The following is a 71801-nucleotide window of genomic DNA, read 5'->3' as shown; positions in this document are numbered from 1 at the left end:
ACGAGAGGACCTTTCTACCTTTCCAGGTCAGAGTGCCGTTTCTCTAATGGGAAATAGCTGCTTCAGTGTGAATGGGCTAGTTCCCAATAGACGAGGGGTCATTTTTGCCTTTCCTGGTCAGAGGGCAGTTTCTCTAATGGGAAATAGCTGCTTCAGTGTAAGTGGGCTAGTTCCGATTAGACGAGAGGACCTTTCTGCCTTTCCAGGTCAGAGGGCCGTTTCTCTAATGGGAAATAGCTGCTTCAGTGTGAATGGGCTAGTTAGTTCCCATTACACGAGAGGACCTTTCTGCCTCTGTATGTCGGGGTCCGCTTCTCTGATGATAAAGAGCTGCTTCAGTGTGAATGGGCTAGTTCCCATTAGACGACAGGACCTTTTTGCCTTTCCATGTCGGGGGGCCGTTTCTCTAATGGGAAATAGCTGCTTCAGTGTGAATGGGCTAGTTCCCATTAGACGAGAGGACCTTTTTGCCTTTCCAGGTCGGAGGGCCATTTCTCTAATGGGAAATAGCTGCTTCAATGTGAGTGGGCCAGTTCCCATTAGACGAGGGAACCTTTCTGCCTTTCCAGGTCAGAGAGCCGTTTCTCTAATGGGAAATAGCTGCTTCAGTGTGAATGGGCGATTTCCCATTAGACGAGAGGACCTTTTTGCCTTTCCAGGTCAGAGGGCCGTTTCTCTAATGGGAAATAGCTGCTTCAGTGTGAGTGGGCTAGTTCCGATTAGACGAGAGGACCTTTCTGCCTTTTCAGGTCAGAGGGCTGTTTCTCTAATGAGAAATAGCTGCTTCAGTGTGAATGGCCTAGTTCCCATTACACGAGAGGGCCTTTCTGCCTCTGCATGTCGGGGGACCACTTCTCTGATGGGAAAGAGCTGCTTCAGTGTGAATGGGCTAGTTCAAATTAGACGACAGGACCTTTTTGCCTTTCCAGGTCGGAGGGCCCTTTCTCTAATGGGAAATAGCTGCTTCAGTGTGAATGGGCTAGTTCCCATAAGACGAGAGGACCTTTCTGCCTTTCCAGGACCGAGGGCCATTTCTCTAATGGGAAAGAGCTGCTTCAGTGTGAATGGGCTAGTTCCCATTAGACGAGAAGACATTTCTGCCTTTCCAGGTCGGAGGGCCATTTCTCTAATGGGAAATAGCTGCTTCAGTGTGAATGGGCTAGTTCCCATTAGACGAGAGGACCTTTCTACCTTTCCAGGTCAGAGGGCCGTTTCTCTAATGGGAAATAGCTGCTTCAGTGTGAATGGGCTAGTTCCCATTAGACGAGGGGTCCTTTTTGCCTTTTATGGTCGGAGGGCAGTTTCTCTAATGGGAAATAGCTGCTTCAGTGTAAGTGGGCTAGTTCCGATTAGACGAGAGGACCTTTCTGCCTTTCCAGGTCAGAGGGCCGTTTCTCTAATGGGAAATAGCTGCTTCAGTGTGAATGGGCTAGTTAGTTCCCATTACACGAAAGGACCTTTCTGCCTCTGCATGTCGGGGTCCGCTTCTCTGATGGGAAAGAGCTGCTTCAGTGTGAATGGGCTAGTTCCCATTAGACAACAGGACCTTTTTGCCTTTCCATGTCGGAGGGCCGTTTCTCTAATGGGAAATAGCTGCTTCAGTGTGAATGGGCTAGTTCCCATTAGACGAGAGGACCTTTTTGCCTTTCCAGGTCGGAGGGCCGTTTCTCTAATGGGAAATAGCTGCTTCAGTGTGAATGGGCTAGTTCCCATTAGACAAGAGGACCTTTCTGCCTCTGCATGTCGGAGGGCCGCTTCTCTAATGGGAAAGAGCTGCTTCAGTGTGAGTGGGCTAGTTCCCATTAGACGAGACAACCTTTTTGCCTTTCTATGTCAGAGGGCCGTTTCTCTAATGGGAAATAGCTGCTTCAGTGTGAATGGGCTAATTCCCATTAGACGAGAGGACCTTTCTGCTTCTGCAGGTCGGGGGGCCGCTTCTCTAATGGGAAAGAGCTGCTTCAGTGTGAATGGGCGAGTTCCCATTAGACGAGAGGACCTTTTTGCCTTTCCAGGTCGGAGGGCCGTTTCTATAATGGGAAATAGCTGCTTCAGTGTGAGTGGGCTAGTTCCCATTAGACGAGAGGACCTTTTTGCCTTTCCATGTCAGAGGGCCGTTTCTCTAATGGGAAATAGCTGCTTCAGTGTGAATGGGCAAGTTCCCATTAGACGAGAGGACCTTTCTGCCTCTGTAGGTCGGGGGGCCGTTTCTCTAATGGTTAAGAGCTGCTTCAGTGTGAATGGGCTAGTTCCCATTAGACGAGAGGACCTTTTTGCCTTTCCAGGTCGGAGGGCCGTTTCTCTAATGGGAAATAGCTGCTTCAGTGTGAATGGGCTAGTTCCCATTAGACGAGAGGACCTTTTTGCCTTTCCAGGTCGGAGGGCCGTTTCTCTAATGGGAAATAGCTGCTTCAGTGTGAATGGGCTAGTTCCAATTAGACGAGAGGACCTTTCTGCCTCTGCAGGTCGGGGGCCGCTTCTCTAATGAGAAAGAGCTGCTTCAGTGTGAATGGGCTAGTTCCCATTAGACGAGAGGACCTTTTTGCCTTTCCAGGTCGGAGGGCCGTTTCTATAATGGGAAATAGCTGCTTCAGTGTGAGTGGGCTAGATCCCATTAGACGAGAGGACCTTTTTGCCTTTCCATGTCAGAGGGCCGTTTCTCTAATGGGAAATAGCTGCTTCAGTGTGAATGGGCAAGTTCCCATTAGACGAGAGGACCTTTCTGCCTCTGTAGGTTGGGGGGCCGTTTCTCTAATGGTTAAGAGCTGCTTCAGTGTGAATGGGCTAGTTCCCATTAGACGAGAGGACCTTTCTGCCTTTCCAGGTCGGAGGGCCATTTCTCTAATGGGAAATAGCTGCTTCAGTGTGAATGGGCTAGTTCCCATTAGACGAGAGGACCTTTCTGCCTTTCCAGGTCAGAGGGCAGTTTCTCTAATGGGAAATAGCTGCTTCAGTGTGAGTGTGCTAGTTCCGATTAGACGAGAGGACCTTTCTGCCTTTCCAGGTCAGAGGACCGTTTCTCTAATGGGAAATAGCTGCTTCAGTGTGAGTGGGCTAGTTCCTATTACACAAGAGGACCTTTCTGCCTCTGCATGTCGGGGGACCGTTTCTCTGATGGGAAAGAGCTGCTTCAGTGTGAATGGGCTAGTTCCCATTAGACGAGAGGACCTTTCTGCCTCTGCATGTCGGAGGGCCGCTCCTCTAATGGGAAATAGCTGCTTCAGTGTGAATGGGCTAGTTCCCATTAGACTGGAGGACCTTGATGCCTTTCCAGGTCGGAGGGCCGTTTCTCTAATGGGAAATAGCTGCTTCAGTGTGAATGGGCTAGTTCCCATTAGACGAGAGGACCTTTCTGCCTCTGCAGGTCGGGGGGGCCGCTTCTCTAATGGGATATAGCTGTTTCAGTGTGAATGGGCTAGTTCCCATTAGACAAGAGGACCTTTTTGCCTTTCCAGGTCGGAGGGCCGTTTCTCTAATGGGAAATAGCTGCTTCAGTGTGAATGGGCTAGTTCCCATTAGACGAGAGGACCTTTCTGCCTCTGCAGATTGGGGAACCGCTTCTCTAATGGGAAATAGCTGCTTCAGTGTGAATGGGCTAGTTTCCATTAGACGAGAGGACCTATCTGCCTTTCCAGTTCGAAGGGCCATTTCTCTAATGGGAAATAGCTGCTTCAGTGTGAATGGGCTAGTTCCCATTAGACGAGTGGACCTTTTTGCCTTTCCTGGTCGGAGTGCAGTTTCTCTAATGGGAAATAGCTGCTTCAGTGTGAGTGGGCTAGTTCCGATTAGACAAGAGGACCTTTCTGCCTTTTCAGGTCAGAGGGCTGTTTCTCTAATGGGAAATAGCTGCTTCAGTGTGAATGGGCTAGTTCCCATTACACGAGAGGACCTTTCTGCCTCTGCATGTCGGGGGACCGCTTCTCTGATGAGAAAGAGCTGCTTCAGTGTGAATGGGCTAGTTCAAATTAGACGACAGGACCTTTTTGCCTTTCCAGGTCGGAGGGCCATTTCTCTAATGGGAAATAGCTGCTACAGTGTGAATGGGCTAGTTCCCATAAGACGAGAGGACCTTTCTGCCTTTCCAGGACAGAGGGCCATTTCTCTAATGGGAAAGAGCTGCTTCAGTGTGAATGGGCTAGTTCCCATTAGACGAGAGGACATTTCTGCCTTTCCAGGTCGGAGGGCCATTTCTCTAATGGGAAATAGCTGCTTCAGTGTGAATGGGCTAGTTCCCATTAGACGAGAGGACCTTTCTACCTTTCCAGGTCAGAGGGCCGTTTCTCTAATGGGAAATAGCTGCTTCAGTGTGAATGGGCTAGTTCCCATTAGACGAGGGGTCCTTTTTGCCTTTCCTGGTCGGAGGGCAGTTTCTCTAATGGGAAATAGCTGCTTCAGTGTAAGTGGGCTAGTTCCGATTAGACGAGAGGACCTTTCTGCCTTTCCAGGTCAGAGGGCCGTTTCTCTAATGGGAAATAGCTGCTTCAGTGTGAATGGGCTAGTTAGTTCCCATTACACGAGAGGACCTTTCTGCCTCTGCATGTCGGGGTCCGCTTCTCTGATGGGAAAGAGCTGCTTCAGTGTGAATGGGCTAGTTCCCATTAGACAACAGGACCTTTTTGCCTTTCCATGTCGGAGGGCCGTTTCTCTAATGGGAAATAGCTGCTTCAGTGTGAATGGGCTAGTTCCCATTAGACGAGAGGACCTTTTTGCCTTTCCAGGTCGGAGGGCCGTTTCTCTAATGGGAAATAGCTGCTTCAGTGTGAATGGGCTAGTTCCCATTAGACAAGAGGACCTTTCTGCCTCTGCATGTCGGAGGGCCGCTTCTCTAATGGGAAAGAGCTGCTTCAGTGTGAATGGGCTAGTTCCCATTAGACGAGAGGACCTTTTTGCCTTTCCAGGTCGGAGGGCCGTTTCTCTAATGGGAAAAAGCTGCTTCAGTGTGAGTGGGCTAGTTTCCATTAGACGAGACGACCTTTTTGCCTTTCCAGGTCGGAGGGCCGTTTCTATAATGGGAAATAGCTGCTTTAGTGTGAGTGGGCTAGTTCCCATTAGACGAGAGGACCTTTTTGCCTTTCCATGTCAGAGGGCCGTTTCTCTAATGGGAAATAGCTGCTTCAGTGTGAATGGGCAAGTTCCCATTAGACGAGAGGACCTTTCTGCCTCTGTAGGTCGGGGGGCCGTTTCTCTAATGGTTAAGAGCTGCTTCAGTGTGAATTGGCTAGTTCCCATTAGACGAGAGGACCTTTTTGCCTTTCCAGGTCGGAGGGCCGTTTCTCTAATGGGAAATAGCTGCTTCAGTGTGAATGGGCTAGTTCGCATTAGACAAGAGGACCTTTTTGCCTTTCCAGGTCGGAGGGCCGTTTCTCTAATGGGAAATAGCTGCTTCAGTGTGAATGGGCTAGTTCCCATTAGACGAGAGGACCTTTCTGCCTCTGCAGGTCGGGGGGCCGCTTCTCTAATGGGAAAGAGCTGCTTCAGTGTGAATGGGCTAGTTCCCATTAGACGAGAGGACCTTTTTGCCTTTCCAGGTCGGAGGGCCGTTTCTATAATGGGAAATAGCTGCTTCAGTGTGAGTGGGCTAGTTCCCATTAGACGAGAGGACCTTTTTGCCTTTCCATGTCAGAGGGCCGTTTCTCTAATGGGAAATAGCTGCTTTAGTGTGAATGGGCAAGTTCCCATTAGACGAGAGGACCTTTCTGCCTCTGTAGGTCGGGGGGCCGTTTCTCTAATGGTTAAGAGCTGCTTCAGTGTGAATGGGCTAGTTCCCATTAGACAAGAGGACCTTTCTGCCTTTCCAGGTCGGAGGGCCATTTCTCTAATGGGAAATAGCTGCTTCAGTGTGAATGGGCTAGTTCCCATTAGACGAGAGGACCTTTCTGCCTTTCCAGGTCAGAGGGCAGTTTCTCTAATGGGAAATAGCTGCTTCAGTGTGAGTGGGCTAGTTCCGATTAGACGAGAGGACCTTTCTGCCTTTCCAGGTCAGAGGACCGTTTCTCTAATGGGAAATAGCTGCTTCAGTGTGAATGGGCTAGTTCCTATTACACGAGAGGACCTTTCTGCCTCTGCATGTCGGGGGGCCGTTTCTCTGATGGGAAAGAGCTGCTTCAGTGTGAATGGGCTAGTTCCCATTAGACGAGAGGACCTTTCTGCCTCTGCATGTCGGAGGGCCGCTCCTCTAATGGGAAATAGCTGCTTCAGTGTGAATGGGCTAGTTCCCATTAGACTGGAGGACCTTGATGCCTTTCCAGGTCGGAGGGTCGTTTCTCTAATGGGAAATAGCTGCTTCAGTGTGAATGGGCTAGTTCCCATTAGACGAGAGGACCTTTCTGCCTCTGCAGGTCGGGGGGGCTGCTTCTCTAATGGGATATAGCTGTTTCAGTTTGAATGGGCTAGTTCCCATTAGACAAGAGGACCTTTTTGCCTTTCCAGGTCGGAGGGCCGTTTCTCTAATGGGAAATAGCTGCTTCAGTGTGAATGGGCTAGTTCCCATTAGACGAGAGGAACTTTCTGCCTCTGCAGATTGGGGAACCGCTTCTCTAATGGGAAATAGCTGATTCAGTGTGAATGGGCTAGTTCCCATTAGACGAGAGGACCTTTCTGCCTTTCCAGGGCGGAGGGCCATTTCTCTAATGGGAAATAGCTGCTTCAGTGTGAATGGGCTAGTTCCCATTAGACGAGTGGACCTTTTTGCCTTTCCTGGTCTGAGGGCAGTTTCTCTAATGGGAAATAGCTGCTTCAGTGTGAGTGGGCTAGTTCCGATTAGACAAGAGGACCTTTCTGCCTTTTCAGGTCAGAGGGCTGTTTCTCTAATGGGAAATAGCTCCTTCAGTGTGAATGGGCTAGTTCCCATTACACGAGAGGACCTTTCTGCCTCTGCATGTCGGGGGACCGCTTCTCTGATGGGAAAGAGCTGCTTCAGTGTGAATGGGCTAGTTCCCATTAGACGAGAGGACATTTCTGCCTTTCCAGGTCGGAGGGCCATTTCTCTAATGGGAAATAGCTGCTACAGTGTGAATGGGCTGGTTCCCATAAGACGAGAGGACCTTTCTGCCTTTCCAGGACAGAGGGCCATTTCTCTAATTGGAAAGAGCTGCTTCAGTGTGAATGGGCTAGTTCCCATTAGACGAGAGGACATTTCTGCCTTTCCAGGTCGGAGGGCCATTTCTCTAATGGGAAATAGCTGCTTCAGTGTGAATGGGCTAGTTCCCATTAGACGAGAGGACCTTTCTACCTTTCCAGGTCAGAGGGCCGTTTCTCTAATGGGAAATAGCTGCTTCAGTGTGAATGGGCTAGTTCCCATTAGACGAGGGGTCCTTTTTGCCTTTCCTGGTCGGAGGGCAGTTTCTCTAATGGGAAATAGCTGCTTCAGTGTAAGTGGGCTAGTTCCGATTAGACGAGAGGACCTTTCTGCCTTTCCAGGTCAGAGGGCCGTTTCTCTAATGGGAAATAGCTGCTTCAGTGTGAATGGGCTAGTTAGTTCCCATTACACGAGAGGACCTTTCTGCCTCTGCATGTCGGGGTCCGCTTCTCTGATGGGAAAGAGCTGCTTCAGTGTGAATGGGCTAGTTCCCATTAGACAACAGGACCTTTTTGCCTTTCCATGTCGGAGGGCCGTTTCTCTAATGGGAAATAGCTGCTTCAGTGTGAATGGGCTAGTTCCCATTAGACGAGAGGACCTTTTTGCCTTTCCAGGTCGGAGGGCCGTTTCTCTAATGGGAAATAGCTGCTTCAGTGTGAATGGGCTAGTTCCCATTAGACAAGAGGACCTTTCTGCCTCTGCATGTCGGAGGGCCGCTTCTCTAATGGGAAAGAGCTGCTTCAGTGTGAATGGGCTAGTTCCCATTAGACGAGAGGACCTTTTTGCCTTTCCTGGTCGGAGGGCCGTTTCTCTAATGGGAAAAAGCTGCTTCAGTGTGAGTGGGCTAGTTCCCATTAGACGAGGGGTCCTTTTTGCCTTTCCTGGTCGGAGGGCAGTTTCTCTAATGGGAAATAGCTGCTTCAGTGTAAGTGGGCTAGTTCCGATTAGACGAGAGGACCTTTCTGCCTTTCCAGGTCAGAGGGCCGTTTCTCTAATGGGAAATAGCTGCTTCAGTGTGAATGGGCTAGTTAGTTCCCATTACACGAGAGGACCTTTCTGCCTCTGCATGTCGGGGTCCGCTTCTCTGAGGGGAAAGAGCTGCTTCAGTGTGAATGGGCTAGTTCCCATTAGACAACAGGACCTTTTTGCCTTTCCATGTCGGAGGGCCGTTTCTCTAATGGGAAATAGCTGCTTCAGTGTGAATGGGCTAGTTCCCATTAGACGAGAGGACCTTTTTGCCTTTCCAGGTCGGAGGGCCGTTTCTCTAATGGGAAATAGCTGCTTCAGTGTGAATGGGCTAGTTCCCATTAGACAAGAGGACCTTTCTGCCTCTGCATGTCGGAGGGCCGCTTCTCTAATGGGAAAGAGCTGCTTCAGTGTGAATGGGCTAGTTCCCATTAGACGAGAGGACCTTTTTGCCTTTCCAGGTCGGAGGGCCGTTTCTCTAATGGGAAAAAGCTGCTTCAGTGTGAGTGGGCTAGTTCCCATTAGACGAGACAACCTTTTTGCCTTTCCAGGTCGGAGGGCCGTTTCTATAATGGGAAATAGCTGCTTCAGTGTGAGTGGGCTAGTTCCCATTAGACGAGAGGACCTTTTTGCCTTTCCATGTCAGAGGGCCGTTTCTCTAATGGGAAATAGCTGCTTCAGTGTGAATGGGCAAGTTCCCATTAGACGAGAGGACCTTTCTGCCTCTGTAGGTCGGGGGGCCGTTTCTCTAATGGTTAAGAGCTGCTTCAGTGTGAATGGGCTAGTTCCCATTAGACGAGAGGACCTTTTTGCCTTTCCAGGTCGGAGGGCCGTTTCTCTAATGGGAAATAGCTGCTTCAGTGTGAATGGGCTAGTTCGCATTAGACAAGAGGACCTTTTTGCCTTTCCAGGTCGGAGGGCCGTTTCTCTAATGGGAAATAGCTGCTTCAGTGTGAATGGGCTAGTTCCCATTAGACGAGAGGACCTTTCTGCCTCTGCAGGTCGGGGGGCCGCTTCTCTAATGGGAAAGAGCTGCTTCAGTGTGAATGGGCTAGTTCCCATTAGACGAGAGGACCTTTTTGCCTTTCCAGGTCGGAGGGCCGTTTCTATAATGGGAAATAGCTGCTTCAGTGTGAGTGGGCTAGTTCCCATTAGACGAGAGGACCTTTTTGCCTTTCCATGTCAGAGGGCCGTTTCTCTAATGGGAAATAGCTGCTTTAGTGTGAATGGGCAAGTTCCCATTAGACGAGAGGACCTTTCTGCCTCTGTAGGTCGGGGGGCCGTTTCTCTAATGGTTAAGAGCTGCTTCAGTGTGAATGGGCTAGTTCCCATTAGACAAGAGGACCTTTCTGCCTTTCCAGGTCGGAGGGCCATTTCTCTAATGGGAAATAGCTGCTTCAGTGTGAATGGGCTAGTTCCCATTAGACGAGAGGACCTTTCTGCCTTTCCAGGTCAGAGGGCAGTTTCTCTAATGGGAAATAGCTGCTTCAGTGTGAGTGGGCTAGTTCCGATTAGACGAGAGGACCTTTCTGCCTTTCCAGGTCAGAGGACCGTTTCTCTAATGGGAAATAGCTGCTTCAGTGTGAATGGGCTAGTTCCTATTACACGAGAGGACCTTTCTGCCTCTGCATGTCGGGGGGCCGTTTCTCTGATGGGAAAGAGCTGCTTCAGTGTGAATGGGCTAGTTCCCATTAGACGAGAGGACCTTTCTGCCTCTGCATGTCGGAGGGCCGCTCCTCTAATGGGAAATAGCTGCTTCAGTGTGAATGGGCTAGTTCCCATTAGACTGGAGGACCTTGATGCCTTTCCAGGTCGGAGGGTCGTTTCTCTAATGGGAAATAGCTGCTTCAGTGTGAATGGGCTAGTTCCCATTAGACGAGAGGACCTTTCTGCCTCTGCAGGTCGGGGGGGCTGCTTCTCTAATGGGATATAGCTGTTTCAGTTTGAATGGGCTAGTTCCCATTAGACAAGAGGACCTTTTTGCCTTTCCAGGTCGGAGGGCCGTTTCTCTAATGGGAAATAGCTGCTTCAGTGTGAATGGGCTAGTTCCCATTAGACGAGAGGAACTTTCTGCCTCTGCAGATTGGGGAACCGCTTCTCTAATGGGAAATAGCTGATTCAGTGTGAATGGGCTAGGTCCCATTAGACGAGAGGACCTTTCTGCCTTTCCAGGGCGGAGGGCCATTTCTCTAATGGGAAATAGCTGCTTCAGTGTGAATGGGCTAGTTCCCATTAGACGAGTGGACCTTTTTGCCTTTCCTGGTCTGAGGGCAGTTTCTCTAATGGGAAATAGCTGCTTCAGTGTGAGTGGGCTAGTTCCGATTAGACAAGAGGACCTTTCTGCCTTTTCAGGTCAGAGGGCTGTTTCTCTAATGGGAAATAGCTGCTTCAGTGTGAATGGGCTAGTTCCCATTACACGAGAGGACCTTTCTGCCTCTGCATGTCGGGGGACCGCTTCTCTGATGGGAAAGAGCTGCTTCAGTGTGAATGGGCTAGTTCCCATTAGACGAGAGGACCTTTTTGCCTTTCCAGGTCGGAGGGCCGTTTCTCTAATGGGAAATAGCTGCTTCAGTGTGAATGGGCTAGTTCCCATTAGACAAGAGGACCTTTCTGCCTCTGCATGTCGGAGGGCCGCTTCTCTAATGGGAAAGAGCTGCTTCAGTGTGAATGGGCTAGTTCCCATTAGACGAGAGGACCTTTTTGCCTTTCCAGGTCGGAGGGCCGTTTCTCTAATGGGAAAAAGCTGCTTCAGTGTGAGTGGGCTAGTTCCCATTAGACGAGACAACCTTTTTGCCTTTCCAGGTCGGAGGGCCGTTTCTATAATGGGAAATAGCTGCTTCAGTGTGAGTGGGCTAGTTCCCATTAGACGAGAGGACCTTTTTGCCTTTCCATGTCGGAGGGCCGTTTCTCTAATGGGAAATAGCTGCTTCAGTGTGAATGGGCTAGTTCCCATTAGACGAGAGGACCTTTTTGCCTTTCCAGGTCGGAGGGCCGTTTCTCTAATGGGAAATAGCTGCTTCAGTGTGAATGGGCTAGTTCCCATTAGACAAGAGGACCTTTCTGCCTCTGCATGTCGGAGGGCCGCTTCTCTAATGGGAAAGAGCTGCTTCAGTGTGAATGGGCTAGTTCCCATTAGACGAGAGGACCTTTTTGCCTTTCCAGGTCGGAGGGCCGTTTCTCTAATGGGAAAAAGCTGCTTCAGTGTGAGTGGGCTAGTTCCCATTAGACGAGACAACCTTTTTGCCTTTCCAGGTCGGAGGGCCGTTTCTATAATGGGAAATAGCTGCTTCAGTGTGAGTGGGCTAGTTCCCATTAGACGAGAGGACCTTTTTGCCTTTCCATGTCAGAGGGCCGTTTCTCTAATGGGAAATAGCTGCTTCAGTGTGAATGGGCAAGTTCCCATTAGACGAGAGGACCTTTCTGCCTCTGTAGGTCGGGGGGCCGTTTCTCTAATGGTTAAGAGCTGCTTCAGTGTGAATGGGCTAGTTCCCATTAGACGAGAGGACCTTTTTGCCTTTCCAGGTCGGAGGGCCGTTTCTCTAATGGGAAATAGCTGCTTCAGTGTGAATGGGCTAGTTCGCATTAGACAAGAGGACCTTTTTGCCTTTCCAGGTCGGAGGGCCGTTTCTCTAATGGGAAATAGCTGCTTCAGTGTGAATGGGCTAGTTCCCATTAGACGAGAGGACCTTTCTGCCTCTGCAGGTCGGGGGGCCGCTTCTCTAATGGGAAAGAGCTGCTTCAGTGTGAATGGGCTAGTTCCCATTAGACGAGAGGACCTTTTTGCCTTTCCAGGTCGGAGGGCCGTTTCTATATTGGGAAATAGCTGCTTCAGTGTGAGTGGGCTAGTTCCCATTAGACGAGAGGACCTTTTTGCCTTTCCATGTCAGAGGGCCGTTTCTCTAATGGGAAATAGCTGCTTTAGTGTGAATGGGCAAGTTCCCATTAGACGAGAGGACCTTTCTGCCTCTGTAGGTCGGGGGGCCGTTTCTCTAATGGTTAAGAGCTGCTTCAGTGTGAATGGGCTAGTTCCCATTAGACAAGAGGACCTTTCTGCCTTTCCAGGTCGGAGGGCCATTTCTCTAATGGGAAATAGCTGCTTCAGTGTGAATGGGCTAGTTCCCATTAGACGAGAGGACCTTTCTGCCTTTCCAGGTCAGAGGGCAGTTTCTCTAATGGGAAATAGCTGCTTCAGTGTGAGTGGGCTAGTTCCGATTAGACGAGAGGACCTTTCTGCCTTTCCAGGTCAGAGGACCGTTTCTCTAATGGGAAATAGCTGCTTCAGTGTGAATGGGCTAGTTCCTATTACACGAGAGGACCTTTCTGCCTCTGCATGTCGGGGGGCCGTTTCTCTGATGGGAAAGAGCTGCTTCAGTGTGAATGGGCTAGTTCCCATTAGACGAGAGGACCTTTCTGCCTCTGCATGTCGGAGGGCCGCTCCTCTAATGGGAAATAGCTGCTTCAGTGTGAATGGGCTAGTTCCCATTAGACTGGAGGACCTTGATGCCTTTCCAGGTCGGAGGGTCGTTTCTCTAATGGGAAATAGCTGCTTCAGTGTGAATGGGCTAGTTCCCATTAGACGAGAGGACCTTTCTGCCTCTGCAGGTCGGGGGGGCTGCTTCTCTAATGGGATATAGCTGTTTCAGTTTGAATGGGCTAGTTCCCATTAGACAAGAGGACCTTTTTGCCTTTCCAGGTCGGAGGGCCGTTTCTCTAATGGGAAATAGCTGCTTCAGTGTGAATGGGCTAGTTCCCATTAGACGAGAGGAACTTTCTGCCTCTGCAGATTGGGGAACCGCTTCTCTAATGGGAAATAGCTGATTCAGTGTGAATGGGCTAGGTCCCATTAGACGAGAGGACCTTTCTGCCTTTCCAGGGCGGAGGGCCATTTCTCTAATGGGAAATAGCTGCTTCAGTGTGAATGGGCTAGTTCCCATTAGACGAGTGGACCTTTTTGCCTTTCCTGGTCTGAGGGCAGTTTCTCTAATGGGAAATAGCTGCTTCAGTGTGAGTGGGCTAGTTCCGATTAGACAAGAGGACCTTTCTGCCTTTTCAGGTCAGAGGGCTGTTTCTCTAATGGGAAATAGCTGCTTCAGTGTGAATGGGCTAGTTCCCATTACACGAGAGGACCTTTCTGCCTCTGCATGTCGGGGGACCGCTTCTCTGATGGGAAAGAGCTGCTTCAGTGTGAATGGGCTAGTTCCCATTAGACGAGAGGACATTTCTGCCTTTCCAGGTCGGAGGGCCATTTCTCTAATGGGAAATAGCTGCTACAGTGTGAATGGGCTAGTTCCCATAAGACGAGAGGACCTTTCTGCCTTTCCAGGACAGAGGGCCATTTCTCTAATGGGAAAGAGCTGCTTCAGTGTGAATGGGCTAGTTCCCATTAGACGAGAGGACATTTCTGCCTTTCCAGGTCGGAGGGCCATTTCTCTAATGGGAAATAGCTGCTTCAGTGTGAATGGGCTAGTTCCCATTAGACGAGAGGACCTTTCTACCTTTCCAGGTCAGAGGGCCGTTTCTCTAATGGGAAATAGCTGCTTCAGTGTGAATGGGCTAGTTCCCATTAGACGAGGGGTCCTTTTTGCCTTTCCTGGTCGGAGGGCAGTTTCTCTAATGGGAAATAGGTGCTTCAGTGTAAGTGGGCTAGTTCCGATTAGACGAGAGGACCTTTCTGCCTTTCCAGGTCAGAGGGCCGTTTCTCTAATGGGAAATAGCTGCTTCAGTGTGAATGGGCTAGTTAGTTCCCATTACACGAGAGGACCTTTCTGCCTCTGCATGTCGGGGTCCGCTTCTCTGATGGGAAAGAGCTGCTTCAGTGTGAATGGGCTAGTTCCCATTAGACAACAGGACCTTTTTGCCTTTCCATGTCGGAGGGCCGTTTCTCTAATGGGAAATAGCTGCTTCAGTGTGAATGGGCTAGTTCCCATTAGACGAGAGGACCTTTTTGCCTTTCCAGGTCGGAGGGCCGTTTCTCTAATGGGAAATAGCTGCTTCAGTGTGAATGGGCTAGTTCCCATTAGACAAGAGGACCTTTCTGCCTCTGCATGTCGGAGGGCCGCTTCTCTAATGGGAAAGAGCTGCTTCAGTGTGAATGGGCTAGTTCCCATTAGACGAGAGGACCTTTTTGCCTTTCCAGGTCGGAGGGCCGTTTCTCTAATGGGAAAAAGCTGCTTCAGTGTGAGTGGGCTAGTTCCCATTAGACGAGGGGTCCTTTTTGCCTTTCCTGGTCGGAGGGCAGTTTCTCTAATGGGAAATAGCTGCTTCAGTGTAAGTGGGCTAGTTCCGATTAGACGAGAGGACCTTTCTGCCTTTCCAGGTCAGAGGGCCGTTTCTCTAATGGGAAATAGCTGCTTCAGTGTGAATGGGCTAGTTAGTTCCCATTACACGAGAGGACCTTTCTGCCTCTGCATGTCGGGGTCCGCTTCTCTGATGGGAAAGAGCTGCTTCAGTGTGAATGGGCTAGTTCCCATTAGACAACAGGACCTTTTTGCCTTTCCATGTCGGAGGGCCGTTTCTCTAATGGGAAATAGCTGCTTCAGTGTGAATGGGCTAGTTCCCATTAGACGAGAGGACCTTTTTGCCTTTCCAGGTCGGAGGGCCGTTTCTCTAATGGGAAATAGCTGCTTCAGTGTGAATGGGCTAGTTCCCATTAGACAAGAGGACCTTTCTGCCTCTGCATGTCGGAGGGCCGCTTCTCTAATGGGAAAGAGCTGCTTCAGTGTGAATGGGCTAGTTCCCATTAGACGAGAGGACCTTTTTGCCTTTCCAGGTCGGAGGGCCGTTTCTCTAATGGGAAAAAGCTGCTTCAGTGTGAGTGGGCTAGTTCCCATTAGACGAGACAACCTTTTTGCCTTTCCAGGTCGGAGGGCCGTTTCTATAATGGGAAATAGCTGCTTCAGTGTGAGTGGGCTAGTTCCCATTAGACGAGAGAACCTTTTTGCCTTTCCATGTCAGAGGGCCGTTTCTCTAATGGGAAATAGCTGCTTCAGTGTGAATGGGCAAGTTCCCATTAGACGAGAGGACCTTTCTGCCTCTGTAGGTCGGGGGGCCGTTTCTCTAATGGTTAAGAGCTGCTTCAGTGTGAATGGGCTAGTTCCCATTAGACGAGAGGACCTTTTTGCCTTTCCAGGTCAGAGGGCCGTTTCTCTAATGGGAAATAGCTGCTTCAGTGTGAATGGGCTAGTTCGCATTAGACAAGAGGACCTTTTTGCCTTTCCAGGTCGGAGGGCCGTTTCTCTAATGGGAAATAGCTGCTTCAGTGTGAATGGGCTAGTTCCCATTAGACGAGAGGACCTTTCTGCCTCTGCAGGTCGGGGGGCCGCTTCTCTAATGGGAAAGAGCTGCTTCAGTGTGAATGGGCTAGTTCCCATTAGACGAGAGGACCTTTTTGCCTTTCCAGGTCGGAGGGCCGTTTCTATAATGGGAAATAGCTGCTTCAGTGTGAGTGGGCTAGTTCCCATTAGACGAGAGGACCTTTTTTGCCTTTCCATGTCAGAGGGCCGTTTCTCTAATGGGAAATAGCTGCTTTAGTGTGAATGGGCAAGTTCCCATTAGACGAGAGGACCTTTCTGCCTCTGTAGGTCGGGGGGCCGTTTCTCTAATGGTTAAGAGCTGCTTCAGTGTGAATGGGCTAGTTCCCATTAGACAAGAGGACCTTTCTGCCTTTCCAGGTCGGAGGGCCATTTCTCTAATGGGAAATAGCTGCTTCAGTGTGAATGGGCTAGTTCCCATTAGACGAGAGGACCTTTCTGCCTTTCCAGGTCAGAGGGCAGTTTCTCTAATGGGAAATAGCTGCTTCAGTGTGAGTGGGCTAGTTCCGATTAGACGAGAGGACCTTTCTGCCTTTCCAGGTCAGAGGACCGTTTCTCTAATGGGAAATAGCTGCTTCAGTGTGAATGGGCTAGTTCCTATTACACGAGAGGACCTTTCTGCCTCTGCATGTCGGGGGGCCGTTTCTCTGATGGGAAAGAGCTGCTTCAGTGTGAATGGGCTAGTTCCCATTAGACGAGAGGACCTTTCTGCCTCTGCATGTCGGAGGGCCGCTCCTCTAATGGGAAATAGCTGCTTCAGTGTGAATGGGCTAGTTCCCATTAGACTGGAGGACCTTGATGCCTTTCCAGGTCGGAGGGTCGTTTCTCTTTCTTGGGAAATAGCTGCTTCAGTGTGAATGGGCTAGTTCCCATTAGACAAGAGGACCTTTCCGCCTCTGCAGGTCGGGGGGGCCGCTTCTCTAATGGGATATAGCTGTTTCAGTTTGAATGGGCTAGTTCCCATTAGACAAGAGGACCTTTTTGCCTTTCCAGGTCGGAGGGCCGTTTCTCTAATGGGAAATAGCTGCTTCAGTGTGAATGGGCTAGTTCCCATTAGACGAGAGGAACTTTCTGCCTCTGCAGATTGGGGAACCGCTTCTCTAATGGGAAATAGCTGATTCAGTGTGAATGGGCTAGTTCCCATTAGACGAGAGGACCTTTCTGCCTTTCCAGGGCGGAGGGCCATTTCTCTAATGGGAAATAGCTGCTTCAGTGTGAATGGGCTAGTTCCCATTAGACGAGTGGACCTTTTTGCCTTTCCTGGTCTGAGGGCAGTTTCTCTAATGGGAAATAGCTGCTTCAGTGTGAGTGGGCTAGTTCCGATTAGACAAGAGGACCTTTCTGCCTTTTCAGGTCAGAGGGCTGTTTCTCTAATGGGAAATAGCTGCTTCAGTGTGAATGGGCTAGTTCCCATTACACGAGAGGACCTTTCTGCCTCTGCAGGTCGGGGGGCCGCTTCTCTAATGGGAAAGAGCTGCTTCAGTGTGAATGGGCTAGTTCCCAATAGACGAGGGGTCATTTTTGCCTTTCCTGGTCAGAGGGCAGTTTCTCTAATGGGAAATAGCTGCTTCAGTGTAAGTGGGCTAGTTCCGATTAGACGAGAGGACCTTTCTGCCTTTCCAGGTCAGAGGGCCGTTTCTCTAATGGGAAATAGCTGCTTCAGTGTGAATGGGCTAGTTAGTTCCCATTACACGAGAGGACCTTTCTGCCTCTGTATGTCGGGGTCCGCTTCTCTGATGATAAAGAGCTGCTTCAGTGTGAATGGGCTAGTTCCCATTAGACGACAGGACCTTTTTGCCTTTCCATGTCGGAGGGCCGTTTCTCTAATGGGAAATAGCTGCTTCAGTGTGAATGGGCTAGTTCCCATTAGACGAGAGGACCTTTTTGCCTTTCCAGGTCGGAGGGCCATTTCTCTAATGGGAAATAGCTGCTTCAATGTGAGTGGGCCAGTTCCCATTAGACGAGGGAACCTTTCTGCCTTTCCAGGTCAGAGGGCCGTTTCTCTAATGGGAAATAGCTGCTTCAGTGTGAATGGGCGATTTCCCATTAAACGAGAGGACCTTTTTGCCTTTCCAGGTCGGAGGGCCATTTCTCTAATGGGAAATAGCTGCTTCAGTGTGAGTGGGCTAGTTCCCATTAGACAAGAGGACCTTTCTGCCTTTCCAGGTCACAGGGCCGTTTCTCTAATGGGAAATAGCTGCTTCAGTGTGAATGGGCTAGTTCCCATTAGACGAGAGGACCTTTCTACCTCTGCATGTCGGAGGGCCGCTCCTCTAATGGGAAATAGCTGCTTCAGTGTGAATAGGCTAGTTCCATTTAGACAAGAGGACCTTTTTGCCTTTCCAGGTCGGAGGGCCGTTTCTCTAATGGGAAATAGCTGCTTCAGTGTGAATGGGCTAGTTCCCATTAGACAAGAGGACCTTTCTGCCTCTGCATGTAGGAGGGCCGCTTCTCTAATGGGAAAGAGCTGCTTCAGTGTGAATGGGCTAGTTCCCATTAGACGAGAGGACCTTTTTGCCTTTCCAGGTCGGAGGGCCGTTTCTCTAATGGGAAATAGCTGCTTCAGTGTGAGTGGGCTAGTTCCCATTAGACGAGACAACCTTTTTGCCTTTCCATGTCAGAGGGCCGTTTCTCTAATGGGAAATAGCTGCTTCAGTGTGAATGGGTAAGTTCCCATTAGACGAGAGGACCTTTCTGCCTCTGTAGGTCGGGGGGCCGTTTCTCTAATGGTTAAGAGCTGCTTCAGTGTGAATGTGATAGTTCCCATTAGACGAGAGGACCTTTCTGCCTTTCCAGGTCGGAGGGCCATTTCTCTAATGGGAAATAGCTGCTTCAGTTTGAATGGGCTAGTTGCCATTACACGAGAGGACCTTTCTGCCTTTCCAGGTCAGAGGGCAGTTTCTCTAATGGGAAATAGCAGCTTCAGTGTGAGTGGGCTAATTCCGATTAGACGAGAGGACCTTTCTGCCTTTCCAGGTCAGAGGACCGTTTCTCTGATGGGAAATAGCTGCTTCAGTGTGAATGGGCTACTTCCTATTACACAAGAGGACCTTTCTGCCTCTGCATGTCGGGGGGCCGTTTCTCTGATGGGAAAGAGCTGCTTCAGTGTGAATGGGCTAGTTCCCATTAGACGAGAGGACCTTTCTGCCTCTGCATGTCGGAGGGCCGCTCCTCTAATGGGAAATAGCTGCTTCAGTGTGAATGGGCTAGTTCCCATTAGACTGGAGGACCTTGTTGCCTTTCCAGGTCGGAGGGCCGTTTCTCTAATGGGAAATAGCTGCTTCAGTGTGAATGGGCTAGTTCCCATTAGACGAGAGGACCTTTCTGCCTCTGCAGGTTGGGGAACCGCTTCTCTAATGGGAAATAGCTGCTTCAGTGTGAATGGGCTAGTTCCCATTAGACGAGAGGACCTATCTGCCTTTCCAGGTCGGAGGGCCATTTCTCTAATGGGAAATAGCTGCTTCAGTGTGAATGGGCTAGTTCCCATTAGACGAGTGCACCTTTTTGCCTTTCCTGGTCGGAGGGCAGTTTCTCTAATGGGAAATAGCTGCTTCAGTGTGAGTGGGCTAGTTCCGATTAGACGAGAGGACCTTTCTGCCTTTTCAGGTCAGAGGGCTGTTTCTCTAATGGGAAATAGCTGCTTCAGTGTGAATGGGCTAGTTTAGGGTGACCAGATTTAAAAAGTAAAAAACCGGGACAGGGCAACTAACATAAAAGTAGGACTAACTCTTGAAAGTGGCACTTTCAAGGCACTACACTTAAGTAGCGTTTGGAGGAGAGGCGGTTTCAGTGTTACTGTTAAAATAAACACATTTTATAATCAATTTCTAACAAACGAACACTATCTTAATTTGTAAAATGCAGCATTTCTTCTTTGCGAGCTATGCCTGCCAGCTATGAAGACACACTACCAAAAACCGGGACCACTGCAGTTTCCAATGGGAACATAATCTTGAGAAAGGGGGACAGAGCAGCAAAAACCGGGACAGTCCCGGAAAAACCGGGACGTCTGGTCACCCTAGGCTAGTTCCCATTACACGAGAGGACCTTTCTGCCTCTGCATGTCAGGGGACCGCTTCTCTGATGGGAAAGAGCTGCTTCAGTGTGAATGGGCTAGTTCAAATTAGACGACTGGACCTTTTTGCCTTTCCAGGTCGGAGGGCCGTTTCTCTAATGGGAAATAGCTGCTTCAGTGTGAATGGGCTAGTTCCCATAAGACGAGAGGACCTTTCTGCCTTTCCAGGTCAGAGGGCCATTTCTCTAATGGGAAAGAGCTTCTTCAGTGTGAATGGGCTAGTTCCCATTAGACGAGAGGACATTTCTGCCTTTCCAGGTCGGAGGGCCATTTCTCTAATGGGAAATAGCTGCTTCAGTGTGAATGGGCTAGTTCCCATTAGACGAGAGGACCTTTCTACCTTTCCAGGTCAGAGGGCTGTTTCTCTAATGGGAAATAGCTGCTTCAGTGTGAATGGGCTAGTTCCCATTAGACGAGAGGACCTATCTGCCTTTCCAGGTCGGAGGGCCATTTCTATAATGGGAAATAGCTGCTTCAGTGTGAATGGGCTAGTTCCCATTAGACGAGTGCACCTTTTTGCCTTTCCTGGTCGGAGGGCAGTTTCTCTAATGGGAAATAGCTGCTTCAGTGTGAGTGGGCTAGTTCCGATTAGACGAGAGGACCTTTCTGCCTTTTCAGGTCAGAGGGCTGTTTCTCTAATGGGAAATAGCTGCTTCAGTGTGAATGGGCTAGTTCCCATTACACGAGAGGACCTTTCTGCCTCTGCATGTCGGGGGACCGCTTCTCTGATGGGAAAGAGCTGCTTCAGTGTGAATGGGCTAGTTCAAATTAGACGACAGGACCTTTTTGCCTTTCCAGGTCGGAGGGCCGTTTCTCTAATGGGAAATAGCTGCTTCAGTGTGAATGGGCTAGTTCCCATAAGACGCGAGAGGACCTTTCTGCCTTTCCAGGTCAGAGGGCCATTTCTCTAATGGGAAAGAGCTTCTTCAGTGTGAATGGGCTAGTTCCCATTAGACGAGAGGACATTTCTGCCTTTCCAGGTCGGAGGGCCATTTCTCTAATGGGAAATAGCTGCTTCAGTGTGAATGGGCTTGTTCCCATTAGACGAGAGGACCTTTCTACCTTTCCAGGTCAGAGGGCCGTTTCTCTAATGGGAAATAGCTGCTTCAGTGTGAATGGGCTAATTCCCATTAGACGAGGGGTCCTTTTTGCCTTTCCTGGTCGGAGGGCAGTTTCTCTAATGGGAAATAGCTGCTTCAGTGTAAGTGGGCTAGTTCCGATTAGACGAGAGGACCTTTCTGCCTTTCCAGGTCAGAGGGCCGTTTCTCTAATGGGAAATAGCTGCTTCAGTGTGAATGGGCTAGTTAGTTCCCATTACACGAGAGGACCTTTCTGCCTCTGCATGTCGGGGTCCGCTTCTCTGATGGGAAAGAGCTGCTTCAGTGTGAATGGGCTAGTTTATGCAGGACTTGCCCACTATGGCGAAAAAGGGCAATTTCTCTAATGGGAAATAGCAGGACTTGGCCACCAGGGACAAAAGGGGCAATTTCTCTAATGGGAACTAGCCTTCTCAGTGTGAGTGGGCTAGTTCCCATTATTATGCAGGACATGGCCACTAGGGGAGCAAAAAGAGCCATTTGTCTAATGGGAACTAGCCTTCTCAGTGTGAGTAGGTTAGTTCCCATTATTATGCAGGACTTGGCCAGTAGGGCCAAAAAGGGCAATTTCTCTAATGGGAAATAGCAGGACTTGGCCACCAGGGACAAAAAGGGCAATTTCTCTAATGGGAACTAGCCTTCTCGGTGTGAGTGGTCTAGTTCCCATTATTATGCAGGACTTGGCCACTAGGGGAGCAAAAAGAGCCATTTGTCTAATGGGAACTAGCCTTCTCATTGTGAGTGGGCTAGTTCCCATTATTATGTAGGACTTGACAACTAGGGGCAAAAAGGGCCATTTCTCTAATGGGAACTAGCCTTTTCTGTGTGTGGGCTAGTTCCCATTATTATGCAGGACTTGGCCACTAGCGGAGCAAAAAGAGCCATTTGTCTAATGGGAACTAGCCTTGTCAGTGTGAGTGGGCTAGTTCCCATTATTATGCAGGACTTGGCCACTAGGAGCAAAAAGGGCCATTTGTCTAATGGGAACTAGCCTTCTCATTGTGAGTGGGCTAGTTCCCATTATTATGCAGGACTTGACCACTAGGGGCAAAAAGGGCCATTTCTCTAATGGGAACTAGCCTTTTCTGTGTGTGGGCTAGTTCCCATTATTATGCAGGACTTGGCCACTAGCGGAGCAAAAAGAGCCATTTGTCTAATGGGAACTAGCCTTGTCAGTGTGAGTGGGCTAGTTCCCATTATTATGCAGGACTTGGCCACTAGGGGCAAAAAGGGCCATTTGTCTAATGGGAACTAGCCTTCTCATTGTGAGTGGGCTAGTTCCCATTATTATGCAGGACTTGACCACTAGGGGCAAAAAGGGCCATTTCTCTAATGGGAACTAGCCTTTTCTGTGTGTGGGCTAGTTCCCATTATTATGCAGGACTTGGCCACTAGCGGAGCAAAAAGAGCCATTTGTCTAATGGGAACTAGCCTTGTCAGTGTGAGTGGGCTAGTTCCCATTATTATGCAGGACTTGGCCACTAGGGGCAAAAAGGGCCATTTGTCTAATGGGAACTAGCCTTCTCATTGTGAGTGGGCTAGTTCCCATTATTATGCAGGACTTGACCACTAGGGGCAAAAAGGGCCATTTCTCTAATGGGAACTAGCCTTTTCTGTGTGTGGGCTAGTTCCCATTATTATGCAGGACTTGGCCACTAGCGGAGCAAAAAGAGCCATTTGTCTAATGGGAACTAGCCTTGTCAGTGTGAGTGGGCTAGTTCCCATTATTATGCAGGACTTGGCCACTAGGGGCAAAAAGAGCCATTTGTCTAATGGGAACTAGCCTTGTCAGTGTGAGTGGGCTAGTTCCCATTATTATGCAGGACTTGGCCACTAGGAGCAAAAAGGGCCATTTGTCTAATGGGAACTAGCCTTCTCATTGTGAGTGGGCTAGTTCCCATTATTATGCAGGACTTGACCACTAGGGGCAAAAAGGGCCATTTCTCTAATGGGAACTAGCCTTTTCTGTGTGTGGGCTAGTTCCCATTATTATGCAGGACTTGGCCACTAGCGGAGCAAAAAGAGCCATTTGTCTAATGGGAACTAGCCTTGTCAGTGTGAGTGGGCTAGTTCCCATTATTATGCAGGACTTGGCCACTAGGGGCAAAAAGGGCCATTTGTCTAATGGGAACTAGCCTTCTCATTGTGAGTGGGCTAGTTCCCATTATTATGCAGGACTTGACCACTAGGGGCAAAAAGGGCCATTTCTCTAATGGGAACTAGCCTTTTCTGTGTGTGGTCTAGTTCCCATTATTATGCAGGACTTGGCCACTAGCGGAGCAAAAAGAGCCATTTGTCTAATGGGAACTAGCCTTGTCAGTGTGAGTGGGCTAGTTCCCATTATTATGCAGGACTTGGCCACTAGGGGCAAAAAGGGCCATTTCTCTAATGGGAACTAGCCTTTTCTGTGTGTGGGCTAGTTCCCATTATTATGCAGGACTTGGCCACTAGGGCCAAAAAGGGCAATTTCTCTAATGGGAAATAGCAGGACTTGGCCACCAGGGACAAACAGGGCAATTTCTCTAATGGGAACTAGCCTTCTCAGTGTGAGTGGGCTAGTTCCCATTATTATGCAGGACTTGGCCACTAGGGGAGCAAAAAGAGCCATTTGTCTAATGGGAACTAGCCTTGTCAGTGTGAGTGGGCTAGTTCCCATTATTATGCAGGACTTGGCCACTAGGTCCAAAAAGGGCCATTTCTCTAATGGGAACTAGCCTTCTCAGTTTGAGTAGGCTAGTTCCCATTATTATGCAGGACTTGGCCACTAGGGGCAAAAAGGGCCATTTCTCTAATGGGAACTAGCCTTCTCAGTGTGAGTAGGTTAGTTCCCATTATTATGTAGGACTTGGCCACTAGGGGCAAAAGGGCCATTTCTCTAATGGGAACTAGCCTTCTCATTGTGAGTGGGCTAGTTCCCAAGGGCCATTTCTCTAATGGGAACTAGCCTTCTCATTGTGAGTGGGCTAGTTCCCATTATTATGCAGGACTTGGCCACTAGGGGAGCAAAAAGGGCCATTTCTGTCATGAACTTCAGATCACGCCCCTTTTGGACCTCCTGGTCCTTGTCTCAATGGGGCTTACATTCCGTACTACTTCCAACATGGATGTCCAGCGCTGAAGCCCTTGCTCGCTCCATGCGCTGAACGCGGCGTGATCTATTTATAGACCTCGCCTTCTGCGGCTCAGCGCGTCTCAATGCTATTGTAGAGTACCCTCAGACGTGTGTACGTAGCTCGCGGTATTGTTTCCTTGTCCCAGTGCTATTACCCGCTCCTGACCCTTCCCCCCTTCCTGATTCCGAGCATTACTAGCTTTTCCCAGACTCCCGGATTCCTGGACTCCGCGCTCCCGGAACTAAACGCAACCAGGAACCAGACGAGACTCGAGCAGCGCTGTTCAAGACCAGGAACGTTCGCAAGAAGGCAGCGATCGAAGACACCGGCAAACACCGCACCCAGGTGAGAAGGGGGGAACTCCTTGATAGTTTGAGACGCCACCCGATCGAACCTAAAAACGAGATGGAAGCCGCCGTGCAGGACTTAATACGACGCATGCAAGAATGATCAACCGAGGTCCAAAATCTTAAGGCGGAAAACGCACTGCTTAAACAATTGGTCTTATCCTGGGATTCTGCTACAAAGGAGGGTGCCCTGTTGGGCGATATTGTTGACAAGTATGATGGTTCGGCAAAAACACTTCACGGATTCCTGGATTCGTGCATGGTCCACTTTTATTTCTCTACTCCTGGGGCTAAGGTGGGTTTCATCATATCGCACCTTTCCGGCAATGCCTTAACTTGGGCAACACCCCTTGTTAACTCTGGCGATGCCCTCCTAGACAACTATGATGGGTTCATACAGGCCCTTAAAGGCATGTTTGACCGTCCAGAGCAGGTCTATACTGCCCAAGAACGCTTGCTGGACTTTCAACAGGGCTCCCAAGATATGCTCACTTATGTGACCAGATTTAAACAATTGGCTAAGGAAGCAGACTAGTCCTCTGAGGCTAGTTTTACCCTGTTCATGAGAGGCCTGAACGATGAGATCAAGGATGAACTGGCCAGGGTGGCCCGACCAAATTCATTCCAAGCACTAATGGACCTGGCCTTGCAAATAGACTTTCGCATCCAGGAAAGGAAGGCTGAAAGGTAGAAATCCAAGGGAAACCCACCCAAGACTTCCTTTGAGAGCACAGCCAGAACGGACGTAAACCCAAGCCCAGCCCCAGAACCTGAACCCATGCAAATTGGAGCCTTTTGTGGACCCAAATCACCTCAAGAAATGTTGAGAAGGATCCATACGGGTTTGTGTATGTATTGTGCTTCAGACACACATTTGGTCAGGGAATGTCCTCTGGCACCTCCTCGGCATTCGGGAAACACCAGCTCCCGATCTTAAATGGAGCAGAGATTCGGGAGAGAGATGTTTGCTCCACATCAATTCCATCCTTGAACTCTCCTGGACAAAACAGACTGGTCGTTCTCCAGGCATTTCTTTCACCTTCGAAGAATAAGATCTGCCCCATTCTGGCCCTGGTTGACTGTGGAGCTATGGGAACCTTCATAGATCAGGAATGGGTTGTCAGTCATCAAATCCCATATGAGGCACGAAGTACCATGCAGCCTGTGGAAGCCATTGATTGAAGACCCCTCAGTTCAGGGCCCATAAGCCTACAGACCAAGGAAATCCAGCTCTCAATAAACCACCATCAAGAGCTAATCAGATTCAATATCATTAAGTCCGCCCACTACCCCATGGTATTGGGTATGCCCTGGTTACAAAAACACAATCCGTATATAAACTGGACAGCAGGATCATTATTCCTAGGCTCTGAGTTTTGTATGTCTCATTGTCTATCCCTGGAACTTCCTTTAACACCCCCTGAGGAACCACCTAAGGAGCAAGAAACCCCACTCGTGGTTTCCAATATAATACAGGTCCCGGAGGCCTACCAAGGATTTGCCAATGTATTTTCCACTGCCATAGTCCAGGCTTTACCTCCACACAGACCCGAAGACTGCAATTGAAACGGAACCCTCGGCAGTGATTCCTTTCGGTAGGATGTTTATCCTTTCCGAACCTGAGAAAAAGGCCCTCAAAGAATATCTGGATACAAACCTTGAAAATGGTACCATAAGACCTTCAAAGTCACCAGCAGGTGCATCATTGTTCTTTGTTCCTAAGAAAGACACCCAGGAACTTAGACCTTGCCTCGATTATCGTGGACTAAATCAATGCACTCTTAAGGACCGATACCCACTACCCTTGATATCGGATATCCTGGAGGCAGTGCAGTATTATTCACCAAATTGGATTTCAGGGGTGCCTACCACTTGATCCGTATCCAGGAAGGAGACGAGTGGAAGACTGTCTTTAGAACACCCTTTGGCCACTACGAGTACCTGGTCATGCCCTTTGGACTAGCCAATGCCCCAGCAGTATTCCAACGTTTTATGGATAGGGTGTTCTCTGACATGTTCTTTCTCTTCGTCATTGTCTATCTGGACGACATATTGATTTTTTCGAAGGACCCTCTGAAGCATGAAGGACATGTTAAGGCAGTTCTACAAAGACTCCGGGAACATCACCTCTTAGCCAAGCCTGAAAAATGTTTGTTTCACGTTACCTCTGTGCACTATCTGGGATTTATCCTTAGTCCAGAGGGGATTGGCATGGACCCTTCAAAAGTAAAGGTCATTCTCGCCTGGCCTACTCCCACGTCCGTGAAACAAATCCAATCCTTCCTAGGACTAGCCAATTTCTACCGAAAGTTCATAGCCACCTTTTCCGAGATTGTACAACCTATAGTGGCTCTGCTAAAGAAGGATACCCCATTTGTCTGGTCAACATTACAAGAAACTGCATTCCAGCGTTTGAAGACCGAGTTCACACAAGCTCCCATTTTGGCTCAACACGATACAAGTCAACCCTTTTTAGTGGAAACTGATGCCTCTAATTACGCTATAGGAGCAGTGTTGAAGCAGAAGATGGAGGACGATTTGGAACATCCTGTTGCTTATCTTTCAAGAACCTTAACTCCGAGTGAAACACACTACTCCATCCTGGAAAAGGAACTCTTAGCCATTCGCCAAGCCTTCACTGAATGGCGACACCTACTTCTGGGAGTCAGACATCCTGTCCAAGTCTGTACTGATCATCGAAACCTTCAGATTCTACAGTTACTGGAGTGCAGGAACAGTCGTCCAGCACGTTGAGCCTACTTCTTTGCCCAGTATCAGTTCCACATTACTCATGTCCCTGGATCACAGAACCTGATCGCTGATGCCTTGTCTCGCCGTCCTGAGTACGTGACCACTGAAGATAAGGCATTTCCTAAAATGTTTTCTCCCGCGATCTTCGTAGCCCAAGCAGTTGATCTCCTGGAAGAAGTCCGATCGCAAACCCAATCCTCGGAAATATGGAAGGACATTTCAACAAGAAATCACTGGAAATTAAGAGCCAAGGAAGGCTACTTATTCAAGGACAATGCACTACTCATTCCTACATGGAAGTTACAGCAAAAAATAATAAACCTTTGTCATGACACACTCCATTCCGGGCACCGAGGTATCACCAACACCCTCCGTCTTATACAGAGACAGTTCTGGTGGCCTAAAATGAAGTCTGACGTACAGCAATACATCCAGGCTTGTATAACCTGTGCCCAAAATAAACATGATAAGAAAAGACCGGAGGGTCTTCTTCTGCAGCCCACTCTACCCTCTAAACCTTGGGAAATCATCGCTACAGACTACATAGTGGAGTTACCACCTTCCCGAGGATATACTACCATCATGGTCACCATAGATTTGTTTACCCATATGGCCCAATTTACGCCACTGATGAAACTACCCTCCTCTTTAGAGCTAGCTGGAATATTTCTGGAACACATATTCCGACTACATGGGCTTCCTTCCAAGATCATAGCTGACCGGGGGTCCACAATACATTTCACAATTCTGGAAACACCTCTGTCGGGTACTAGGAATCCAACGTGCCCTCTCTTCAGGATATCACCCCCAAACCAACGGAGCCACAGAACGTGCAAATCAGACCCTGGAACAATATCTCCGATGTTTTGCCACCAAGGTCCAGGATGACTGGTCTCTCCTGATACCCATTGCGGAATTCGCTTACAACAACTCCGAACATTTAGCGCTACAGACCAGCCCTTTTTATTGTAGTCAGGGGTTCCATCCATCGGTTTTACCCTCGATTCTTCCTTACCCTACCCCAGTAGCTACTGTTGACTCCTGGATCGAAACTCTTATCAACATTCACTGGGAGGCTAAAGAACACTTAGAAAAAGCCAGATTACAGACCAAGAGGTATGCGGATTCCAAGAGAGGACCAGGTCCTTCCTATATGGTCGGTGACCGAGTGTGGTTGTCATCAAAACTACTCCCCCGACACTTGCGACCAAACAAACTGGCTCCCCGCTACTATGGTCCATTCGCCATCAAGGAGATTATCAATCCTGTCTCATATCGAATCAAGCTACCTGACTCCTTGAAAAGAATTCATCCAGTTTTTCACACATCCCTATTGAAGCCCTACGTCCAATCCTCTCGAAGATCCAGTAGACCTCCCCCTCTACTGGTTGACAACCAACTGGAATATGAGGTGTCCCGGATTTGTGACTCCAGGTATAAGCGGGGCCATCTTCAATACCTAGTGGAGTGGAAAGGATATCCTCCTAGCGAAAGGACCTGGGAACCTGTTTCAAATATCAAGGCTCCTCGGTTACTCAGAAGATTTCACCTAATACACCGGGGCAAACCTGGAGGAAAAGGCCTTCGGAGGAGGCATGCTGTCATGAACTTCAGATCACGCCCCTTTTGGACCTCCTGGTCCTTGTCTCAACGGGGCTTACATTCCGTACTACTTCCAACATGGCCGTCCAGCGCTGAAGCCCTTGCTCGCTCCATGCGCTGAACGCAGCGTGATCTATTTATAGACCACGCCTTCCGCGGCTCCGCGCGTCTCAATGCTATTGTAGAGTAGCCTCAGACGTGTGTTCGTAGCTCGCTGTATTTTTTCCTTGTCCCAGTGCTATTACTCGCTCCTGACCCTTTCCCCCTTCCTGATTCCGAGCATTACTAGCTTTTCCCAGACTCCCGGATTCCTGGACTCCGCGCTCCCGGAACTAAACGCAACCTGGAACCAGACGAGACTCTAGCAGAGCTGTTCAAGACCAGAAGCGTTCGCAAGAAAGCAGCGATCGAAGACACCGGCAAACACCGTACCCAGGTGAGAAGGGGGGAACTCCTTGACAATTTCCCTAATGGGAACTAGCCTTCTCTGTGTGAGTGGGCTAGTTCCCATTATTATGCAGGACTTGGCCACTAGAGCCAAAAAGGGCAATTTCTCCAATGGAAAATAGCAGGACTTGGCCACCAGGGACAAAAAGGGCCATTTGTCTAATGGGAACTAGCCTTCTCATTGTGAGTGGGTTAGTTCCCATTATTATGTAGGACTTGGCCACTAGGGGCAAAAAGGTCCATTTCTCTAATGGCAACTAGCCTTCTCATTATGTGTGGGCTAATTCCCATTATTATGCAGGACCTGGCCACTAGGGGAGCAAAAAGGGCCATTTCTCTAATGGGAACGAGCCTTCTCTGTGTGAGTGGGCTAGTTCCCATTATTATGCAGGACTTGGCCACTAAGGGGGACAAAAAGGGCCATTTGTCTAATGGGAACTAGCCTTCTCATTGTGAGTGGGTTAGTTCCCATTATTATGTAGGACTTGGCCACTAGGGGCAAAAGGGTCCATTTCTCTAATGGCAACTAGCCTTCTCATTATGTGTGGGCTAATTCCCATTATTATGCAGGACCTGGCCACTAGGGGAGCAAAAAGGGCCATTTCTCTAATGGGAACGAGCCTTCTCTGTGTGAGTGGGCTAGTTCCCATTATTATGCAGGACTTGGCCACTAGGGGGGACAAAAAGGGCCATTTCTCTAATGGGAACTAGCCCACTCACACTGAAGCAGCTATTTCCCATCTGAGAAATGGCCCTAACAACCGATGGTCCGTTTCTCGGATGGGAACTAGTTTTAAAGGAGGATCAGTATCTCGGCATTGCGCATGCTCTGAGGATCAGTACCTCGGCACTGCGCATGCCTACTTATCATCTCTGCAGCTCAGCTCGGCTCCACTGATGAGGACGGATCCCTAAGGCATCTTCAGTCACTCTGTGAAGCGCTAAGGGATGGCTTTGTTCCCGTTTGTGCTCGGAGTCTACCATGGGAGTAGATTCTCATTACACATGCTCCTTCTATAGTCCCATTCCTGCGCATGCTCCGAGGATCAGTATGTCGGCACTGCGCATGCCTACTTATCATCTCTGCATCCCGGCTCCACCGATGAGGACCGATAGCTCAGTCATCTTCAGTCTCTCTGTGAGGCCCTGAGTGATAGATCTCTGATAACCATACAGAATGCTTACGAAGAACGATGGTCTACTTCTGGAAAATCTCTTCATTGGCATAGTTTTGCAGTTCCCCTTTCTGCGCATGCTCTCATGATCAGTATCTCAGCGCTGGGCATGCTCTGATCGCGGCACTGCGCATGCTCCGAGGATCTCTATCTCGGGCTACGCATGCCTGTTCATTATCTCTGCATCAAGCTCTACTAATGAGGACTGATAGCTCGGGCATCTTCAGTCACTCTGTGAGGCCCTGAGTGGTAGATGTGTTCCTAGGACGGCCTCCACTCCCCACCTCTTTTCAAATGTTGACTTGTCTCTGCTTTTCCTTCTCAAACCTTCTCTAAGCCTTTCTCCTGTGTATGTGATGGAGGGCGGGTTATGAGGGTGGGTCAGCAGCTTCTTCTTTGGTCAATAGAATGAAATATTTTCTGTGTATGTCATTTAACTGCTTGGAGTATTTACTTCAGATCATTCTTTATAGAATAATTAATCATATGATAATATCTGCTTTCTCCAGACTTGAATACATTATTGCTGTCTGATCGTGTTCAGCAAAAAGTAAGGAGGAAAGGCTACAAAAGGTAAGAACCTGCTGTGATATATGTATGCCTCTCTGCACATGTTCCTTGCTTCTGTCTCCTGACCTGTGTATCCAGGCCCGCTCTGTACCCACTTCCCTTTCTCTTATTCCTCTCCTCATGCAGAGCGGTCGACTAGGAACCGAAAGTGGCTCTGGAAAAAGTTTTTAAAGTGGCCCCATGTTGCGTGGATCAAAGACGAATAACCATCAATTTCCACCCCTGAACAGAGAGCTTGAATGAGGGTATTTTATAGTAAGTTTATCTGTAAACAGTAATTAAAAAGCCATGTTTTAAACTTTTCCAAGATGTTTTAATGGTCCCGTGCGTACGCATTTCTTTCCATCCAATCCAAAAAAATGTAGAACTCCAAGAATTTATTTTCCCCACCCCCTTCACACCTGTCACAACCCATTGAGTGATAAACTGACTTGGCAGCAATCACAGCGAACTCCCAGGAAGTCCCCTGATCACCCTCATCCATGCTGGACACAGAATAGTGTACAGATGACTTCCACAATGAGGGTATTTGTGTTCTAGCAGAGGCACAAGAGACTGTCTAATAATAGCAGGTGCGAGGCATGTCTACGTGGCTGTAGTATAGCTGTAGGGCTCAGAGCAGATGCATCTACCTCCGCATAGGCACAGAACTCAGATTAGCAGCCTAATGGAGTGTGTAAGTGCCCAAGCGTAGGTAAAGGACACGGAGTGGCAGCAACTTGGACAATACACATATCATAGCATAGGTAGAAGCAATGGCAGCAACATGGAAGATGCTCATGCCATAGCATAGGTAGAGGCTATGTCAGCAATGGCAGCAACATGGAAGAGACACATACCATAGCATAGGTAGAGGCTATGGCAGCAACATGGAGGATACACATACCATAGCATAGGTAGAGGCTATGGCAGCAACATGAAAGAGACACATACCATAGCATAAGTAACAGGTATGGCAGCAACATGTCAGACAAACATACCATAGCATAGGTAGAGGCTATGGCAGCAACATGGAAGATACACATACCATAGCATAGGTAGAAGCTATGGCAGCAACATGGAAGATACACATACCATAGCATAGGTAGAGGCTATGGCAGCAACATGGAAGATACACATACCATAGCATAGGTAGAGGCTATGGCAGCAACATGGAAGATACACATACCATAGCATAGGTAGAAGCTATGGCAGCAACATGGAAGAGACACATACCATAGCATAAGTAACGGGTATGGCAGCAACATGTCAGACAAACATACCATAGCATAGGTAGAGGCTATGGCAGCAACATGTCAGACAAACATACCATAGCATAGGTAGAGGCTATGGCAGCAACATGGAAGATACACATACCATAGCATAGGTAGAGGCTATGGCAGCAACATGGAAGATACACATACCATAGCATAGGTAGAAGCTATGGCAGCAACATGAAAGAGACACATACCATAGCATAAGTAACGGGTATGGCAGCAACATGTCAGACAAACATACCATAGCATAGGTAGAGGCTATGGCAGCAACATGGAAGATACACATACCATAGCATAGGTAGAGGCTATGGCAGCAACATGAAAGAGACACATACCATAGCATAAGTAACGGGTATGGAAGCAACATGTCAGACAAACATACCATAGCATAGGCAGAGGCTATGGCAGCAACATGGAAGATGCGCATACCATAGCATAGGTAGAGGCTATGGCAGCAACATGGAAGATACACATACCATAGCATAAGTAACGGGTATGGCAGCAACATGTCAGACAAACATACCATAGCATAGGTAGAGGCTATGGCAGCAACATGGAAGATACACATACCATAGCATAGGTAGAGGCTATGGCAGCAACATGGAAGATACACATACCATAGCATAGGTAGAGGCTATGGCAGCAACATGGAAGATACACATACCATAGCATAGGTAGAGGCTATGGCAGCAACATGGAAGATACACATACCATAGCATAAGTAACGGGTATGGCAGCAACATGTCAGACAAACATACCATAGCATAGGTAGAGGCTATGGCAGCAACATGGAAGATACACATACCATAGCATAGGTAGAGGCTATGGCGGCAACATGGAAGATACACATACCATAGCATAGGTAGAGGCTATGGCAGCAACATGGAAGATACACATACCATAGCATAGGTAGAAGCTATGGCAGCAACATGAAAGAGACACATACCATAGCATAAGTAACGGGTATGGCAGCAACATGTCAGACAAACATACCATAGCATAGGTAGAGGTTTTGGCAGGAACATGGAAGATACACATATTATGGCACAGGTGGGAAATACGGTAGCAACATGCAAAGCACACCTCTCCAAATGTACTGCAGGCACACACTTGATCTCATGACACAGTAGATTTGTACTGCAATGTACCTAGAAGGATAGCACATTGGTAGTAGTCTACCACTGCTCACCCCGCTCGTCAGCCGCTTCCCAAATACAGCCATAAAAAATTGAGAACATGTTAGCTCCTCTCCCGCTACCCATGCTCTCTTTACTACTATTACTAGATAAATACTGCACAGATTCAGTACTATACCTGACTCCCGCAATGGAACGGCCTTGCTCTGCAGGCACATGTATCCAACTTGGTCAAGGACTTACCCGCCTTCAGTGTGCTCGGCACCACCCCATCCCCTGCCCCACGCCATTCCTTAATAAGATCGCGCCCTTCCCTCACCACCAAACAACAACATATCCTTCACTAAGGATATTGCCAATCTTGATTCTCTACCAAATGACCTCCCTTCCTCCTCTTTGTCTCCAGATGGTCTCACTAGACTACCGCCTATCTACAAGGACTCTGCGCAGCCACCTGAATACTGTTATAGCTTCACCCTCTGATGCCCAAATCCCACTGGTCCCTTGGCCCTCACAACCTATCAATTGCCACTTGAGAAGGTTTTGAATCTCATCTCGCATTCTCCGACTTCGATTTAATAAACGCCAAACGCCATGCCTTAACCAACAAAAACCTCAGACTAACACCACCACCTCCCTTCTTAACATCTTACATACACCTACCATTGTAACTAATCATGAAAGCCACTTGAATACTGTTATTGCTTTACCATCAGATGATGCTCAAATCCTACTGGTCCCTGGCTGTCACAACCTATCACTGGCTACCAGAGAAGATCTCGACTAACTTCTCGCACTCTCCAACCTAGACTGCATAAACTCCAAACGCCATGCCAAAACCAACAAAAACTTCAGACTAACACCACCACCTCCCACCTTAACATTACACACACATTTAAACATAGCCTCTCCCAAACCACCCCAGGCACAACCAAAGAATCCAAACATAACAGAACCATCACCCCCAAACCTACCATTTCTAATACAATCGCCTTAAAAGGCGCTCTTACTAATGGCAGATCCATTACAGCTCATGCCTTGGACATCGCAGATGCCATAAAAACAAACAACCTCGATTTCCTAGCAGTAACAGAAACATTGCTCCACACAGCCTTAGGATCCCTCTTTTCCTTAGCTATCCCGGAAGGCTATACCATTTATAGAAAAGATAGATCTACTGCAAGAGGAGGTGGAATAGCCTTATTAGCCAAAGAGGCTCTGAATATAAGAATATCCCCTAAATAACCATTCACCTCAGGAGAAGTCATCTCGCTAAAAATTACCCCCACACTTACTGGTACACTTACACTTCACACAATTTATAGACCCCCCAGACCCCATCTCTACTTTCGAAGATGACATCACAACACTCTTGGCACATAATATGAAACCGCAATCCAAAGTGATCATTATGGGCGACTTCAATCTAGGCTTGAACGACCCCCTAGACACCCATCCAAGTGTCATGGCCAACTCCATAGAAGCCCAGGAATTCACTCAAAAGAATCACTGCACCTACTCAAGATAAAGGACGCACCTTAGGCTGGTTAGCTGATACCAACTGCTTCACCAACATCCAATCTAACACCCCTTCGCCTAGGTCTGACCACAACATCATCTAATTCACCACCACTATTATTACCAAGAACCTGAAACAGCCTCAACCTAAACCCTTGGCCCTGTCCAGAAATCTTAAAAATATCAACCGAGATAGTATGCTACCACTACTCGGCCCTATCTTTGATCTAGTATACTTGGATAGTGACCCCTCAACCTTGGTCATTCATTACAATGAAATTATGCTCGAAGCTATAGAAAAAGCTGCTCCATTAAAAAAGTTAAAAGATCAAACCCCGAGCTCATATAAATCCATGGTTCCCCCCTGAACTCAAAGCTCTCTGGGCTTTAAAAAGATCTGCTGAAAACAAATGGATCAAATTGCCATCTCAAGAAAATAGAATCCTATTCCAAACCCTAGTAAACAACTACAAGAATGAAATCATTAAATCTAAAAGAGAAGTTTACAATCAGAGAATATGCAATGCCCAATCTAATACCAGAGAGCTATTCACCATCCTCCGCGAATTGGAATCACCAGCGCCTACTCCAGATCATACGAACAAAGATGAACAATGCTGTTCTAATAGTCAGAATGCCCTTGCCGACAAAATCTCATTTCTACAAAGTAAAATAGAACAACAAAAATCCAAACTTAACGTTAACATTCGCCATCAACTACATACCCTTCACCAAATATCTTTAAGGTAACTAAATTTACATTCTCCCCACTTACAACCTTAGATCCGAACAACATCATCAAAAGCCTAAAACCATCTAGATACAAAGGTGATATCTGCCTCGCAACTTTGGTAAAAGATTGCCCGGTTGAACTTGAACCTTTTGTCACTAGTCTCATCAATAACTCGTTCATCTCCAACATAGTCCCAAATGACCTAAAAACAGCCTGGGTCCAACCCTTGCTCAAAATACTTACCTTAGATCCTAATATTCCAACCAATTTTCGCCCCATCACTACAGTTCCCTTCTTGCTTAAAATACTAGATCGCGCTTCCTATCTGCAGATCCAAAAACACTTAGAAGACAATCATCTCCTGGGATTAAGACAATCAGGCTTCAGACCAAGCCACGGCACCAAAACGGCCTTACTCGATTTGAAAACACAAATGGACCAATACATAGATCAAGGAGAACTCTGTATCTTTCCGCTTCTAGACCTTTCTGCAGTGTTTAATTTGGTCAATCATGATATCTTATGCCAACACTGTGAGACTGCAGCACAATTCTCCCTAGATTCCATCAATTGGATCAAATCGTTTCTATCTAACAGAACCATGAGGGTCTTTTCGGATACCTCAGCAGCTCATCCTGCCCCGGTGACCTGTGGCGTACTGCAAGGCTTGTGCGTCCCACCCACACTCTATAATGCATTCACTAAGCTTCTGTTTGACAAACTTGATAAAATGGGTATCATGTATAAAAATTATGCGGATGATACTCAAATTCTCATACCAATCACCGGATATTATGATGCAGATACCAAAAATCTAAATAAAATATACCTTGCAATCCAAGCTTGGATGGCTCTCAATGAATTATACCTCAATGATGATAAGACTGAGCTTATCCTCGTTGGAAACAAAACGAAACTCAGTAGCATCCCACATTGTTACAATTCCTTTATCATTGATGGCAACACCATCTCTGTGGCTAACGAAATAAATAACTTAGGGGTCTATATTGATTCCACCCTCACACTAAATAGACCGGTCAATGCTGTTGTCTCCTCAGCCGCCTACACGGCTAAACTAATAAGAGCCAGCTGCCATTTTCTATCCACAGAAAACACTATCACCCTGGTGAGGGCTTTGATACAGAAAGTAGGAGGTTTAAGTTTCCCGGTTAGAGCTCCAAAATTATGGAACGCCCTCCCCCACCAACTGAGAAATGATACTTCATTCTGGTCATTCAGAAAATAACTAAAAACCCTGCTCTATAGATCTGACCTCCTGCAATAGTTCCTTAGCCTATCAATTTAGTACAAAATATTATGAGGCTATGTAATAATATATAAATATATAAATATGTAAAAATTCTGTGATTTTTGCTTCTGAAATCAATGTAAATTTACTGTTCAATGTTTAATATGTAACGTAATGCCTGACTTCTAAGCTTTCATATCTGTAACCATATCCTTTAAGCAGTAATCCGCGCCTAGTTGCCTCTGGGCTATGTGCGCTTTACAAACGAATAAATAAATAAATCAATCAAAATACCATAGCATAAGTAGAGAGTATGGCCGCAACATAGAATATACATATACCAAAGTATAAGTAAAGGCTGTGGCAGAAACATGGAGGATACACATACCATAGCTTAAGTAGGAAATATGGCAGCAACATGCAAAATGCACATACCATAGCATACGTAGGAAATATGATAGGAACATTCAACATGCACATACCATAGCATAAGTAGGAAATATGGCAGCAACATGCAAAATGCACATACCAAAGCATACGTAGAGAGTATGTCAGCAACATAGAAGATACACATAGCATGACATAAGTAGGAAATATGGCAGCAACATGCAATATTGCAACATGCAATATTGCATAACAATCACGCGCCTTGAAACACTTCTGTATAGGCGCGTTATAAATACCATACCATATCATATCATATGCACATACCATAGCATAAGTAGAGCGTATGTCAGCAACATAGAATATACATATACCATAGTATAAGTAAAGGCTATGGCAGCAACATGGAAGATACACATACACATAGCATAAGTATAGGATATGGATTAGCAATTAACAGACAGGTTCACTTTCCTGAAAATAGAGATTAGAAAAGGCCCAGGGTTTTGAAGTGGTGTCACTTTGTTAGGGCAATATATGAAACACTATAACCATATTAACCATGAGTGATATTATCTGAAGAACATGCTTACACAACTAAATCATTCTTAGTGACTGATTATTCTGGCCAACCTGCACAAGCAATCAGTTTGGCTGGAGCTGTGTGCCTAGGGTAAAGGGCACTAGCAGGCTGGGGACAAGGGGTGAACATGCACCTTGCAGAGGGCAATGCCCATCCATGCACAAGCAATACATTTGGCTGGAGCTGTGTGCCTAGGGTAAGGGGCACTAGCAGGGTGGGGGACAAGGGGTGAACATGCACCGTGCAGAGGGCAATCCCATCCATGTACAGAAAGCAGGATTGTTTCAATCTGCATGATGAAGAGGGAGACAAAGTAGGTAGATAAGTAGGAGGATGTATGTGGGATTGTAACCAGAGCGAGGTTGGGAGGGTGGATTCAAGAGTTTGGGGTGGGAATGTTAGCAGGAAATGGGGATGCATTTGGGGGTATTTGTATTTATTTTATTTCTAGAGCACCTTCTGCAAGGCACTTTAAACAATCGAGTGAGATGGTACAATAGCAGCAATGCTGATGTACAAATAGCAGGATACAAAAGAAAACAATAACCAGACGGAAGAAATGCAATGATCCAAAAACACGGTCAGGCTGGGAGTCGAGCAACATGAGCATTGCTACAAGACATATATCCAGCCACCCCAACAAAAAGGAATTTATTTATTTTATTTGTATTTGGTTAAGTGAAAACCTTTTACAAAACTTCTAATTCAAATTTCAATTTAAAACAGCCAAATGATAAAACAAAGAAAAGAAAGAACTTTTTTTCCAAGAAACAGACTTCCTTTTCCAGGCACCAGGCATAGCTATCCAGTGTTATGCCTAAACAGCAAAATTAAAATAATAAACTCTTCATGGTTTATATTTTGTTCTGGAATCGTATAGAAATAAAATCATTTAAAATGAACAAGCCTGTTAAATACAGTGACTATTATGGATACACATGTATTAGTCCTTCATATTGTTGTTCCACTGTCAGTGATTTTCTTAGGGGTACCAATTTTCCTAGGAAACCTTTAGGATCTTCTTGTTCATCACAATGTCAAATTTCTTGAGGACTTTCACCACCGCTATTGTTAGAGAGCTTGAATGTCCAGCAATTAATTTGTTCCAGAGCAGGTCTGCAATATGGTCCTCCCCACCGACTCTGAATCGTGCGAAGAATAAGAGTCTCGCGGGCCAGGCCCCTTCACAGTCCAACAATAGGTATTTCAACGACTGGTTCGAGAGTGTTTTGCAGATATTGCATAAAGCGATTGCCTCTCCCCCTTTTCCCCCGATTGAGAGAATCTATCCTGTATGTGCTATATTAATCCATATTCTAAGGAAGTTCGTTCTGATCCTCCAATCTGGGAATTTTAGAAGATATTGGGCCAGAGTTCCCTCTTTTTTTTCTGCTTTTAGGAAGAGATTTTCTGGGGTGTGGGATTGCATCTTATCAATTGTCAATATCCAATCTGTTTCGTCTAGAAGCTTTTTGGCCTTTAAAGGATTGGATATAAGCGTCTCAAAATCAGTTCCTGCTTTTTCCAAGCCATACAGGGTTCTTTCTTCCGAATTTGAGAGAGTTTTCGATTTTTTTGCTTCAAGATGGACTTTGATATCAAAATATAGGGTATCCTTCTGAGCAGTCATTATTAGGTGATAGAGGGAGATTAGCTTCCATTCAGCCTGGGCTTTGAGTGATCTTAGGCCCAGTTCGAATCTTAGAGTTGACATTGGAAGGTTCGACAGAAGGCGCAATACTCTCTTACAGACTAGCCCCTCCAACCTTTGCCAATTTATGTTCCATCAACATGTTTTTGCTTCTAACCCATAAAGGATTACTGGAACCGCTTTGACAATACAGAATTTAATTAGTGGCATGAGTGAGAACTTGCAGAATTTTAATGAGATCTTTTTCATTTGGGGAACAAGTTGTGAGATTTTTAGTTGCACATCCTGTTCAACCTTACCCTGTGATGGTGCAGCATAGACCTTATAAACCAGATAGGTTAGCTCTTCTACTCTTAGGATGCTCTGTGCCCCAAGTTTCCAGTCTGGAAAGTTTATCTTCTTGAGTGGATGTTTGAAGACTACAATCATCGATTTCTTTGGATTGATTGTAAGATCGTTATCCTTTGCATAGGCATCCAATCTATCGAAAAGGCACTGCAACCCTATCGGGGTCTTGTCTAGAAGGACTATGTCATCAGCATAGGCAAGCCAGTGGATCTTACACCCATTAAATTTGGGGCTGGCTAGTGCTGATTCTTCCAATGCCTCTCCCATGTCAGCGAGGTCGAAATGGAAGAATAAGGGGGCACCCAGACAGGCCTGACGTACTCCTCTTTCTACCTTTAATCGTTCTGACAAATGTCCTTCATTGTCAAAAAGGTATTATGGGGGAAGCAGAATAAAGAAAATAAGGAATCCCCCGTCCAACATCCAGATGACAAAATAAGTATGGGTCCTGTAAGCAAAACAGTCAACGTCGCATGGGCCCAAGCCTCGAACTGACACATAAAACTCTGGCCACCATGCTCCAGCCTTCCAGTCCCACAAGGGCAGCCTCAGCACCAGCATCCAAACTCAAAGCGAAATCCCCACCAGGGCAACGCCAGCACCAGAAAGGAAATGTCCTGGTCCTCCAACTGGAATTGGTGACAATGTGCTGGCCCTTTATGCAAACAGCACACAGTACCTGGGCCGCAGACAGCAGAAGCTGCAGCTCTAGCCGTCCAACTCCAAATCCACCACCAGGCCAGTGGGCATAGCAGCAACACTCTGGGTGACAGCCCTACAGGGCCATTAGCCACTGCCGATGAGCCGACCGTCCACACATGGCAGGCAATGAGGCCAGCAACAGCCGATGAACCAAACCCGGGGACCAGGAACCCAGCCAGGTTACGCCTTGCATGACTCAGAACTCTACCTCCACCTCCAAGCCTCCACAACCATGTGCTGCATCCCAGACCAGCACACAGGCAGCAACCCTCTCGGGCTGCAACACTGCCCAAGCAGCTGCACGTCTCAGGCCACTGGAGACTGCAATGCTGCATCCTTTGCCACAAAAGAGAGGCCCAAGACTGAAGGAGAGAGCAATGGGCATTGAACGACTGATATACATAGGGGCTTCCTTATAGAAAACATCAAAATGATCATATCGTGTCTATATGCTAAGCGGAGTGCTGTTCTGACCATTCACCAGTGATCAATAGGACATTCTTTCCGGCACCACCACCTTACAGTAACAGCGATAGATGAATAGTCTATATTAGGTTCCCTTTGCCCCCTATGCAACCTTTTATGTGAGATGCTGTGTTTGTTGAATACGTTGAGACACCCAGAGAGAATCCTGCAGCCACAGGAAAGTGTATGATTAGTAAGCAGAATATTCTTAAAGCCCCGAAGGAGTCCCCGAGTGTTGCTGATCATTGATTAGCAGTTCTTATCTCTAGGATTGATGTGGTTTCCTCTGGTTATTCCTCGGGACTGGCTTTCCGATCATGGGAAATAGTGTGTCTAGTGCTCCCTGCACCCCGACTATGACTAGGTGTGCCCGAGGCCCCAGCATGTCTTTGGGAAGCTCTTGGCAGTGGTGAGGCAGTCTCGGAAATGGGACAGTGTCTCCCTTCCTCTATGAAACCTCTTTTTCTCTGACCCTTAGTTACTGAATCTGAACCCAACTTATTTTCTTTCATTTCTTGTCTTAATTTAGGGTTATTATTGATTTTAATTATCATGTGTTGCTTACTCTGTACCAGTTGGCCCATAGATCCAATCAGACTAGTTTGAATAGTCTTGAAATGTCTAGTCTTGGAGGCCTACCAAGAATACGTAAAACATAGTTGTGCACACCGTGGTGGTGATGAAAGATTGATCAGGCACTGCTTTACTATCAGCACGCATAGTATCTCCTGGAGCGCACTGTGGGGCTGTACGATGCGCCACCTCGAAAGACTTCTTCTTCCCATTGAATACTACTTCCAACACTTGCAAAGTCTTCTTATGGGCAGCTAACTATCTGGTGCTAAACTATCTAGATTCTCAAACCTTCTATGCACTCACTTGCATTATTTCTTCAAAAACTCCACTTGAATACTTACTGGCTTTCTTTCCATTGCTGACCAAAACACATTAACTACCTAGTATCGGTGTGTACTATGTAGTGTAAGTCTGTCTCAGGTTTTGCAACTGACTCTATGCATTTGTCCTTACCATAAAAAAACCTTCTACCAGTTAATTTTTAAATGTATTTATTTGTATGTATTATTTGCAGTGCTCTGAGGCGTCTAAGCACTAGTTACAGTTACTGGAAAGTTACAGTTACAAGTTGCATGGTTGCAAGACAGTTAGGTAAAGCTTTAGGACAGACCCCGCTTGCTGAGTCCACTTTAAGCCCAGTGGGCGTGCAAGAGCACTGCAGGCAAAAAGGAGAACAGTAATGCAGTGAAGGTTACAAGTTATGTGGTTGCGCGGCAGTTACAAAGATAAATCATTTCAAAGCAGTTACAGTGAAGTACATGACTTGATTTAGGTTTGCAGGTAAAAAGGTTTTAAGACATACCCTGCTTGCTGGGACCAAATTGAGCGTGGTGGGCATGCAGGATCACAGCTGGCAAAAGGGGAATCGTAACACTAGCAACATCTGACCGAAATCGAGCTCATTGAGACACTGCAACTGGGCTGGTTTCAGGGGCCATAATTGCCAAGTTGAGATAATTCCAAACGACAAATCAGGGTTTATTTGGGAGGATTTAATAAGGTATTGGCTGGACTAACAGGTGGTCTCGCTTCCCACACTTCTCGGGGTGCCACCCAGTCCCTGTCCACGGACCAGGCATTATCTTATTGGTGTGGGCCCTGATGCCTTTGATCGGCCCCTTGGCTGTGTAGGTGAAATCTTTCATTTCACAGAACCAGCTGATTTACTGCCAGAAGTGTCTCCTGGGGCACAGGTACTTCCGGCCCTCCTGAGTCTTCTCAGATACTGAACGGCTCAGTGTTTAGGTAATCTTACACTTCTTCACCACCATGTGCAATTGCATATCCATTCCTGCTGTCATCACGCTCTTCATCAATTGCGCAGGGTTTCTCTGTCCAGTCTGCTGCGTGTCCCGATAACCTGAAGCTCTCCGATATTCACATTGGTATTGGGGAGTTGGACCCCAAAAATAAGCCCAGCGGCAACTTCCAAGCGGCAAACAGGTCTTCTAATTTTTGCCCCTTATAAATACCCCAGGCTACAAGCACACTGATTTCCCCATTCCACAACTGACTGTTGCATCCCTTTCCTGTCCTCGATGTAACTGCTCACTCTGTTGCTGAAGTCGGATGCCACGCACCTCGGGGCATATCTGTAAATGTAGTAACCTGAAAGGCTGATAGAGGCAGAGTAAACCACATACTTGCCAAAGTGGCATTCAAATCCTGCTCTATCTACAATACTAATTGTGTTGTACCAGAGAAACAGACTGGTAAGTGTAGAGAACCACAGAAGACTTGCATGTTGGAATGTTTGACTATTCCACTGCAAAACCATGGCATAGTGGGGCTCGCAAGCTCAGAGATGCATAGAGGAATCTCATGCTGGGATGCGTGGCTATAGCACTGCAGAACCATGGCATAGTGGGGCTCGCAAACTCAGAGAAGCATAGAGGAATCTCATGCTGGGATGCTTGGCTATAGCACTGCAACACCATAGCATAGTGGGGCTCACAAACTCAGAGAAGCAAAGAGGAATCTCATGCTGGGATGCTTGGCTATACCACTGCAAAACCATGGCATAGTGGGGCTCGCAAACTCAGCCAAGCATAGAGGAATCTCATGCTGGGATGCTTGGCTATAGCACTGCAGAACCATGGCATAGTGGGGCTCGCAAACTCAGAGAAGCAAAGAGGAATCTCATGCTGGGATGCTTGGCTATACCACTGCAAAACCATGGCATAGTGGGGCTCGCAAACTCAGCCAAGCATAGAGGAATCTCATGCTGGGATGCTTGGCTATAGCACTGCAGAACCATGGCATAGTGGGGCTCGCAAACTCAGAGAAGCATAGAGGAATCTCATGCTGGGATGCTTGGCTATAACACTGCAGAACCATGGCATAATGGGGCTCACAAACCTGGAGAAGCAAAGAGGAATCTCATGCTGGGAAGCTTGGCTATAGCACTGCAACACCATAGCATAGTGGGGCTCACAAACTCAGAGAAGCAAAGAGGAATTTTATGCTGGGATGTTTGGCTAAAGCACTGCAGAACCATGGCATAGTGGGGCTCGCAAACTCAGCGAAGCATAGAGGAATCTCATGCTGGGATGCTTGGCTATAGCACTGCAGAACCATGGCATAGTGGGGCTCGCAAACTCAGCGAAGCATAGAGGAATCTCATGCTGGGATGCTTGGCTATAGCACTGCAGAACCATGGCATAGTGGGGCTCGCAAACTCAGCGAAGCATAGAGGAATCTCATGCTGGGATGCTTGGCTATAGCACTGCAGAACCATGGCAAAGTGGGGCTCGCAAACTCAGCGAAGCATAGAGGAATCTCATGCTGGGATGCTTGGCTATAGCACTGCAGAACCATGGCATAGTGGGGCTCGCAAACTCAGCGAAGCATAGAGGAATCTCATGCTGGGATGCTTGGCTATAGCACTGCAGAACCATGGCAAAGTGGGGCTCGCAAACTCAGCGAAGCATAGAGTAATCTCATGCTGGGATGCTTGGCTATAGCACTGCAGAACCATGGCATAGTGGGGCTCGCATACTCAGAGAAGCAAAGAGGAATCTCATGCTGGGATGCTTGGCTATATCACTGCAAAACCATGGCATAGTGGGGCTAACAAACTCAGAAGCATAAAGGAATCTCATGCTGGGATGCTTGGGTATATTACTTCAGAACCATGGTATAGTGGGGCTCACAAACTCAGAAGCATAGAGGATTCTCATGCTGGGATGCTTGGCTAGAACACTTGTGATTAATCTGGCGATATCATCAGTTCTTTCCCATGTGGCCAGGGGATAGCAGCCGTTACCTGATCCTGACCCTGAGGGCAGCTAGATGAGGGAGTACCACATGGGGGGAGTTGACCCTCTGGGGGATACCATGGCATGATCAGGTGAAGGCACTACCTCACTTTCTCTCTCTTCTTAAGGATGTTCCCTCTGTATCTCAATCTTTTATGGCTTATTGTAAAAGTTCCCTTCCATTATCCACTTAACTTAGTCCTCTTCCAGTATCATGTAGAAAGAGATCCTAAGAAAGTACATTTCCCTACTGTAATGAACAGTTCAAGGGTGTTTATTAAACTGTATGCAGGTTGGAAAAACGCCTAATCTAAAGCTAAATCTAAGATGGGAGCAAGCGCCGACCATCAAATGAAAATAAGGCAGTCCTACTGGCGTTGTGTCAAATAAAAAGGGCTTATACTAACAAACCTATTGCCAAACCATACAACTAATACAAAAAAGAGTGTGGGATTGTTCTTAAGAAAAGAAAGAAGTGTTCACAAATAATATGTCAGGATGCGGTGGCGTGGGTCTACCTACACCACATTTTAAGCACGGGGTAAAGTGGGATCTTCGAGCACAGTACTGTCTCGAGCTTCCGCGCCACTAGACAACAGTTCCGGTTTCAACTTCTTAGAAAAGAAGCCTTGACAGCCAACTCCCCTGTCAACAATAGTCTCTTGCCTTTGACAATCAGTAAAATAACAAACAAATATAAAGTTCTTTTTCATGTTTTCTTTGGGTAATGGATTCACCCCTGGGTCCCTCTCTTCCGGGGCGCTGACCCTTCACAAAGCATATTCCATAAATCAATAACAGTTCTTTTTCTTAATGGACTTTGGGTTATGGCTTCACGCCTTGATTTCCCTCGTTCGGCTCGGATCCCTCTCGACTGTTGACCTGCCTCTGCTGGGTTCACTATGGCTTTCAACAAAGCATTCCTCTACCATATTCTTGCAATGTCTTTTCATCAGTTCACTGTGAACCTCCCTTTCTCGGGTTCACTTGATCAGGGTGATAATGGCTCACCCCTCGTTCCCCCTCTTCTGGGCGCAGACCCCTCTCAATTTCCAGCCTCCCTCTACCAGGTTAACTATGGCTTTTCTCGCTGTAAACCTTATCTTAATGTCTTTTTAAACAGTTCCAGTGAGCATCCCTCGGCCGGGTTCATGTTTGTCAACATCCTGTTTCTCGGGACTTTAGACTTGCCCCCTTCGCGTCTGCATCCTCCTTCCTGGTTCACTCTTGCCAACTTCACATTCCTATTCGCTTTCAATGTTTGCTGGATTCACTTCCCTTGCTTTCTCTACAGTTCTTAGGTCAAAGGCTTTCGACTGTACAGGGATTTTGCTTGACCTCTGATATGACCACTTTGACCTGACTTGACGGCTCTCCTACGGCCTTCTGGCATCTGAAGTTTCACTCAGACGGGGATCGACCAGAGTCTCTCGAGTTAGCACCCATGTGGTGCTGGTTCCCTCTGCAGCAGGTCTCCCCTTTAACACTTTTACAATTCTTTGAACTCGGTTCAAGTTGCCACTTTGTGACATTCATTTACCACAGCTCGGCTCTTATCGGTTCGCCCTTTGACTCGCCAGCTGTGATGAACCTCTGGGCTTTCTTGTTAACTGGAGTCAAGGCCGGTACCACAGTGGCAGAAGCCTCCCTTCGCTACGCCTTATCAGAGTCGATAAGCTTCGTGTACCGTTGACATCTGCTGCAGGACATATGTGCTATTGTCCTCGGTCTTAAGATTCCCACTGCAGAAGTTTCGCGGGTCTGAATCGAAAAGGGCAAGGTTGCATCACTCCTTGTCAGCCTCTCGATATTTGCCGCCTTTCTCCTCCTTTTGAACTACCGGATCTGGATGGCCATCTCCTCGTGCGGTCTGCCTTGCTCGTATTGTGCTCTCTTGCTCCACATTTTATCCCTGTGGGGAAAAGGAAGGACCGCCAGGTGTGTGTGATTTAAGCCACTTGCCTGCCTCTCCCTGACCCTTGCGTCGGGACATGTGAAGTAAACAGGTCGCATATTGGTCAGTTGTCTGTGGTGTTGTGCTAAAGTGCTTGTGTCGGAAAAGGGGGAGCAGTGTTTGTGAATGTTCTACAAAATTGGATGGGGAAAAGGTGTTGTATGGAATTAAAACCCTCGTGTTAAAGGGGTTTTTGGGGATCTCGGAAGGGTGGGATTTGGAGGGTTTGTGAGGTAAAGGGGAATAGCTGGGATCAAGAAATGAACAGGGGGGAGAGTGGGAATGGTAGTGTTTTACCAAGGTAGAATGGGTGTTTGGGAATTAATTATCAAAGAGACGTGAAGAAGAATAATTGTGAGTAGTCGGGTAGAAAACGGGACAACAGGGATTCTGAGAGAGATGGTATCTGAAGGTGACAGTGTCTGGAATCCTAGTTGGATTACCAGAGGTGTAGGAGTGATTGGGTTTTATTAAGTGAGCTTCTTTGAGTGGAAGGGAGATAGAAGTGGAATAGCCAAGGAAAACCTCAGGGACTTTGTCGCCCTCACCTTCTTCCTCGATATAATATTGCATCTCCCTTTGGGCATTCCCTTGAGCATAACTTTGGGCTCCCCTACACAGGTGATCCTCCCTCGCTCGTCCACCCCCAGGGTTGGGATCTGAGAGCGTCAGCCCTTCCCGACTACATGAATAAGGGATTCTCGAGATCTTGCTGGGAGAATACCCTCAGGTTTTTCACACTACATATGAAAACACAGAGACAAGGAGGCTGAAGGGAGTAAAGTAGACAGGTGCTCTGAGATTTAAAAGGCATAACCTGAATGAAGTGAGGAGGAGCTACTTGGGTGACCAGCATTTGCTTCAGGATGAGCGAGGGACTGGTGAGCCACTGTGGGCAAGTCCGTGGAGCCAGCTGGCTCAAGGCAGAAGGAGGAAGTCTGCAATAACCGGTGTGCCTCGCTGTCACCACATCCGAGACAGAAGGCAAGCCTGGTCAGCGTTTGCGGGAACCAGAGAACCACGCTTCAGCCCCAGGAACACAGGGGGAGGCTTGAACACCAGGCAGGAGCTTTGAAGGATGTGAAGGCGGGTGAGAGACAGTAGTGGACCCACAAATTGGAGGTGGAGCACCGAGACACCGGCCCAGGGTTTACTGCGAGGGACCTACGAAGTGCTTCAGAAAGCTGGTGAGCCCTGGAGAGGAAGAGGGGGGCACTGGGGCACTCCGGCAACAATACAGAAGAACGCTAATTGAGAATTGAATGAAAGAAAATCATATTTGGGAAGCAAAGCCTGAAAGAGGCCAAGTGGGGAGGAGAAAACCCCTCACAAGCTTCTACAAAGCTGTAACAGTTATAAGACTGGGACGGTGACCAAGGGGAGCAAAGCCTGAGACAGGTTAAGGGAAGAGAAAGAAAAACCCTTACCTTGTGAACTTTTGCAAAAACACAAGTCTGCAAGTGTGTGCAAAGTGCAGCAAGTTAAATGCCCTGGCAGGAGAGTATACCAGGCAAGCATAAGTCTGCAAGTGTGTATAAAGTGCAACATGTTAAAAGCCCTAGCAGGAGACTATAACAGGAAAATCCAAATGAACAAGTGCGTGTAGGGTAAAACACATTAACAGCCCTTGCAAAAGAATATACCAGGCCAAAGCTCAAGTTTGCAAATTGTAGAAAACAAGTCATCTAAAGAAGTCCTGGCACAGGAGTACACAAGGTAAAACCCATGTGTGCACCTTCCAAGAATAACAACATTACCCCTTTACGCATTAGAGTTACTTTAGAATGTGAGGGCAAGGATAGGATTTCGGAAACAGGAGAGAGTTTTGCTTTTTACATCTTGCCATTGGACAGGCCCTTAGTTTTGTTTCATGTAGGGAAATACCTCTTAGAAGTAGGGACAGTGAGGCACTTCCCAAACCCTTATCATTTAATAAAACTCTATATCCACAAATATGACTTATCTGTGTCCGCTTCTCATTCCTGCCTCCTCACACACTGCATAGTGGTGCTAGCAAGCTCAGAAGCAAAGAGGAATGTCATGTTCTGTAATGGCTTGGCAGGCTGATGAACGATGGCCTGTGGAGTGTTGCCCAGAGCTATTCCAGAGTTTAAGATTCATTTGAAACCTTCCAGGCATAGCCTCGATTGTTTGCAAAGAGGAATCCGTTTTTGGAAGTTGCTAGTGTGTGTTTAATACCGGCACGTTAATTCCACACTGGCCAACTTGTAATGAGCCCCTATGTCTTGTAAATGATATCAGTTGGTTACTGTCTCAGTGTTTGATGTACCATAAATTGTTTGTTTCATTTAAATGATGTCAGTTTGTAACTGCCTCATTGTTTCATGTATACCCAGTTAGCTAAGGTGGCCATGGTTTTCTGAATCACTGGGTTGATGACCCATTGTTTCATGTATTGTCAGTGAGTCTTGATCCCGTTGCTTCATGTAGCCATAGTTTGATGCCCCTTTGTTTCAAGTATTAATGGGTTGATGCCCTGTTAGCTTAGGTCCCATTGTTTCCTGTATCAGTGGGTTGATGACCCATTGTTTCATGTGTCCCCAGTTAGCTGAGGTCTCATTGTTTCCTGTATCAGTGGGTTGATGACCCAGTGTTTCATGTATTGTCAGTGAGTCTTGATCCCATTGTTTCATGTATCCATAGTTTGATGCCCCATTGTTTCAAGTATTAATGGGTTGATGCCCTGTTAGCTAAGGTCCCATTGTTTCCTGTATCCGCGGGGTGATGAGCCATTGTTTCATGTATTGTCAGTGAGTCTTGATCCTGTTGCTTCATGTATCCATAGTTTGATGCCCCATTGTTTCAAGTATAAATGGGTTGATGCCCTGTTGTTTCATGTATCCCCAGTTAGTTAAGGTTCCATTGTTTCCTGTATCAGTGGTTTCATGTATTGGCCCTGAGTCTTGATCCCATTGTTTCATGTATCCATAGTTTGATGCCCCATTGTTTCAGGTATTAATGGGTTGATGCCCTGTTGTTTCATGTATCCCCAGTTAGTTAAGCTCCCATTGTTTCTTGTAACGTTAGTGGACTGGGGTCCTGTTCTTTTTCTTTGGACTGCGTGAAGCTGTTAAGGAGAAGGTTGATGCTCGTGTCTAATGTGCTGTGAGACAGAGATGCTATTCATTGTGGGCTGTGTACAGGGACAGAAACAGCAGTTATTGGGGCATTCCTGAAGCGGGTGGCGTATGTGGGAGGGAGCGGTAATGAGAAATTGATGATGGGGAATAGATGATGCTTGGGCCAGGGACGGGTGAAGACACACAACAGACATTAGTCATGTGGGTTAGAAATGTGCACTGTACTACACACAGTGATGGTATACACAATGATATGAAGGGAAATTGTGGGTGGCCCTTCTTGGCTCTGAGGGTGGAGCATTAGAGCACGGTTGAAGGAGTACATGATAGAGGTGTTCCTGACACAGGGTAGTAAATCACAGTGGTGTGGGCAAGGGCAGTTAATGAGTGAGAGTGGGTAGAAGCACAGGGTGGCTGTGGAATTGAGAAATTATGCAGGTCATTTAGAGCAGTGGTTAAGGTGAGTCGCAAAAGGTAGTGTCAGCCAGGTGCGTGGTGCAAGTCCACGGATGCATTTTGAATACAAGCAATAGGAAATTGCAAAGGGATTGGTTCCTTATAGAACCCAACCCAGCATGGATGCAATGTGGGGAAGTAGGAGGAGAGTATGTGAGATCATAGAGGGTGTGTGTGTGTGGCAACGTTGATTATTTTGTCCACAGGTGCAAGGGAGGGATGGAGGGATGGAGGGGGGGAGGGAAAGGCCAGGGAGGCGCTAGCACAGTGTTCAATGAAACTGAGAATCAGAGTTTTCTTGATGTTGAGCAGGCACGTCCAGGCAGCAGGAGAGGTGGCTGTAGTACAGTGGTGATGCTGGGGATCACTGTCCAAATGTAGAGTCTGCATTCCCTGTGGAGGGGGCGAGCAGGTTGCGGAAAATAAGATGGGGAAGATGGTTTGGAAGCCTTGAGTTAACAGACTCCAGTCATTGGGGAAGTAACCATGACAACAACGTGCTGTCCAGAGGCAGATTGCAGGGAGGCAGTCATGAATCCGTGCAGAGTCAGATCAGGAGGGATAGTCCGGAAGGAGAAGAAGATTGGAGTGCTGTCCTCAAAGAGGAGACCGGAGAACCCAAAGGAGGCAATGTGTGTTGCTAGGGAGGAGCGGTAGATGGTGAAAAGAGGCACAATTGGAGCCTTTGGGGGTAGGAGGCACAGCAGATTGCAAGATTAGATACGATAGATGTGATGTAGCCATGTTCCATAGGATAGACCAGGAATATTGACTGCATTTAAGTTTTGACGTCCTTCCAGAATTGTTGGAATGCCGGACAGTCCCACCAGATGTGTCTCCATGTAACCTCGGCCTGCACTCTCTCCACCACTTGTTTGGTGTGGTTTTATACATTGTTTGTAGTCTTTCTGGTGTGTAGTGCCATTGTATAAGGATCTTTGTCCACATCTCCCTCGTCTGGATGGCCTGCGTCAGTTTGGGGATAGCCCCCATATGTATTCCCATTGACCCTTTGTGACTTTCCCACCTTTTCATATATAGCCATTTGATCTCTTCAGATAGGGCGTTGAGGAATTTATAGGTGTCTGAGACACATTTCTTGGTCCCTGCCTGTGTTGTGATATATGATTCGAACTGGATCAATTTCCTTGTCGCTGCCTGTTTGATCCTTGGGAAGAGGGTTTGGAGGCCTTGAGTTAACAGACTCCAGTCGTTGGGGAGGTAACCATGACAACAACGTGCCATCCAGAGGCAGATTGCAGGGAGGCAGTCATGAATCCGTGCAGAGTCAGATCAGGAGGGATAGTCCGGAAGGAGAAGAAGATTGGAGTGCTGTCCTCAAAGAGGAGACCGGAGAACCCAAAGGAGGCAATGTGTGTTGCTAGGGAGGAGCGGTAGATGGTGTAAAGAGGTCACATTGGAGCCTTTGGGGGTGGCGGGCTCAGCAGATCTTCTTTGTATCGTATTTCATACTATATGACAGTTCCTTTATCTATGAACCTCTGTGTGATGGCTTCACCCCCGGCTCTCCCTCTGTCGTACTCTGACCCCTCTTGCCTTTTTATATTTTTAGGTGTAGGCTTCACTGCCAGATTTCCCTCCTTCGGGCTCGGACCCTTCTTACTTTAACAGGATTGAATTCCCTTGGTTTCTCAACGTTCTTTTGTTGTGGGATTCACTTCGCTTCCTTTCCCATTGCTTGTAGATCAAAGTCTTTCGATTGTATGGGGATTTTGCTTGACCTGGTGTATGACCACTTATTTTTTTTAAAACATGTTTTACATTTCTTATCAATTTACATAGGGATGAAACAGGTCCCATAACAGTCCCTTCTCCCTCTGTCCCCTCCCGCCCCCCCTCTGGAAGGTCACTGTACATGTGTCAGGTCATGTATCCGTGTCCACCTGACTTCTATGTGAACATATCCAAAATCCTTATTTTATGGGGGCACCATTGTTCCATGTAGCCTGACTGCAGAAAGTCCAGGGCTGCCCCCAGTCTGTTCTGAATTTCTGACGATCTCCTTGAATGGTATAGGTGCTGCGTTCCATTGCTATATGTGACCATACTCTTTGTAGCCATTCGAATAGTAATGGTGGCGTTTTCTGTTTCCATTTGTGGGCTATGGCCAACCATGCCGCTATCAGCAAGCCCATAAAGGTCTGCTTCTGAATCTTTGTTAATAGTTTTGTCTCGGAGGGGGGGGGGTCCAGAAGCCGCACAGCCACACCTCTTTCCCCAGTGCCCCCACTCCATCAAATATTGACTGCATTTAAGTTTTGACGTCCTTCCAGAATTGTTGGAATGCCGGGCAGTCCCACTAGATGTGTCTCCATGTAACCTCCGCCTGCACTCTCTCCACCACTTGTTTGGAGTGGTTTTGTACATTTTGTGTAGTCTTTCTGGTGTGTAGTGCCATTGTATAAGGATCTTTGTCCACATCTCCCTCGTCTGGACGGCCTGCGTCAGTTTGGGCATAGCCCCCATATGTATTCCCATTGACCCTTTGTGACTTTCCCACCTTTTCATATATAGCCATTTGATCTCTTCAGATAGGGCGTTGAGGAATTTATAGGTGTCTGAGACACATTTCTTGGTCCCTGCCTGTGTCGCGATATATGATTCGAACTGTGTCATTTTCCTTGTTGCTGCCTGTTTGATCCTTGGGGAGCGCAGCCAATTAAGCAGTTGTTCGTATTTGTACCTCTCGTCAGCAGCGTTGCTAGGGGGGGGCTAAGGTGGCTATAGCCCCTGATCTTTTGGTTGTAGCCCCGGATAGAATCTCAGGAGCTACAACCAAAAGGCTAGCTAGCCCCCAGTCCCAACAGTTCAGACATCAACGTAGCCCCGGGTCTTTTCCAGACCTAGCAACACCCCCGCCTCTCATTGATGTTGAGGCCTAATTGTGTTGTGCAGTCATCGAAGGTTTGAATCTCCCTGGCCTGATACATGTCACCTATCTTTGTACACCCTTTTGATAAGTGCCTTTCTCCATACCTGGTTGGAACTCTGCATTCTTAAACATTGGCATGAAAGGGGACGGATCTATTGTCAGTGTTTCTGTTTGGGCAGCTCTATCCCATATCCCTAGGGTTGCTTTCATTACGCCGCTTATTTGTACGTTCGCGTGTCTATGTTCTGTTTTTGTCCAGAGTAAGTGGCTGAGTTGGGTTGTAGCAACCGCTTTATCTGGGGCTACGTGCAGTTTCTGGGAGGTGTCCAGGATCCACTCTTTCAGGACCCACAACTGAGAAGCCTTGTAATATTTACAAAAGTGGGGGAGGGCGCAGCCCCCATTCATTCTTTGGGCTGTAAGGACTGTGCTGACACCCAGGGAGTCTTTTTTTCCCATACATATGTCCTTATTGTTTTGGTCAGTGGGCTTCATTACACGGACGGCGGTAAGGGTTAACGGTTAACCCTTACCACCTTACTATGAGGTCCCTTTGCGGGTTGGAGAATTTAACGCCTGCTTTTTGCAGGCGTTAAAAACCAACCCGCAAAGGGACCAGGGAGCTAATTACAGTACCGCAATTTGCGGTGCCGTAATTAGCACCTTCCCCATTCCCATTATGCTCTATGGGGCAAAAATGGGAATGGGGAAGGCCAATGGGGGAAGGGGGAATTACCGCCCTGCCAACCTTGGAATAGGGCGGTAATTCCCCTTTCCACCAAGGCGGTGCCGGTATTTTACCGGCATGGACCAAGGTGCTATTAGCACCTTGGTCCACTGCCGTCCGTGTAATGAGGCCCAGTGTTTTAAAAAAGGAGGCAGGGACTCTAATCGGTAGCACCTGGAATAATTACATGTATCTGGGTAGAATTGTAATTTTTATTGCTGTAATCCGGGCCCACCACGATATTGACAGGGGATTCCACCTCTCTAAGTCCTTCTTGATTTTGCCTAGTTGTTGGGGATAGTTCTTTCCAAATAGTCTGTCTATATGGCTAGTCAGAGTGACTCCCAGGTATTTAACCCCTTCTGTTGCCACACTCAGTTGTAAGGCTGCTGCTTGCTTTGGATAGAGTCCCTGTGCCCCACCAATATAAGTATTTCAGACTTCTGTCTGTTTATTTTCAGCCCCAAGATGGTTCCGTAGGTCTCTATCTTCTTAAGGAGAATCAGCAATGTCTTTGCCGGGTCTCCCAGAGCTACCAGCCTATCATCAGCTTATGCAGCAATTTTGTGGGATATTCCCCCCATGTCTATGCCTTTGATGTCTGGGGTGTCCCTTATTCGCGCCAATAGGGGTTCTAAGAAAATCACATATAGAAGTGGCGGAAGGGGACATCCATGTTTTGTCCCACTCTCTTTCCTTATTTAATCCGAAAACTCACCATTTACTGCAATGTGCACACTTGGTAAGTTATAATTAGCCCGTATCATGTTTATGTAATCCTCCCCCCATGCCCATCTTTCCCAGGATGCAAAATAATAGTGACCACTCGACGCAGTCAAATGCCTTTTCTGCATCGGACGCCAATAATATTGCTGGTGAGTGTGTAATACCTACTTTTTCGATCAGATGATGTATTCTCCTAATATTATCGTGGGTCTGTCTATTAGGGACAAAGCCCGATTGATCCTGTTGGATCAGATTTGGAAGCACCCGTGAAGTTTGTTGGCTAGTATTTTGGTGAACAGCTTTGAGTCTAGGTTTATTAGCGCTATTGTGCGATATGAGCTGGGCAGCACTGGGTCTTTCCCCTGTTTATGGAATACCAATATTTGTGCCTCGTTCATGGTCTGTTATAGTTCCCTTTTCTTTAAAGGTGTTGGAAAGGTCTGTAAGAAAATGGGCTATGGTCTCTTTATATGTCTTAGAAAATTGTGCGGTATAGCTGTCTGGGCCTGGAGCTTTGTTGTTGGGGAGATCCTGTATTGCTCTGGTTACTTCCTCTTCTGTGATTGGGTGTTCCAGCTGCTTTTTCTTCTGCCCTAATTGTTGGGAGGGAGATCCCATCTAGATAAGTGTCCTGTTCCCCCTCGTTGGGGTGGTCGGAGGCATATAAGCGCTGGTAGAATTCTTTGAAGAATTTCCCAATTTCCATCGTCTGTGTCCTTGTTTGTTCCTGCTCATCCTTCAGTGCTTTGACTGCCTGTTTCTGTTGTTTCCCTTTAAGCTGCCTGGCCAGGAGTCTGTGTGCCTTGTTCGCTTTTATATAATACCAATGCTTCAAATGCAGTAGGCTTTTCTCCGCTCGTTTGGTGCGGATAGTTTCCAGCTGCCCCTGAATAAGCCTTAAGGCTTGCTTTAATTTCGACGACTGGTTCTGGGCCATCTCTGCTTTGATCGCTTCTAGTTTGCCCTCTAGCTCTGCTTCCCATTGTCGGTTCTGTTTGTCTCTTTGTGCTTTTAGTGCGATGAGATGCCCTCTGGTTACTGCTTTGATGGCCTCCCATAAGGTTGCCCTGGATGTCTCTGGGGAATTGTTGTTTGCAAAATATTCTGTTATGTGTTCTCTGATAGTGTTCCCCATGACTGGGTCCTGCATGATTTCCACTGGGAGTTTCCATCTCCATAGCCCTGACCGGCGGCGGGCCAGGAGGAAGTCTGCCCAAAGTGGGGCATGATCGGAGAGTTATATTGCTCCTGTCTCTACATGTTGGATCCTCCTGGGGAGGCCCAGAGATAATCAATTCTGGACCTGGAGTTGTGGACATGCGAAACGTGCGTATACCTCTGGGTCTGTCCCCATACTCCCCGCCATACATCTTCTAGTGCTAGGTTCTCCATTTTCATTCTTAGGGCCTTCGATGGTGTTCCCGGCAGTCTGAAGCTTGATCGGTCTATGTTGATGTCCCATGCTATGTTGAGGTCCACCCCACCCCCAACACCACCTCCGCCTTTGCAAATGATTCAAGTTTATCCAGGCAGTCTCTGATGAACCCATCCTGGCCCGTGTTCGGGGCATATATGGTTGCTAGTGTCAGGGGGTACCCGCCGATATGCGTGCTTAAGAATAGGAATCTCCCCTGTTTGTCTGCTTGGAAATTGTGAATTTTCGGTTTTAGGGAGTTATGAAATGCGATCAAGATACCCACCCTTTCGCTCCTGCTCATTTGCCTGGAAAATTTGATTGAAGCCTTTCAGTCTGAGCCTCCCAATATCTTGCCTTTTTTTGTGGGTTTCCTGGAGCATTATGATGTCATATTTCGCTATTTGTAGAAAATGCTCCATCTTCTTTCTTTTGACGGGGGAGTTCAGCCCTCGGACATTATATGTTAGTATTTTTAACCCTATTCTTTCGTAGAAAGAGTGTTCTCTATTGGCTTTCCTTGGATCCTTGTAGGCTGGGTGTGTTTCCTTCCGGTTCCCTCCCTTCGACCCCCTACCCCTCCCCCCATTAGATTCCAACCCCTAACTTGCAAGCTCCCCTGCCCCCATAACTGTCCTGAGGAGGGCTCTGGTTCCTATGATCGCTTGGGTGTGGAGCCTGTCGCGCCATGCCCTCAATACCTCAGGGATAAACTTGTGAGGAGTTCTAAACCACAATTGGATTGCTTTTGCTGCCCCTCACATCTCCCCCCCGGTGCCTTCTTATTGGATGTCTGCTCTCGGTGTGTCCCGGGATTTCCGGGTGGTGGGCCCTGTGGGTTCTATGAGCCCCGTCGTATGTGTCTGTGTGTCCTTCTCTGTGCGCAGCCTGTTATTTCCTTGTGTACATTTTCCTGTTGATTTTCTTCCAGTCCCATGGGGTTCTTCGCATGGCTGTTCCTTCCCTGTGAGTCCCCCGCTGTGTCCCATCTTGTTCTTGTAGGTCTAACCGCTGCATGCCTTCCTCGCATGTTGTGATTCTTTGCTGTTTCCCTTCCCACGAGAATAGGAGGCCAAGGGGAAAGGTCCATTTATACCCGATTTGTTTGCCACTAGTTCTCTTACCACTGGGCCCATCTCTCGTCTTTTCTGCAGTGTCGACTGCGCTAAATCCTGGTACAGTTGGATGTCTACTCCATTCATTCTGATGTGGTCCATGGACCTTGCTTTCCGAAGAAGCTGTTCTTTTTGGGAGTAGGACGTAAGCGCTATTAGTACATCCCGAGGGCGGGCTCCTGGTTCTCCTGTTCTCTGAGGCCCCACTGGGTGTATTCTGTCTATTGGAATGTCAACGTCCCCTTCCGTTGCAAGAATTTCCTTGAAGACTTGTTGTACCGCTTCCCTAAGATCTTTATCCTCTACTGTTTCCACCATATTTTTTATTCTAATGTTAGATTTACTGGAGCGGTTTTCTAAGTCCTTGCATTGAATTTCAAGATTATGGGTCAGTCTGACCAGACGGCCCTGTGTCTCTGTCCCTTGTTGCCTCTCCTCTTCCAGGTTTTCTACAATTTTCTCCAGGGTTTCCCTAGGTTTACCACTTCTGTTTCTAGTTCCTGTATTGCTGTTTTTATCTCACTTTTAATCACATTGAGTTGTGTCTGCATTGACACCAATTCCCCCAGATATGTTTTAATGTCCTCCTTGGTCGCCATCTCTCCCTGTGCCGTATCCATTGCAGCTGCTTTTACTTGGTCTCTTATGGCCTTCCCTTTCTGTTGCGTTGTTGCGTCTGCGTCCCAAAGCCGGACCAGGTGTGGCTCTTGTCTTGTCGGGGGTGTCTGTGGGGTTATCTGCGTTTGTTTTCCCCTGGATCTTGACATGTGTGCTGCTCTTACTAACAGTTTGCGTTTGGGGTACACGTGCTGTACCTTGGGCGTGACTGGGCTTCCCCTGCTGTGTGGGGGTGTCCCCCTCGGTCCTTGTCTATGGTCTCCACTTGCTACACGAGTGATACTGGTGGGGGAATGCTGTTTTCGTGTCTTGTGGGTCCCTTTTGGCGTCTTGGGGATTCCCCAGGTCTCCAGAGACCCCTGCTTGCGTTGTCCGAGTCCCTTTGCCTTCTATATTGGGTAGTATCGGCCTGGGACGTTCTGGGGAGGACCGCGTGCCCGGAGAGCTGGCCCCCCCCTCTGTGCACTCCGGATGGGGGGTGTCCTCTTTACTCGTTTAGGGCTTTACTTTCCCTTCCTGTCCCCCTTGTCTGGGTGCGCAGTGGATGACTTGGGTTGCTTCCAGACCCTGGTTCATGGGGGGGGGGGTGCGGTCCGTTTGAGCTGTTAGGTGTTAGTGGGGGCTTGTCTCCTGTAGACTTGCCCTCCGTGGGAGTCTGTGCGTGGGAGCTCCCCCTACAGTCCGGATGTTCCCGGGGCAAATATGTTCACCTGTGTGCTCCCTGGGCACCCCCTGCTCACTATGGGCAGCCTGTAAGAACCCCCAGGGGGGGCTTGGAGTGTGGGCAGGAGGGCCCCCGTTGCGCGGTAGAGAGGCTCACCGGAATGTTGGTGGTGATTGCCCCGTGGGTCCTGCGCAGCTTCTTGTAGTCTTCCTGACTTGGGGGATGGAGGGGAAAGGGGAAAGGCACTCCCGTGCAGGCGGCCAAGGGCACCCCCCGGACGCTGGCTGCCGGAGAGGGATTCTTTTGTAAGGCCCCCTGGGGCTGGATTCTGCCGTAACGTGGCCTTTGGTGGGGTATTTCCCAGGGGGCACCTGGCACCTGCTCCCGGGCATTCTCCACGTGTGCTCCTGCTGACCTCTCGTGTGCCGGCTCGCCTTCAGTGCCCCGGGCACTTCGATTTGTGGACCAGTCGTCCCCTCCCGGTTGCTGTGTGTCACTGTGGCGCACCACCTGGAACATTCACTCCCGCCTGCTACTGTCACTCCGTGTGGGGCTTCGTTGTTGTATGCTGCCGGGGCTAGTCAGTATTCTGGTGGCAGTGAGCGAGTCATCTGCATCTTTGTTTTGCTTTATTATCTCGGCCCTGGAGGGGGAGGGAGAGCGACCTCAGACACATCTTCCCCTTTCAGCCACCATCTTGGAATCTCGTGTATGACCACTTTGACCTATTTCGTGGACCTTCCTATGGCCTTCTGGTACTTGTAGTTTCTCTCATATGGGGTTCGACCAGAGTCTCTCGAGTTAGCACCCACGTGGTGCCGCATTTCTTCAGGTTTAACTGTTCATTCAAAGTTCATCAGCGATTGGTTCAAAACTTGCCACTTTGCGATTCTCACTCATCACCACCCGGTTCTTATCGGTTCTCCCCTCGACTCACCGGCTGTGATGAACTGCTTGGCTTTTGGCTTCACTGGAGTCAAGGCCAGTACCCCAGGCGCCAGAGCTTCCCTCGCTCCTGCCTATCGGCATAGGATTGCCCTGTGTATCGTTGAATTGTGCTATTGTTCCATGGGTCTGGGATGAGAATGGAAAGGTCACTTCTCTCCTCGCCACCCTCTCGATTCCTTCTGCCTTCTTCCTTCCTTTGAACTTCCGTGTGGTAGCCCTCTGGTCGTGCTGTCTGCTGTACTCGCCTTTGCTAGTACTGCACTCTCTTATTCCACCTTTTATCCCTGTGGGGAAAAGGAAGGGCCGTCAGGTGTGTGTGTGATTTGGGTCAATTGTCTGACTTTGCCTGACCCTCAGGTTGGGACATGTCAGGTACGCAGGTTTAACATCAGTCCATTGTCGATTGTGTGGTGCGAAATTTTTTGTGTTTGAGATGAAAAGGGTTGAAGTGTCAGGGTATCCTGCGGGACATGACGAGGAAGGTTTGTGTAATGGACGAGAATGGCCGGGATGTAGAACAGAACATAGGGGATGGTAGGAACAGTAGTGTTTGCCATAGTAGGTTGGGACTTTGGACAATGACTGTTAAGATGGATTTCTGATCTCTGACCTGCTGGGCAGAGTTTCAGACGGCCAGCCTAGTTTTTTGGAACTGGGTAGCCTTCTGGACAAGCCAGACCAATCAAGGTAGCATTGGTGGCGGTCAAGACTAGGTCTCAGGAGGGGTGAGGGTGATCAAAAGCCCACAATGAGCACACACAGTAAACAAGGTTTATAGTGATTCTTTCGGAAAAAAAGTTTCGAATCACAAAACCATCGAAAAAAAAGTTTCTAAAAAATAAAGCTTTGACAAGCTATATTTAACATGCAAAAATGCATTTCTTTCGAAACCAATCCATCGACAATAGACATGGACTGGTTTCAATTGAAATGCACTTTCACATGTTAAAGGTAGCATTTCAATGCTTTTTTGGTAACTTTAAAACGTTACATGGAGCTGTCCAGTGCTGAAATTTCAGCACTGGCCAGCCCCTTGTAACGTTTTAAAGTTTTTGTGCATATTGGGGGGATCCCCCTCCCAGCACCCCTAACCCCCACGCCACCCACCCCCCAACCCTGACCCTAACCCTAGCCCTGGCCCCAACCCTAACCCTAATGTAACCCTTAAACTAACCCTAGCCCCAACCCTAGCCCCAACCCTAACCATAATTTAACCGCTAAACTAACCCAAGCCTCAAGCCTAACCCTATTTTAACACTTAAACGAACCATAACCCTAACCCTAAACCCTGGCCCCAACCCCAACCCCAACCCAACCCTAACCTTAATTTGACCCCTAAATTAACCAAAGCCCCAACCCAAACCCTAACCCTGGCCCCAGCCCTGCACTAATACTTACCTTAATTTAGATATGATAATCTAATTCTTTTTTAAAACATGACATTCGAAAAAATGACTTTCGACAGGAACTATTCTCAAGAATTGTATTCGAAAGTTTGTGTTTCGAAAAACTGACTGGATACTGTAAACAACACCACAAATTACTCTGTCAGGCGTATATATAAAAAAATACATATACATTTATTAAAGGCCTTTTAACTCAAACACAAAGTAAATCTCAGCAATATTAACCACCACCACCACCACCTCCTCCTTCTCCTCCTCCTCCTCCTCCTCCTCCAATAAGTTCTTGTTCTCAAAGGCTCAAGTCGAAACATGAGACGGCAGCGGTTCCAGGGCAAAGGTCCTGTACGAGCTGGTCAGTTCACTGGGTGGTCCAAACTTCCGAAAAGGCTCTTTTGCAGGGTAATCAGGAGGTGCCGACAGTAGTTAGTCCCACTACTCCAACAGGTCGAAGCGCCCTTGAAGGCCTTCTATAATCAATCAGAAGCAAGGGCTCCAACGGGACAACGGTGGTGTCAGTGTGCCAAACCTTCCAGCGAGTCACCAGCGGTTTCACGGATCGGCTTGTTTGGTTCAGGATACTTAGCTCCTTTACTAAGTTTGGTGTGAACTCAGAAGATCGACCTGGAATGGGGGTAAGGTGCCTTTTCTTATCCAAAATCTCCTTTGCACCAAAACAAAGAGAAACCAATAAGAGATCGGCTCACATTCAGCCATCCCAGACGTGGACCACTCACAAAACATAGTGGTCCAAGTCATCCCAGCACACCAGACATCCTGGCACCCAGGATGTGTATTGGAACTAGACAGCTCCAGCGCACATCCTGGGCCAGCGCACATCCTGGGCACGCACACACACACACAAGGCATACAAAAGCCTGCAAAAGCTTTGGTTTGCGCGGGGTCTGCATGACCAAATAAGGATATTCCCGGGTCTATTCGACCTGGGGAAGGCAAAGGGACAAAATGGCAAAAGGACAGAACGAAGGAACTCGTGTCATGGCCATTTAAGGCACTGGACGCCGTCCTGGCCAAACACGGTAACCACAGTTTGGACCATAGAAAATAGCCAAAATGCTTTTAAGGTAATTGCTGCCACCATCTCTGTCCTGGACACACTTGTACAATCACCAAAAATCCTTCAAGGGTGTCTAGGGCCTTAAAAATTAAAAAGAGACCCCAGCGCACTGTACTGGAAGGCACATTGTGCACTGATAACATGTTGCTAAGAAAGAGCAATTAATTGAAAGGCTAGGGGAAACAGAGTCTCCCAGTACTGACGGTCTGAAGGGCATGTCAGTTTCCCCATAACAAGATATGCAACCCCCAGCGGAGTGAAGCAGAAGGCTGTGCTCCACTGGTAAAAGTCAGGCTAGGATGGTCCGACAACAGCAAAAAGTTGGGGGTTCACAACTGGAGGGAAAATTACCCATAAATGGAAATCTTTCCTAACACTCGCCTCTCCCAGACCAAGGACAGCAGGAATTAATCCACCCCTGGATGAGTCTCATGTTCAGGTCGGTTTAACATTCTGGACAACCCATCAGCATTTCTATGTTGGACATCTGGCCTATGCTCAATGGCGAAGTCATACCCGTGCAGGCTTATGGACCACCTGAGCAACATTGGATTCTCTCCCTTCATGTCCAAGAGCCACTTTAAGTGCTTATGGTCAGTTTGCACAGTGAAGTGGGTCCCATAGATGTAAGGCCTCAGCTTCCTTAGGGCCCACACAACAGAGAAACATTCTTTCTCTACTGTGGACCACCTGAGCTCTCTGTCCTTAAGCCGGCGACTTATGAATCCAATAGGGTGTTCCTTGCCTTTCTCATCTACCTGTGATAATACAGCACCTATCCCAGTGTCGCAGCCTTCTGTATGCACAATAAAAGGTCTTTTGTAGTCAGGGGCCCTGAGAACAGGGGCCTGGCACACAGAGTTGTTTAAGCCATTGGAGGCCTGCCCACACTCCTCTTACCAAGAGACCTTCTTGGGTTTCTTTGGAGTTGTGAGAGCAGTCAGAGGGGCAGCTATGGTACCATAGTCTGCCATGACGTTTCTGCAATACCCACTGAGACCTAAAAAGGCTCTCCTGTGGGTTTGAGTAGTGGGGGTAGGCAAGTATTGTACTGCGTGCAGTTTACTGGATAGAGGCTGAATCCTCCCTCCACCTACTTCATGCCCAAGGTAGACCACTGATCCTTTACCATTCCGGCACTTGCTGGCATTTATGGTCAGGTGGGCCTTCTGAAGAGCCTGAAAGACAATTCTAAGGTGTTTCACATGATCCTCCCAGGTGGCACTGAAAACTGCTATATCATTAAGATATGCAAGACAGAAGTCATCCAACCCATTAAGGACATGATTTACAAGCCTCTGAAAAGTGGCAGGTGCATTGTTCAATCCAAATGGCATTACCCTGAACTGGTAAAGACCCTCTGGTGTTGGGAAAGTTGTCTTCTCCTTGTCATGTTCTGCTAGGGCCATTTGCCAATACCCTGCAGTGATGTCAAATGTGCTGAGGTACTTGGAGGCACCCAAGGTATCCACCAGCTCATTTTTTCTAGGCAAGGGGTGAGCATCTGTCCTGGTGACAGCATTCAGACCCCTGTAGTCGACACAGAACCTCAGCTCAGAGGTACCTGCCTTTGGTACCGGAACAACAGGACTGGACCATGCACTAATGGAGGGCTCAATCACCCCAAGATCCAGCAACTTGTTGACCTTTGTGTAGATGTAAGATCTCCAAAAGAACACAGGGCGGTTGAGGAAGGGAGAAAATGGAGTCCCAAGCAAACACTCATATTAAGGGCTGAACCCTTGTTACAACAACAATAAGGCTTGTGACTCCGAGAATTACTGCTTTCTTGGGGTAACGGGAAAGACTATCTTACGTCCTCAAATCATATCAAATTCATCAAAGATGAAAGAAGACATTGTTGATCTATAACAATTGCATATTTTAATTAGTATTATACACAAGTACATTTCACAAATTAAATGCATAGACAGTACAAATACATAAACAGTACAAATACCCTCTAATAGAGCTAATCAAAAGAGGGCTAATCAAAAGATTGAAGAAAACATCACTGCACAAAACTAGTGCAAAGCAATGCCACAAGTAAGTCCCAACATTGGGGACCTAGATGGTTAAATGGCTTATGCAGTCTAATATCACATAATCATTTCTCAATTAATCGCTCTCCCACTCATCGTCATTCGTACCTCACACACTCTCATGAATTGTTATTCATTCATTCACACATGATACATTTAAACAATAGTTAAAACAAGCCCAACATGTTTCTTTCCTCATCCTGTTACGGGGGTTAATCCATGGAAATTCATCAGGGACGGAATTATAGTTGGAATTGTTGCATAGTAGCAGTGACTTGATACTTTTGCATTCAATGGATCTACTCAAGGCCCAAGTGCTTTGGTTGAATTCATAGAGGTTCCAATGTTTACTTTCAAGGAACTCTAGACAGAGGACTCCAAAGGATAGCTTCCCCTTACTGGCTATCCAGAGCATGCGGCAGCTTCTCTCTTATAGAGCCAGATTATTCATCAAAAAAGCGATATACAGGCTGCACCTGTCTTATGGTTGATAGTGAGCTCTCAGAGTAAGGCGCTGTTTGTTCTCGGGCCGCACTGCAATTGGTCAGCTCACATTTGTCAGACGTCAGACGTCAGGCGACTGTCACGTCCCAACTCCGGATAGTGCTGATTAATTTGCACTCATGTAGTATCCGATCTTCTGACCCGTGTGGCAAAAGACAAAATGTAGCGTCTCAGTCAAGTGCGTTTCTCGCATCTTGTTCACGAGAAGCCAATCTTGCTCTCACCCAGTAGAGCAACTAGCTGCACAGAGTCTATGTTATCAATGCAAAGCCGAATTTCAACTCAAAGATACTGGACTGAAGGCGCCGTATCAATCGATGTCTATCTTCCGGGTTGATGAACGCATACCTGATGTAAGATCTCACCTTATCTGACATTCTGTATCCTCTACCTTTAGTGGGTACACTATCTCATGTGACCAACACCTGCCTTTATCATTTGTATATGGAAATGTGGGACTTTCAAGCTGGTTTAGTCAATTCTGAATAAATAAAATGGTAGAAGGCATATGCATGGCCCTGATGATTAAAGTACCCACTTAAAATGTTTGTACACCTAGCCTGTGTTTCATTCCTCTTACCCTTGGATGCTAAAATGGTCTTAATAAGAATAATCCCACTATTCCTGCTGCATATGCCCACTATCATATCATATTTTATTATCAGCGAGCCACTACTCTGCTCCCTAGAGTGCGTGTCCCCAATGGATATGTATTGAAAGTCTTATGAGCTACTGTGTGAGTGACTAACTAGTGCACATTACTACTACTACTGAGAACCAGTCTGCCTGTTACATGTGAGGCCTACAATTTTGAACGTGTTGCAACTAATAACATGTATCTCCTTTTATTTTAACAGGTGATTGATGCCCCAGAAATGCAACCGCAGTGATTGTTAGTTTCTCTGGAATAATACAGTGAAAAGCGTCATTAATAGAATATGCAAGTATGGGGTCCAGTTGTCTTTTCAGAGTATTCAGCAACTCAGATTGAGAAGCCTATTTGCTACCAGACGGCTTCTGTCCATGCAACTCTTTCATGCTAACATCCAATATCCAGGTTTGTTCTGTCTGTCAATCCTGGGATAGGGGGATGTCTGGCACGAAAATGACAATATGCAAAGTGCAGTAAGAAAAGCATTTTTGTTTTTACTATTATTCCTGATAGAAAACATGTGAGTGCTATTTTTTTTATACCCGTTCTGAATGGAAAGGTCATGTCTTTAAAGCATTTTGTGAATGGGAGAAGCATATCCTTGCGCTGAATATTTTGAAAGCTTCAATCAGAGGAAGAATTGTGTTTGTCACCAGAAATGATCTTTGCACGAGAAAGCTCATTTGTGCTCTGAATTTAGGAAAAGATATAGTGAGAAGTGCAACTGACGAGAAACCTTACACATGCACAGAATATGGGAGAAATTGCCATCTCAAAAACATACTTATTGCCCACATGAGAACATGGGTGAAAAACCTTATTAGGTCACTGAATTTGAGAATAGTGTCCATTTGCATGATACACTTTTCTGCCTCCACAAAATGCATACAGGTGAGAAACATCAGATGCCCATTGAATGTGGGAAAGGGTTTGCAGAGAAGGTAGATTTTACTAGCCACCAGAGAACACGTACAGGTGAGAAATCTCACATGTGCACTGATTGTGGGAAAGGGTTTTCTCATAAGGCAAATCTTATTCATCACCAGAGAACACATACAACTGAGAAACCCCATGAGTGTTCTGCATGTGGGAAAGGGGTTGCTGGCAAACAAGAGCTTACTCACCACCAGACAACACATACAGGTGAGAAACCTCATGTGTGCACTGATTGTGGGAAAGGATTTCCTCGGATGAGAGATCTTACTAGCCACCAGAGAACACATACAGGTGAGAAACCTCATGAGTGCACTGAATGTGGGAAATGGTTTGCTCAGAAGGGAGATCTTACTAGACACCAAAGAACACATACAGGTGAGAAACCTCATGAGTGCAGTGAATGTGGGAAAGGGTTTGCTCAGAAGGGAGACCTTACTAGCCACCAGAGAACACATACAGGTGACACACCTCATGTGTGTACTGAATGTGGGAAAGGGTTTGCTCGGAAGGGACGTCTTATTTGCCACCAGAGAACACATACAGGTGAGAAACCTCATGAGTGTTCTGAATGTGGGAAAGGGTTTGCTTGGAAGGAACATCTTATTAGTCACCAGACAACACATACAGGTGAGAAACCTCATGTGTGCACTGAATGTGGGAAAGGATTTCCTCGGATGAGAGATCTTACTAGCCACCAGAGAACACATACAGGTGAGAAACCTCATGAGTGTTCTGAATGTGGGAAAAGGTTTGCTTGGAAGGGTCACCTTATTTGGCACCACACAACACATACAGGTGAGAAAAGTCATGTGTGCACTGAATGTGGGAAAGGGTTTGCTCGGAATGGAGATCTTACTAGACACCATAGAACACACACAGGTGAGAAACCTCATGTGTGCACAGAATGTGGGAAAGGGTTTTCTCAGAAGGGACATCTTTCTGTCCACCAGAGAACACATACAGATGAGTAACCTCATGAGTCCACTGAATGCAGGAAAGGGTTTGACATCTTATTAGCCATCAGAGAAAACATACAAGTGAGAAACATCATGAATGTGGAACAAGCTTCATTGTGAACAGTAACCTTATTAGGCACCAGATGCAAGAAACCGTTGCAGTGTAGTAAATGTGGAAAATACTCTAGTGTTCGCGTCTGCCATACAAGAGGGCATGCAGGTGGTAAAATCCCCTTTTCAATTGAAGCTTCAGAGAGGAGGTGGTGCTTCTTCAATGGGTCTGAATTTGCTGTGGCTATTGACTAAATCTGGGATGAAATGATCACCACACTTGTTCCCAGTTTTTTTTTAACACACAAATAGTGGCTGATTATGATTGGCTGAATCACTGCTGTTTAAAATGCATCCTTTCTGGAATATTCTAACTGGAAACTGTACATTATGTTCTAAGGTACCCAGCCTACAGAATACCTTTTCCAAGCACCTCATGCAGATTAATGGGCACCAACATTCTGAAAAAGTTCTAAGACTCAGTAGTTGAATCAATAACTATAGACACTCTTTGGATATATGAGGGAAGGAAACTGTCCTATACATTATTTTCCAAGACGTTGTCTGTCACTAAATGAGTAATCCTTTCTGTAGATGGTGCCAGAGAACATACACAGATGAGAACCTGCATTGGTGTAGTGCACGTGGGAAACCTTTATCATTCTCTTGGAACTCTCGGTTGCCTTAGACGCCATTGACCATTAGATTCTTCTTATTCAAAGAGATGCCTCCCTCAGGGACGCAGCCTTCTCCTTTTTACAATCCCTCCGGGATAACAGAACATTAGCGGGTATGATGCCTCATTTGATATCAGAGTCCCTTATTAACAGGATGTGGCGTGCCCCAGGGTTCTGCCTTATCCCCTCTCCTTAACATGTTATGTTCTACTTCTGGCCTGACTAATCTACTCTGGCAGATTCCGATTCTATGGTTACAGCCCTCTGATCCACTTATGCTTATTTGGGAGCTCAGCAAAGGTATCACTAAACCTTCACAGCTGTCTGATAACCGTGAGCGAGTGAATGGTTTCTCAATGACTGATGCTTCGATATTGGTTGTTGGGGTTGCACCGGGCCCTTGGCATGCTTCCATGGCCTTCCTCTGAGCTTGGTGCTCACAACATCTACCTGATGGCAACATTTCCAGGGAGCTCTCACTTGTCTCTTAGATGCTGTGGTTGTCAGCAGTTTATTTCCACATTAATTCGCTGCAAAATAATCTCCCATTTCTTATCCTTCATACTCACTATAACCCACATTTTTTCCAGATGACTACAGCGAATTTTTCTGTGCTCCCGGCATATGTGACAACTTCAGGTGGCTCAGAAAGTGCCAACCTTCTTTTTCCGGGTTTTTTAAAAATGTACCTTATCGCTCTGGTGTGTTACAGTCTACACAGGCCAATCTGAGAGGTCCTGCAACCTCTCATGTGTGGGTTAAGGTGCTGTGTATAACCCAGTGTGCCCTTTATGGCACACGTCCCTCTTTTCTGCAGTCTGCCCTTCCACCCTTGTCCTGCCTGTATATATAGTTCTAGTCCTCTACATGAGGATTTCCTGTTTCAGAAGGTAGCCAGGTTGTGTAGCGTTTATGGTTTGAGCTCCCCATATCTGGAATGCACTGTCTAAGATTGCATGCCACCACAAACCATGTGTCCTTTGGATGCACAAGTAGCATAGAGATTGCATCTTTCTTTTTTAAAGAAAGAAACTCTTAATCCCAGCCCTGCTGATACAGTGTGTTGATCACATGTACTTCCCAAGAATTGTCACATAGTCCCATCTTAAGAAATGTATGTAGAATTGGAAGCAATGGACACATAGCTGCCTGCTTTCCTGTTTTCACCCCTCAGCTCCATGGATATGTTCAGCCCAGTGCCACCAGGCACACTTTTCCAGTGGGATGTGTTATACCGGTACTACTGAATGATAGTAGAGGAACTGTAAAGTAAAAATTCAATATTTTATTTTGCATGAATTGCTAGATGCAAAGAAGCGTGAAAAACAAAGAGTTAAATATTGTTCTGCTTAAGTGAAACAATGCCTCTACTGAGAATGAGAATTGTATTTGTACACCCCCATAAAGAAATGTTACTTTCAACTAATAATCACAGGGATTTAAACGTTCCAAATTTAAATTATCTGGAACCCTCCTTAATACATTGGGGGAAAGTTGCATTCTCGCATGGCTAATTGGACTAAGCTCGGCAAAACAAATGTGAAAAGGCAATGTTCATCAAGGGGAAAACATGGAACATGGAATCTATAAACTGGAATCTCCAATATTGCTCCAGAAGTCAGTTTGCAAGAAATGCACGACTCGCCTCAAACGTCCTTCTCGCTGAACTCTGCAGCGCTTCCAGTTTTGCAGCACTGGGCTCTTTTCTCTCCTCAAGATCCGCGCTCGCGTATTACACTATTGCCTGTCTCTATTGGGGGCACATAAGATTAGTGGATAGTTCCGTGGCCTAGGAGCGGCATGGGGGGGCATTTACTAAAGGGAGTGTGCATGCCCACTGTTAAAGCATTATCGTATAAGACAATGGTTTGGTGTGAAGGGCCTGGAGAATAGAGCAGAGAGGGCAAATGGAATAGAATTATTCACTGAGCTGTGAGGCAATAAAACTCATGATGCAAATTTGGAAATTAAATGGTCTTTCTGAAATGAAAGTGTTGTGGTAATGATATCATAGACTTGGTCTCTGAATTCCAAGATGGAATACTGGGCAAAAATGTTTACCACATTAAAGTAATCCTGGAAAACTGACATGCTGAATTGAAACTTTACACACCTGTGTTCACAAATTGGATGAAATGCTGATTAAAAGAATATTGAGCTTCAGCCAATGTGCCGCTGTGTTACGTACAAAATAAATGTTTCTGTTTTCTGCCCTTACTTTGGAGTAAACTGCTGCCTGGAACAGAGGCGATTGGTGTGTTTTAGGTAGTGGGTTGACTGTCTTGATTTCACTTTTATGTTAGAATGAATGTGATTCTCAGCTTATTAAACATTCTTATCATGTTTGTATGTCTCTGAATTCTCCTTGAGGTTATACAATTCTGACCACAACAGCAATAATGGTATATTCAACGATGAATTCAGACAATGTATGTTTAGTTTAACATATAATCAGCCTATATTCTGACAATCATGCTGGCTGCCCTGGGCTCGGGAGGCCGGTACAGCATGTGGTACCGCCAGCATCTGTGGGTGTCAGAAGCTTAGCAGTATCTCCAGCATCTGTGGGTGTCAGAAGCTTAGCAGTATCTCCAGCATCTGTGGGTGCCAGAAGCTTAGCAGAATCTCCAGCATCCGTGGGTGTCGGAAGCTTAGCAGAATCTCCAGCATCTGTGGGTGTCAGAAGCTTAGCAGTATCTCCAGCATCTGTGGGTGTCAGAAGCTTAGCAGTATCCCCAGCATCTGCGGGTGCCAGAAGCTTAGCAGTATCCCAGCATCTGCAGGTGCCAGAAGCTTAGCAGTATCTCCAGCATCTGCAGGTGCCAGAAGCTTAGCAGTATCTCCAGCATCTGCGGGTGTCAGAAGCTTAGCAGTATCTCCAGCATCTGCGGGTGTCAGAAGCTTAGCAGTATCTCCAGCATCTGTGGGTGTCAGAAGCTTAGCAGTATCTCCAGCATCTGTGGGTGTCAGCTTAGCAGTATCTCCAGCATCTGTGGGTGCCAGAAGCTTAGCGGTATCTCCAGCATCTGTGGGTGCCAGAAGCTTAGCAGTATCTCCAGCATCTGTGGGTGCCAGAAGCTTAGCAGTATCTCCAGCATCTGTGGGTGTCAGAAGCTTAGCAGTATCTCCAGCATCTGTGAGTGTCAGGAGCTTAGCAGTATCTCCAGCATCTGTGGGTGCCAGGAGCTTAGCAGTATCTCCAGCATCTGTGGGTGCCAGAAGCTTACAGTATCTCCAGCATCTGTGGGTGTCAGGAGCTTAGCAGTATCTCCAGCATCTGTGGGTGTCAGGAGCTTAGCAGTATCTCCAGCATCTGTGGGTGCCAGACGTTTAGCAGTATCTCCAGCATCTGTGGGTGCCAGAAGCTTAGCAGTATCTCCAGCATCTGTGGGTGCCAGAAGCTTAGCAGTATCTCCAGCATCTGTGGGTGTCAGAAGCTTAGCAGTATCTCCAGCATCTGTGGGTGCCAGAAGCTGGTTATGTGGGGGACCGAGATTACAAAAAACATGGAACATGGAATCTATAAACTGGAATCTCCAATATTGCTGCAGAAGTCAGTTTCCAAGAAATGCTTGACTTGCCTGGAACGTTCTTCTTGCTGAACTCTGCAGCGCTTCCACTTTTGCAGCACTAGGCTCCTTTCTAAAACCAACTAGCAATCCTGAAACCAGTTCAGTCTGGGATGAGAGCTGCTCTTATAAATGCACGCTATATGGTAACCAATGCTACTGACATAGCTGACTTACTACACAATGAAAACCTAGACTTCTTAGCTGTTACTCAATCTTGGCTCCACCCAGCAGCCGGCCCAGCAATTATGCTAGCCGTGCCAGACGACTACACCCTCCTAAGACTCGACCGTACCACCTCTCGAGGCGGTGGCCTTGCTATTATAGCTAAAACCAACCTATCAGTGAATCTCTCACCACCACACAACATAAATTCTTGTGAATCCCTAACGGCTAAGTTAACTCTATCTAATACGCAGACTGTATCCATTCACCTAATTTACAGACCTCCTGGTCCATTAGGATCTTTTGAAGATGACTTAACAAATATTATATCGCATAATCTCAAGAACTCCTCCCAAAGCATCATATTAGGAGATTTTAACCTTGGTTTTAGCGACTGGTTAGACACTAATGCTACTATAATCAATAACACCCTAGAGGGACTAGGTTTCATTCAGAAAATCACAGATCCTACCCATACCAAAGGTAGAACCTTGGACTGGCTAACGGTGCATAACTGCCCACTTACAGTCTCATCTATAATTCCACAGCCGTGGTCTGATCATCACCTGATCACATTCTCCCTAGAGCCCACACCACCGTTGCAACCTAATAGCATAGCTCCAGCGGTCCCAATTACAAATAGGAGAAACATCACTTCTGAAAACCTTATTCCTATGATCTTATCTACTCTTAACGCTGTTCCCGACCATACAGATCCCTCAACCATGGTACATCTGTACAATAAAGTAATGCTATCCTCCCTTGA

General features: G+C 47.3%; 1 protein-coding gene across 1 annotated transcript; it reads left to right on the top strand.

Moving 5' to 3' along the window:
- Positions 1-30127: 30127 nt before the first annotated feature.
- Positions 30128-69647, top strand: LOC138489453 (zinc finger protein 432-like). The gene is made up of 4 exons (XM_069617173.1): positions 30128-30192; positions 30468-30531; positions 30655-30783; positions 64887-69647. The coding sequence occupies exon 4, from the start codon at positions 65563-65565 to the stop codon at positions 66586-66588; it is 1026 nt and encodes a 341-aa protein (XP_069473274.1). The 5' UTR covers positions 30128-30192; positions 30468-30531; positions 30655-30783; positions 64887-65562; the 3' UTR covers positions 66589-69647.
- Positions 69648-71801: the final 2154 nt, after the last annotated feature.

The sequence above is a fragment of the Ambystoma mexicanum genome, chromosome 9 (assembly GCF_040938575.1).
Source record: "Ambystoma mexicanum isolate Mex_15411 chromosome 9, UKY_AmexF1_1, whole genome shotgun sequence".
NCBI lineage: Eukaryota > Metazoa > Chordata > Amphibia > Caudata > Ambystomatidae > Ambystoma > Ambystoma mexicanum.
This window is presented reverse-complemented; position numbering and strand designations above follow the sequence as displayed.

Coding starts and splice junctions, on each gene's coding strand:
- LOC138489453 (XM_069617173.1), top strand. CDS start 65,563: ATGCATACAGGTGAGAAACATCAGATGCCCATTGAATGTGGGAAAGGG.